The sequence below is a fragment of the Lathyrus oleraceus genome, chromosome 4 (genome assembly GCF_024323335.1).
Source record: "Lathyrus oleraceus cultivar Zhongwan6 chromosome 4, CAAS_Psat_ZW6_1.0, whole genome shotgun sequence".
In the NCBI taxonomy this organism is placed as follows: Eukaryota; Viridiplantae; Streptophyta; class Magnoliopsida; order Fabales; family Fabaceae; genus Lathyrus; species Lathyrus oleraceus.
Window position 1 is genome coordinate 285,878,750 of NC_066582.1, and position 72,089 is coordinate 285,950,838.

General features: G+C 38.8%; 2 long non-coding RNA genes across 2 annotated transcripts; one reads left to right on the forward strand and one right to left on the reverse strand.

Moving 5' to 3' along the window:
• The first annotated feature begins 4,745 nt into the window (after positions 1-4,745).
• On the forward strand, positions 4,746-12,696 carry LOC127075139 (uncharacterized). The gene is made up of 3 exons (XR_007786224.1): positions 4,746-5,392; positions 6,093-11,077; positions 12,433-12,696. It is a non-coding gene; the product is annotated as an uncharacterized LOC127075139 (long non-coding RNA).
• Positions 12,697-25,323: 12,627 nt separating this feature from the next.
• On the reverse strand, positions 25,324-46,513 carry LOC127135454 (uncharacterized). Its single transcript, XR_007808558.1, has 2 exons — positions 46,387-46,513; positions 25,324-25,736 (listed from the first exon to the last, which is right to left on the reverse strand). It is a non-coding gene; the product is annotated as an uncharacterized LOC127135454 (long non-coding RNA).
• Between the last annotated feature and the right edge of the window lie 25,576 nt (positions 46,514-72,089).

The following is a 72,089-nucleotide window of genomic DNA, read 5'->3' on the forward strand; positions in this document are numbered from 1 at the left end:
TATGTCCATGTAATCTACTTGTTGCATCATGATGGTCAGTAGTTAGGTAAACTTAAGTAGATAATAGCATTCAGTTAGTAATGGTTAACAATACAGAAAAATACCAATTGACTTTACGAAAAATAAGAAAGAAAAAAATGGATAGATAAAAAAAATGACATTAAGAAAACAGGAAATATTCGCTATGTTTTACGTCGATAGCGCGGCGACTCAGGAGTGTAAGTACTCATGGTGGTTCTTTCGAGGATGAATCATAGGTCAAACTTTTAATTATCCTCGATTTCCATGGCCACTTATCAATCCATCTCTCATATCCATCACCTTTTCTTCTTTTTCTTCTGCGAGGTAGTTTATCCTTCTGAACTTGTGGTGGTGGTTCTGGATCTATCCTGAGAGCTAGCTTTTCAGGTTTGGGTTCAATTTTTTCATCCACCACCTCAAAGTACAACTTTCCCCTTTTAATACTAATGGGTTCCCTAGTTTCACGATCTTCTAATTTTCTCTTCTTATTCAGGATCTCAAATAAAGGTGCATTGGTGTGGATATTTTCCAATAGCTCCTCATACCTTTTGGATTTGGGGTCTACCTTAACTTCTACAGACCTTTGTGGGAAAGGAATTGGTGATTTATAGGGAGGAGGAACAACACATAGTGCTTCCTTCTCTACCTCTTCGACAACCTCCCTTTCGGGTGGTGTCGGTGGATCTTTCTCAATCTCTACTCTTTTCTCACCTAAATCCTCCACATTATCACTCTCCTTAGGGTTTTCGATAGATTTTTCACTGGTGATTGTTACAACATCTGCATGTTTCTCAGGGAATGGTCCTAGAGGTGTCTACGCAAGCAGGGAGATTTAAGTCTCCAATGCCTCGTTGTGAGTGACGAGGGACTCGACCACAGTGTTCAGTTGCCTAAGGGTTTCATTGGTATAGAGACTTTATTTTCTAAATTATTCATTCTAAAGAGTTTGTGTAGCCATAAAGCATTCCATCATAGATTCTAGCCTAGAGTGAGTTTGCGTCGCAATGAAATCCTCCATTAATATTTCCAGGTCGGATTTATAGGAATCTTGCGATTCCTCAAAATACTGGGAGTGATAATCATAGAGAAAATTTGGGTGATACATAATAATAGAGAAAAGAGTGCCTTAGTCTATACTGGGCAACACTGGAGTTACGATATCGACTAAATTAGTCCCCAGCAACGGTGCTAACAAAATTGATCGCTTGACTTAGTAAGTCTATGGGAATCGTGACTGCAAGTGCACAGTCTTATCGCGTAGTTTTAAATATTATCGAACCCAAAGGACTAATAATATAACGTACTGTTATCTAATGTTACTATGTAAATCTAAGGCTGAGGATCTTTCTAAGAGTGGAGGGGCAAAGAGAAATACCTATAACTAAAACAGAATATTAATAAAGATATTTAAGAATGGGATATCGGTATGTAACGCATCAAACTTCGGGGATTCGATGGATTGTTGGTGTAATCTTAAAGATCAAAATACTCTTCAGTAGAAATTATTTATTTAAAGGACTTTGTCTCTCACTCTCGTTTTTATTGACTTTGACCATACTCTTAAACCAGAATGCTTGGCTCTCGCAGTCTCATTTGAATTTAAAAGTAATTTTTGAATATAAACAAAGTCTAATTAATCCTAAAGCGCTCTCGCTGTATTTAGGATTAATGCCTAGTTTCAGCTATCCGGTTAAAATCTCAAACTCTCGTTCTTATTGACCGTAACCTTTGTTTGCTTTGTACTCTCGTACGAAAAACAATTTCGAATTTACACCAAGAAACTATAACCGAAAAATAATATTTTATAAAAGCCAACATCAATTATTTACGAATCACATCGTTTCGATGGTCTTTACATATCGATACCTATTGGTTTAGCCGGACATGGATCCGGGAGCAGACATGATATTCAGATAATTAAGCATACAGTAAGGCATAAGTAATTAAAATGGAAATTGAAATAAAACCTGGAATATAAATCGAGAACTTGAAATGAATATTGATTCTTCAAATTAAACAATGCTGGCACACTTTGGCAATCGAGTACACCGTTACAATCAAATTCAGATGCTTAAACAATAATTACAATAGTCCCTGATGTGGAGAATCTATTGCTTTTACAAGGTAGGAATCTGCCTAAGAAAATCTAACAACAAGAATCTGACTGGAAAAATGCACCCTGTCCGTGAAGACTCACTTCTCCTTATATACTCCCCACTCTCCTTAAAAGTAGCCTTGGATATCTACTAGTGGGGAGCGGTTGGTTGAATAAGTAAGAAACGGTCGTGGCAAAAGGTGTGGAGAAAAACAAGGAGGACCGGGTTGATGGCGACTGCCACAACCCTAATTTGGCCCACGTGGCGGGAACCACATTATGTAAGGTGGGCGCCACCTTCATGTAGTGTGGTGGGCGCCACCACTTCCTAAAACCTTGTGGCGGGCGCCACACATCCAAGTGGTGGGCGCCACCATTCATTTGGTGTGGTGGGCGCCACTATTCATATTAATATGCTCCATTTTCTTCCCTTTTTCTTTCCTTTTTGCTATTTTCCTCTTTTCTTGCCTAGACATCTCTTATTCGATATATACCTGAAATAAACATAAAATACGGCATAATAGTATGGAAAATCAAGTAAAAAGCAATGCATATTAAGTCAAATATATAATACGTTTTCGCGTTCTCAGTGTTCATCTGCATTCTATTCAACTTTGCTTCCCCTTAATCCAAAAAACTTCTAGATATAATCTTAGGTTCCCCTCAATGTAAACCTTAGGATTCTCTCTCTCTCTCTCTCTCTCTCTCTCTCTCTCTCTCTCTCTCTCTCTCTCTCTCTCTCTCTCTCTCTCTCTCTCTCCCTCCTTATTATAACCACCTTCATAATAAAATTTGACTTAGGTCATTGTTTTCCCTTTTATTTCTTAATCAAATTATTCAAAACACTTAAGCATATTCAAAGATCTTTTCAGAAGACCTAAAAAACATAAACTTAATTCAAACCCTTTTGCCACTTTGGCTTTTCCATGTTTAAAACCTTTTCATAAAAGGATTAGACATGAGTCATCCCTAGTTAATATTTAAATCTCCTACCCCATAATATTGTTGAGATTGATATTGATTATTTTCCATTTGGAAGATGTATGTGGCATACTTGTTGATTCTATATCTAAGTGAGAGCCCTTCTTTCAATTTGATGCAAAGATCTATCTTCCACATGTTTGTGGTGGTTTAAAAGTGAGTTTTCTCCTTAAGATTACAATTTGTCTCTTTCTCATAAAATCAACCCCAACAAATCCCTTCTAACTTTTGAACCCGAACTACGAGGTTTTGATCCTTCACTGGTACGCAGGCATCAGACTCAATGTCTTTCCAAATCATCAAACAATAAAAAAATGTTCTTTTTCTCATATCCCCAATCATATATCAAACATTTTTAAACCAAACACATATATTTAAAAGGTTCGCGTAGAGTACTACAGATGATTAGGGTGTTAATACCTTCCCTTTTCATAACACACCCCTGTGTCTTAGAATCCCCTCTTCTTTGCTTAACTTAAGTTTAATCTTCTAGATTTGCACATAAATATTGGGTTATTTTTGAATCTTTTCCCCTTCCCTTGGATAAATTAAAGTTCGGTGGTGATATTGATTCATGAGTCAAGTTTAATCAATAGCGTGGTCTCCGATTCTTCACCGTGACACAATGAGAAAATCAAAGCTACGTAGTTCGCAGTAGAAAATAAGTGTTTGTTGGTTGGTTTTAGTGCACAGTGTCAATGTTCACATCATATCAGTTAAATTTTGTTTGTATGCTCGCGCATGGGAGGCTTAAGTATTGTTTGTATTACGGTAGAATGGAAGTAACATGTCCTTTGTGAAAGGTTTTTGAATTCCCTAAGGCGAAAAATGAATTTGAGGGGTTGTGGTTGTTTTTTTAAATTAGAAAGATTGCCATGATTTAAATCGCACTAAAGTCTATGAACGGAGGCGAATAGTTTGAATAACCGGGGCCTACGTTCTGTATTCAAAGGTACTCATAATAAGGATAGAAATTCTCACTCTCATTCTTCTCCATTTCTTAAGGCTCATGGCGCATAATTCACATCATATTTTTAAGTGTTTTTGAACTTATTTACAAAGAGGTTTTAGTCTAATATGAACAAGGAAATGAAATGGATGTGAAGCTCAGCAATGATCAAGGTCTTGATGTCTCTTCCATCTCCAAGGTCTTGGGTGTGAAACTTTGACTTGACTTGCTAGACATGATGGATCAGATGCAAGTGAAAAGGTCTCAATTCAATCAAATGATAAAGAGACTTATGGTCACTCAATTGAATATGAGTCCTAGGGGAAGCATGACAATTGATATGAAAAGTCACATAAAAGACCTAATACCAAAGTAACTAATTAATCAAGAATGATCTTAATCAACTAATTAAGGGAATGAACATGCCAAAGATAATACACCATGCACATGAAAAATAACAAGGCATTGAACTTAAAAATAATCAAAGTTGGACCTAATCTCTAACATGCCATTAATTGATTTTAAATGGAAATTCTAAAATTAAATCCAATTGAATTCTAAAGTAAAATCTATCCTAACTAAACTAACCATTTTTAACATGTATTTTTTATGTATTTTAGCATGAAATAAATGTAGAAAAAGATTGGCAAAAGAAATGAAAAAACAAAAACACAATTGATAAAAAAAAATTAACTTTGTAGGGGGTGCACAGGCCATAAGGGAGTGTGGCATGAGAGTGAGGTGTTGGGCTTAACAAAAGGCCCAAAGAGATGTTGTATGTTACACTTAGCAAGGAGGGAGCGTGTACTAAGCATATTAGGGGTGCATGAATGGAATTCCATGGGCTTAGACTAGGAAGCCCAATGCGGAATAAGGCCAAGGCTGGGGGGAGAAATCACTCAGTACAATTCATTTCACATTTCAGTTTTGTTCCAAGTCTTCCTCTCTCATAAAACACTTCCCTCGCCGATGCTTTGCTCCTCCGCGTTGGAGGTGGTGGAATGGGTCCAAAATTGCCAATAACACCATCAAAATGCTCCTCTCAATGTCCTCTCCCTCAATCTAGCCTAAATTTCATTCAAAACCTAACTAAATTCTCAGAATAAAGCTAAGTATCCAAGAACCTTATGATGCAAAAGGTGAAATTAAATGAAGATGAAAGCTTAATCTGAACTCAAACCTTAGAGGTTTAGTTTAGATACATCAATGCTACATTGTGGTAACAGAATTAGAGCAAGAAGAAGAGGAATTTCGAGAAACTACTTGTGAGAATCTGACTTGTCTCAGATAATGTTGAAGATGGAGCTGATGAATATGCAGAGAAAAACCAGAGAATATTTAATTAGGTAAGCTTTCAAATTCCTAGTTGAGCACTTCGATTGCTTCTTCTTCTTCTTTGAACACGGTCTGTAGACTGTGAGTTCATATTGTTGTTGTTGTTGATTATGTGATGAGTGTAGTAGTGTAGAGTGTAGGAAAATGTTGAGCTCTTGCTGTGGCAAGCTTCAAGGTGAAGCTTGCTCCAACAATGGAGTTTGAGATTTGGTGTGAGGGTAGTATTGGAGAATGAAGAGTTGCAGAGAGAGTGGGTTGCAGAAAATGAATCAAGGTTTGCAGAATGAGAATGGTTGAGTTAGAATGAAAAGGGAATGATAGTTATAAAGAGTGGTGATCCTAACTGTTTCAGGCACTTTTCTGAGCAGCTCTGTTAGAGGTTAGGGCAACATTTATGGTTAAGTTGAATCCAAGAGGAAGTTAGTTACAACCTAATAGTTGGTTAGTTTTAAATTTAGATAGTTAGTGTTAGTTGTGAGTATTAGGAACTATTAGTGAGGAGTTATGGTGAGGTGTTATGAACTGAATTTGAACTTGTCAAGTTGTGGAATGGATTTTGACAACTGGGAGGAAATAAGAAGTGTTAATGAATTGTTAATTTGGTTAACAGTTAGTTGTTGGCAGTTAGAGTTGGTTTTACAATGAAATTGCACTGATTGATGTTCTGAAATTCACCAGACATTTTCTTGTTTTTTGTGAAATATGTAACAGGAACCCAAAGTTTATCACATTTCCTGAACACACTGCTAGACTTCTTTATACTTCCTTGGTCGGCTAAAGGTTGTAGGTTTGAACCAATGAAGGCCTTCTTTCACGCCCCGAACCATCAAGATAATGACAATCGCCCAAATGCAATTACAAGTAATGGATGGCATAGAGATAGCCATGATAACCTGGATCAATAATGGTTTTTGATTGCGAACCTTCTTCGGATGATGACCTCTTGCTATCCCTAGTTGATGATAAAGGTTGAGTTGACATTGAATAATACCGATCCTTGCATTAGGTCTAGTGGTATGAAGAAAGTTACTCTGTTACAGGATGAAAACCAAGTTTCATCCTTTAGAGTACATGATGAAGCACTATTATGTTATGAAAATAATGGCAATGACGATGAGTTTCACTTCATTGGTTCAACATTGCAGCTCAGAGAAATTTTTATACTTGTTCAACCTTTAGTGGATGTTCTCGAAGCATTCTCGTCCTTAACGATACTTCCCGATACTATATTTTGTTACTACTAGATTGACTTCTGAATGACCCGGGTAGCGGGAACGGTTCTCAAAATTTTCATGTAGGAGAAGAACATAAGCACGAGTTGATCCCTTTTTTGTCTAAATAACATGAAGCATTTTCATCAGTGAATTGACTGTTGTATCCAAAATTGGTGTGGCATAACTGTTGGTACCAATGAAACTCAAAAGCTTTTCTAAATCCTTGCTTAGTAAGAATATAACATAAGTTACACATTTTGTGTCTTGCCATTCTAAAAATAGGGGAAATTCTACATGTTTGGAATTTGTGGAAGATTTTGCACTTGTTGAAGCTTCATAAGAGGTTAGCTCTATTGAGGGTGCATTGACAATAATATATGAATGAGAGGCATCAAGCCGTACAGGATAATGTAGAGGAACTTTCAAGAATGAAGTTATAAGTGAAATATCATGTGCAACCTATCCTAAGACTGTAGCAGATTTCTAATTTTCTTTTTTATCCGTGAAAAAACTCAAAATGATACCATATTTATCGAGTTTATGCTGAAGGTTTCGCTTCTTTAAATTACAACCACCACTTGGGAAATCGTCGCGGTAATTGTATTCCTTTGTAATGGAAAAGCTATTACTTGCTCTTATATTTGCAAGACATTTACCACTTAAAATGTTGCTTACAGTGTTAAATATCGCATTTCCTTCAGACAAAAACTCATCTGAATCAGTCTTGCAGTATGATATGATAAGGTCCTTGTCACTGGTTATATACATATTGTTCGTATTACAGTTAGGATGTCACGAGTTCTCCACAGAAGTTCCACACAACCACGATTCTATTTTGAAATGCATATAGCATCATAAATTCCGTTTTGTTGTCTAATTTAAGCTCAAAGGTATGAACATCAAGGATTTGGAGGTTTTGACGAGAGAAACATTTGCATTATTTGTCACTTTAGCGAGAGGGGGATGTTTCTTCGTAACCAAGTCTTGACAGCATTGATAACCTCTGGGACTTAAGAGTGTCACCGACATTGTTCTGTTTTCCAAGCATCTGGGCATGTTACCCATTTGTTACATTTGATTGCGTTCCTCCAAACTGCTGTTGTGGACCTTGCTGACCTTTCATAGGTATACTTGAAGTTGAACCACCATAGGTTGCTCCTTACTTTGGATTCGAGTCATTATAGTTGGCTTTGTGCTTTGAAGTTGAACCGTTGGAATTGGCTCCTCGCTTTGAAGTCGAACCGTTGAATTAGCTCATTGACTTCCATTTTGAACATGGTGTTTTGAATGTGGGTGTTTTCTCCGCCTTCATGCTTAGCTAGAAGTGTACCATTTCTCTCAGAAGTCAGAATCTTCATGTGTGAGTCTTCTTTGGATGATGGTGAATTTTCATTTTCCTTCAAGCAACTTACAATATCAGGGTCTTGTCCAACCTTACATAATGCAAATTTATTGATGTCATTTCCTCATCGATGAAACTGATTTTATCATTGTCACTTTTTTCTTGAAATTTATTAAAACCTTCACTAGAAAAAGTACTGTCAACTTTAGCAGTCACTGCATTTATGTCATTTGTATCTGGCTTCTGAAAGTGATCAACAGAAGGTCATCGCTCTTCATGCACCGAATCGAGTTTGCTCGTTGATGTGACCTCATCAGTAGGCCCCTATTTGTCATTACCATTGTTGTAAATGATTGATTTACTTTAGTCCTCATATTTGACATCATCTCTGTGGGAAGCTTGATCTTCGACAACTTGTTCAAAACCGATATAGTTGTCTATGTTTCTGAACAAACCAAAACCGCAACATACAGTTGTCACGCTACGAAAAATATTTGAGTGCATCGCACGCTCGAAAATACAACAGAGTCTCCACCGAAATTTATTTATTCCAAAAGAAATAGAAAATATCGATAAAACCCAAGGGGAAGAGAAACGGGTAAGGAAGTCAATTATGTAAGGGGAAAATATTAAACCTCTCACATCTATTGTACTCAACGAGAACCATTTTGATTGTTCTTTGCGGATGGGTGTTACTATCTAAAGATTACTTGTGAATGCTAAAAGGGGAAAATAAGTTTATTAATTAGTGTGCTCGCCAAGGATTAGAACCCCCGTGCCTACGTATTCTCATAGTGCAATGAGAAAATCAGAGCTTCGCAGTTCATGGTAGAAAATGCGGAAGTGTTGATTGATTTTAGGGAACAATTATAATTGTATCCTAGAAGTGTGTAGATGTTAGCAGATTTTGATCCTTGTTCAGATGCTCCGAGCTATTAGTTTGACTGCTAAGGAATGAATTATAACAGTTCTTTTATGTAAATAAGAGATTTTTTTTAAAAGGTTTATGTGATAAGAGAAAAGAAAGAGTTGCTTGAATAGAAAAAGAAAAAGAACTTGCTTGAATTGCAAAAGTATTATTTGAATTGTAGAAGAGTTGTGAAATGAGAAAAGTGTTATGGTGAAAGTACCATTTAAATCAGGATTATGTTGTTTGGATCCATAGGGTAGGTGTATCTAAACTAAAGAGTTTGTTTCCTTAACCAATAGATGGTGTGGCCAATGCAGAATTTTAGGATTTTTCCTAGATCCAAGGATCAAGACCTACAAGAAAGGGTTTGCGAGAGCATCAAGCTCCACAGGGCAATGCATGAGGTTTTCCAGAGCATGAGGCTCCACAGGGAAATGCATGAATGTTGCCAGAGCATAAGGCTCCACAAGGAAATGCATGAAGGTTGCCATAGCATGAGGCTCCATAGGGAAAAATAAAAGAAAAGGGTTTTCCATAGCATGAGGCTCCACAGGGCAATACATGAAAGTTTCCAAAGCATGAGGCTCCACAGAGAAATGCATGAGGTTGCCAGAGCATGAAGCTCTACATGACAATGCATGAGGTTTCTAGAGCATGAAGCTCCACAGGGCAATGCATGAAAGTTTGATTCAGAGATGGGTGTTTAACCATGAGGTGATTAACCCAAAGAATGTATGGGTTTCAAGAAGAGTGTGTGTTTGGTCCAAAGGAAAATGTATTTGTTGATGAGTGTAATATATGTTGATTGTTGAAGTGTCTATGGAGAAGAAGGCTTGGCAATTATTCGATTTGAATTGGACTAAAGTCTATGAACAGAGGCAAATACTTTGAATAATTGGGGCCTACGCCCCGTATCCAAAGATACTCAAAACAAGGATAGGAATAACCCCTCTCATTCTTCTTCGTTGCTTAAAGCTCGTGGCGCATAATTCGCATCATGACTTACATGTGTTTTGAAAGAAGAATCTTTTTGTTGTGTTTGATGTCCAGAATCTTCATCCTTGAGGTCTTGCATGATGTCATGAACTTGTGTTTGATTTGAGGTCCAGTGTGATGCAAGTACAGAGGTCTAATCCTAACAAGTTATCAAGAGACTTGTGATCACTTGACTAGATAGGGGAATTAGATAAAAGTGAAATGATTAATTGATCAAATTTGACTTTGATCTGTGAATCACTCACGACATGGATCAAGATATCAGGAACATGGATTTTCAAATCTAGAATCACAAAGAAAATGAAGTGTTAACAAGCATATTAATTTCTAAAATTTAATCTTGAATTAACTAATGAATTAAAGGATAAATCAACCTAGTATTAGCATAGGTATTAGTTACTAAAAAACTAATTGAAAATTGAATCTAAAACTAATCTTGATCGGTTGCTAATTAAAACTAAGTATATCATCATCTCTTCAAACTATATTTCATATCCTAATAAAATGTGAAACAAGTATTAAACATGTGTTAAAAGATTTAACTAGAAAAGATATTAAGAAAACAAACAAACAAAGATTAAAGAAAAAGAAGAAATAGAAAAGAGAGGCAGGGGTGTATAGTGGGCCTGCAGTGTGTAGTCAGCAATTATGTATGGGCTTTGAACCAGAAATCCCAAAGTGTTATGAAAATTGTTCAGGAGGGGTATGGTTGTGGCTGATGGGGTATAGCATTAATTTTAGTGGGCTCAGGGGTTAGGCCCAACACACATCAGCCAAGAGAAATATTAGAAGGGTTCAGTAACTCAAATTATTCATGTTTCATATGAATCATGTCCCTGACTCATGGCGTCACCTGGGCCAAACCTCGCCGTGCCGGAAATCGCTTTCGGCGCCGACGAAGGTCTAAACCCTTTCGAATATACATCAAAACAATCATTTGCCTCCCCTCTCTCTCAATCTTGTGATGTCTTCTTCTAATTCCTCAACTAGAGCCCAAACTGAGCCAAAAGGAAACGAACCCTAAGATCTTAAAATCAAATTAAACGATAAGTATGAAGAAGATGAAGTCCAAACCTTAGGGGTTTGGCTCCATAGAGTCTAATATACATTGTGGCAAGAAGAATCAAGCAAGAGGAAGAGAAATACTCTTACCTTCAAGGCGGAGGCTGCCCTGGTGTATGTTGAAATTGAAGATGATGAAGTTGAAAAATCAAGAATACCAGAGATTATCCAGGTAAAATTATGAATTCCTTGCTCTGCACTATGTAATCTTCCTCTTCTTCTTCACTACTTAGTTCGTAGGTGGTGTTGCTTCTATGATGGTGTTGATGTTAACTACGTGTGAGATGCAGCGAGATTGAGAGGATGGATTGTTGATTGTGATGGAGAGAGAATTCTCAGTGTTTGGGGATTGAGAAATTTTGTGAGCAAATGAGTGTATATCAATGATTGAAGAGTGGGATGAATATATAGAGTGTGTAATTCTAACAAAATTGGGAAATCGACCAAGTTTATTAATGGAGTTTGGGCACAGTTAAATTTCAGTTATGTTAGACACAAAGTTTGTTAGGATGATTCACACTGTTAGAATATTTTGTTAAGATTGTTAATTTCTAGTTTGAGTTAGTTTTGAATTCAGTTAGTGAGGGATTGAGGTTAGTGGAATCGTTACCTCTCTGTTAAAACAGTTAGGTTAATTTTTTAATTTGAGAGTTAGTTAGAAACTCGATTGAACTCTTAGTAGAATTAGTTAGAGTTAGTTGTTAGTTATGAATGAGTTAGTAAGTTAACACGTGTTGTTGTATGATATTGAAGAAACTATCTTACAGTTATGGTTAAAGTGTTAGCATGGTTGTTAGTGATTATTAAATGTGTTGCAAAAAATTTCAATTGTAATTTGAATTGGAAATAAGTTACCGTGAGATTTATTTGCTGGAACTATCATGGCATTCTGAATTTATTAGGTTATGAAAAGAAAAAAATGATGAACTAGTTATGTTGACTATCATGAATGCATCAGTTAAATTGTTGTTGTAATGAGCATTATGATTAATTATAACCATCTATTTTTTAGTGATTGTTCGAATGTTTGGATTGGTAAGATTATTCTTGTCATGACAAACAAGTTATGCCATAATGGAAGTGCAGTATGTTAATTGTTAGGGATGTGCTAGCTATTTAGATGAATTTAATGTGAACAAGAAATAACTAGGTTAGTTTGGAATCAATTGAAGCATGATATGAAATTAGCTAAAGTTAGGTTGACAATTAGAAATAGGGAGTGTCATGAAACTCGTTGAATGTAATGGTTAATGAATTGAAATTATCTTGTTGTGTTATATTAGTGGATATACTGATGGTTAGTAAATTAAACCAAAGAACAAAAATAGTTAGTGATTGTTACCATGGATGTTAGTAATATAACTATCTTAGATTGTTAGCCTAAGTTATAAGTATGTCATGTTATGCTAGCTGTTAGTATGTGAGTTTGGTTTGATTGTTATGTGTTAATATGATATGAATGTAATTAGTGTGTCTGTAAATGAAATACTGATTATGTGCATGTGTTTGTTGGTTTGTTTATTGCAGGATTGATGTAGGCTTGAAATGAGGATATGCCCGTGAAGACTTTGGTCAAGGCATGAAAATTTGGAGCAAGACAAGGATCAAGGTTATTTATAGAGGATACCTTGGAGACTTGAAGATTTTGGAGGGATGTCTTTGTGAATGAAGCTAGGTTTAGGTAGTTGACTCTAGGAAAAAGATGTAGTTTTTGTATGGAATTTGATTATGATTGGTGTAATGAATTTTTTGATGACTTGTAATGAGAAACATGGGCCCTCTTTGAATGAATTATGTCTTGTATATCAAGTAAGATAGTTCCCTCCAAACTTTAAATTTGAACCTTTCTTGAATCTTGTATTTTGAATGAACTTGAATCTTAATTGACTTTGATCATGAATCTTGACTCTTGAATAAGCTTTAAACTGCAATGCCTTTAACCACAATAATAAAACCAGGAAAGCAAGCCACAAGCCATGTAGGACATTCAAGGCAACCTCCCCTAGTGATCCACAAGCATCATAGGCCACAATTAGGATTCCAAAAAGGCTTGATCCAAGAGATGAGCATCTCAATCCAATGTAACATAATCTCGTAGGTTTTGTTTCCCAAATATGCCATAGAAGAAACCCTAGCTCGTGGAGCTTGAAAAGGCACTTGTCATGATCCAAACACTTGTATTATAAATGATAAACCTTTGAATCAATGATGCTTATAAAAATGAAATGCAAGAATGACCTAGGTGCCTAGGAAAATGCAGATGAACCAAAGACAAAAAGTCAGATGAAAAGTGAAAAGAAGTAGGGCAAATTTTGGGGTATAAAAATTGCCCCTATTTAATCCTCTTGAACCTGAATGAATGAATGGCGACAAATTTTCGGGAATTCAAGGTAAAAGAGGATTAAATACAAGAATATAAAAAAAAATCCGTTAAGGATGGAGATGTATTGAAAGGAAGGTAAGTGTATTTATGGGATTTGTTTATTGGGGATATGGAATGGAGGTAAACTTTAGTAAGGTCATCTGTTGGGGATTGAGTGAAATGTTCTATTAGGGAAATAGATTAGTCGCAGGAGAAATGTTTGATGTGCATGATATATACAATGTAATGTTTGATTTTTCATGATGCGTGAAGTTACGTATGTTATGCAGCAATATGGGTTATTTTTGCGAGAGAAATGAATGGTATTTACAATGGTGGGATTCTTTTTGTATGGTGGTAGCCTTTGACTCTCCGACCTTTGATATATGTACCATAAGGCACATCACAAAGGAGAGGACTTCATGCTGCCACAACTTGCTGGGGATTTCAAACATAACCCTTACTGGGGAAGATAATGATTTATGACTCGGCCGAGTGATCATTGAGATGCTTTTTTATATTAAACATCCATTATCGACCATCAATCAACCTTTAGAACTTTTCAAGTAAACAAAGCAATGCACAAAGTTTTTCTTCTGTTTTAGCTTTTGATTATTCTCGATGTTTTATAGCATTATATGATGAAAAATAATCAATTATTTTGCAACCAAAAATGAGAAATGAAAATTGATAATGAAAAGCAATTGATAGGTGATCCGCTGTCGCGCACGGGTCAAAACGAGTAATTAGAAAATTGTAGTTTAGCGGAAGCAACAACTCGAGTATCGTATCGCAAGGATTCTTGTATTATTCTTAACCTAATGAAATCTATTTAAGAGGGATTTATGTTTAGTAGTCGATTTAGAAAACAAAGCAAAAAAAGTGATTAAAATAAGCGATTATAAAATAAGTCAATCTATTGTTTTCGGTTTCCGGCTAATCACTGGTTTTTACCTACCAATTCCCTAAGCGGCTTCGATCTCTATTCGATTCAAATTCAATTGACAAACGCAATAGATATAAGACAGATTTATATTCCTCTATTCCGAATTAAGCAAACGGATAAGTACAATCGTGAATTAAGCAAACACGATTTACAAACGCAATTTAACGACAAAGCGACGAAAACGGCGATTAATAGTTAGGAATGCAATCATATGAATTTAATCAAAATCATTCCACAAAATACAGATTAAGCAAATGAAATTTCATAGAATAGAATTGAAAGAGAACGAAATTAAATTGATAGAATAAAAACCTCAAAGCATTGGAAATTCGGTTACAACAGATTGACTATAGGAGATTAGTTCCTCTTCATGATCGCACAAAAATAAAAAGTTATCATCAATAATGTGTATTTGCTGCAGTACCGTGGCTGCCCTTTTAAACAGAATAAGGGTTTCACTAATAATTCAAACTGGGCCGGAAAACCTAAATTTGGCCCAACAAATGGCCCAAAAGAAAATATCTCCTAAAGTACGAAACTTCAACTAATTATTTGAGACGTCTGCACTCCTAATAAGCTTTTGGCTTCAACATAAAAGTTGTAGCTCTTTCTCTTAGCTTTCCAACAACTGGTAGCACGCATTGATCCAATACTCCTAGCTCCAGTCATGAATTTATTCGTGCAGACTGCTAATGTCGAAAATAAACTGCGAAAAACAAATAAGTGCAAAAATAAGATAAATTATAAAAACACATTAAAAGGGAAAAATAACCAAACTAAAATATGGAAATGCATAAGTATAAATATAGAAGAATGTGCATCAAAATGCACTGATCAAATTCCCCTCCCCCCACTTGAACTTTTGCACTCCGAGCAAAATTTAAAATAAAACAAAGAAAACACAAACACATCATTAGTTACTCATCCTAGGCTACAAGTCTTCTTCGGTTAAGTTTGCATCGATAGGTACTAATCTTGCACACTAAGGATATCATAGGAACACTAATCCATAATTGTGCAGTTATAAACCTCCTGAATACACAAATCAACTCGAATCATGTTATTATGTTAAAGCCTAACTTACTCATCCTTCTTTTTGCTCTTTTTCATTCAGGCGCAATCACATTAAGCCCGTTATCTCCACACACCCATAGCAAGGAGACCGGTTAGTGACTCTGATCCTTTTTTGCACAGGATTCTAGTACTTACGTGGCATAACCCTTTGCTTACTCAGTTGTAGTTGTGGGGGATCGGACCGTAATCCGCCCTACCAAGTTCAGCACCAGAAACCGCTGAACCAACTGACAACGAGTCTTATTTTCAAAAAAATTCGGAACACTCACTTATATTCATCGGCTTCCCTGCGTAGAGTGTGTGTGAGATGGTGCTGACTGCTGAAATAAACTACTCAAGAGCTGTCAGAGAATGAGAATTTAAGGCTAAAACATAATAAGAATTCAAATCAATTTCCATATGTAGGAGACTTACGGTGTTAAGACGATACCGATCTTGTGAATTTTTCCCAAGTCTCCGCAAACTAATCTCAAATTAGTCAGTCTATAGCCTAAAACTTTCAAGAAGATGCATTTTTTTATTTTTTTATGACTGAAAACAAACAAAACACTAACAAAAAACAAAGAAAACAAAACAAATAAATGGTTCCCTCCCTCATACTTAAAACATACATTATCCTCAATAAAAGAGCATAAATATAAAATAAGAGTGAGAGAAAGGAAAGAACACACCTGAGGAGTCAAGACGGATAAATGATCGCATAAGCAGCCTTTCCCAAAGAGAGCTCTTCTACATTCTCTTCTTCCAAAGTCGGGTTCTCATGGAGTAGCTTTGGGTAGTGTCCATTGACCTTGAAATTTTGATTAGTGCATTTGCCTTGTATTCCGGGATCAAAAAAGTATCTCCGATAAGTAAAAGTGTTGAATGTGCAAGTGAAAGTGATCTCTTTTTTCACAACATCAAGAATTAAAGGATTACGGGGCTGCCTCACTACTTTTGTTTCATCTTTAAGTGAGATCCTATGCATACATATGGATGAGCTAATATCACGAGTGTCAGTCAAGGTCCATCCAATTCCCTTCTTATATTTCTGCTTAAGTTGAAGCTTTGTTGAATCATATGAATCCTCGGGAAGTGGTTTAGGCTCTAAAGAATGTGGTTGTTCAATGGATGGTATGTTTGGGGCAGCCGGAATGTCAAGAGCTTCAGCCACATAAATAACTTCATTTATATTATCACCCTGCAAGGCAGCATCAATCTCAGCACAAATAATACAAAGGTTAGTGTCAGTACAATCATCACATGAATAAACATCATCAAACTCAGATAGAGATGGAAAATCAAGTGAAAACAATTCAGAAAAGGTGTCATCAACCAACTCATAGATCAATTCAATATGAAAAACAGAATGCTCCTCTGAGGGATGTTTCATGGCATCGAAAATGTTAAATTTTGCGACAATGTCACCAAATTCCATGGACATGGTTCCATCGTCGACATCAATTTTTGTTTTCGCCGTTTTCATGAACGGTCTGCCTAAAATGATGGGCGATCTGCTTGAATTTTTTTCTCCATACATGTCCAGAATGTAGAAATCTGCAGGAAAAATCAAGTCATTAACTTGAACAAGCACATCTTCCACTACTCCAATAGGGCGAGCATTACTTATGTTCACTAGTTGAATGATTAAACCTGTATGCTGTAAAGGACCAAGATCAAGGTTATTATAAACAGAAGTAGGCATAACATTAATGCCTGCTCCTAAATCAAGCATGCAATTGTCGAATTTACTATCCCCAATGGTACATGGAATAGCAAAAGTTCCTGGATCCTTGAACTTTTGGGGTATGGCCTGATTGAGGGATGAAACATTAGCTTTTTCAGGTGAATGTTTAGGCTGGATAAGGGCTGAAATATTTCGTCCCAAATTTACTCTCTCATTTCCCTTCAACCTTTTCTTACTTGTGCACAAGTCTTTTAGAAATTTTGCATACTTTGGAACCTGTTTGATAACATCAAGAAGCGGAATGTTTACCGCCACTTTTTTGAACACATCTAAAATCTCTCTCTCCTTGTCTCCCTCCTCAATTCTTTTATTTTTCAGAACTCTATGTGGGAAGGGAACTGGTGGCACATACTCATTTTCTTTAATTTTTTCAGATGAAACAGGTTCAGATGGAGTAGGTTCAGGTTCAGATGTTACCTCAATAATTTCTTTATTTTTTTTCAGGGGTTGTTTCTGTAACCTTTCCAGATCTCAACGAAATCACACTCACATTAGCATTAGAATCCTTTGGATTGACAACTGTTTGGGCTGGAAGCTGGTTCGACCCTTGGGCTTGCATGTTATTTATTTGAGTAGCAAGTTGTCCCATTTGCGTGTTCAAGGTCTGAATGCTAGAATCGGTCCTTTGTTGGAATTGGAGATTGTTGGCGGCCATTTGTTTGACAAGATCTTCTAAGGATGGTCCGGAAGGTGCAGAGGTGGAGACATGAGGAGTGGTATGTGGTTGTGGCAGGGGTATGACTAATTGTTGTTGGGTGGGCTGCTGGCTTCCATATCGAAGGTTTGGATGGTTCCTCCAATTGGGATGATATTTGTTGGTGGACAAGTCAGGAATGTTGTACCCTCTCTGATTGTTGCTTTGGTTGAAAAAGTTAGCTGCATATGCTTGAGGCAACTGAGTGACCGAATCATCTTGAAGAATAGGACATGTGTCAGTTGGATGTTCAGTAGAAGTACAAATACCACACAACTTTGTTGTTTGAGGTTTACTCACTGCCATTTGTTTCACTAAAGAAGTAAGCTCTTCAATTCTGGTTTCTAAAGCCTTATTGGAAGAGGAAACCTGAATGTCATTCACACCTTTTGTTTGGACCATTGAATTATTTCTGGTTGTGAATCGTTGGGAGTTGAGTGACATGTTCTCAATCAGGGCTTTAGCAGCAACTGGAGTTTTATCGACAAGTGCTCCACCACTAGCAGCATCAAGAATGTTTCTATCCATTGGTAACAATCCCTCATAGAAATATTGAATAAGCAGTTGTTCGGTAATTTGATGTTGAGGGCAGCTGGATACTAATTGTTTGAATCTCTCCCAATACTCATGCAATGACTCATTTCCCTGTCTAATACCACATATATCTGTTCGGATCGATGCAGCCCTGGAGGCAGGAAAGTATCTCTCTAGGAAGACTCTCTTCAAATCATTCCAAGTCGTGACAGAATTCGACTCAAGATAATATAATCAATTCTTGGCAGCACCATGTAGTGAAAACGGGAAGGCTCTCAGCTTGATGTGATCTTCGGTGATTCCTTCGGGTCTCAATGGTGTAGAGCAAACAACCTGAAATTCCTTAAGATGCTTATGCAGATCCTCACCTGCAAGACCACTAAACCTTGACAACAAGTGTATTAAACCAGATTTCAACTCAAAAGGAACAGTAACATCAGCATATTCAATACATAAGCCATTGTAATTCATATCAGGAGCAGCAAGTTCTCTCAGAGTTCTTTGGTCAGCCATATTAAACTCAATAGAAAGAAAAAAAATCAACAAAGAATGAGAAAACACATAACTAATTCAGCAATGCAGCAACAAATAGGAAAATACCGACAATGTCCCAATTAAGAACAAACAATTGAAATACGTAAAAAACTATTAAAATAAAAGGGAAAAAAAATACAAAAACACAAAAAATAATCTAATAACATCAATTAAAATTTTTGAGAATTTTTTCGGAATTTTCTGAAACTATCAAAACAGAAAAAAAATCATAAAAAATAGAAAAATAAGGAATTTCGGGTTTTTAGGATGACTTCAGTTGCTTTCGATCCTTAATTTTTTCCTAATGAATTGACAAAGAATCGGAATAATCTGAGGCAATTTGTTTAAAAATAGATTTTTTTTATCCTAAATCGCAAAAAGACCAATACGCAAGAAAGTTAGGGCAAAAAAATACTAAAACACCTATGACAATAATAATATTTAGACTATAATAATGGTTAAAATCTACAAGAATCCCCCGGCAAGGGCGCCAATTTGATCCGCTGTCGCGCACGGGTCAAAATGAGTAATTAGAAAACTGTAGTTTAACGGAAGCGACAACTCGAGTATCGTATCGCAAGGATTCTTGTATTATTCTTAACCTAATGAAATCTACTTAAGAGGAGTTTATGTTTAGTAGTCGATTTAGAAAACAAAGCAAAAAAAGTGATTAAAATAAGCGATTATAAAATAAGCGATTATAAAATAAGTCAATCTACTGTTTTCGGTTTCCGGCTAATCACTGATTTTTACCTACCAATTCCCTAAGCGGCTTCGATCTCTATTCAATTCAAATTCGATTGACAAGTGCAATAGATATAAGACAAATTTATATTCCTATATTCCGAATTAAGCAAACGGATAAATACAATCGTGAATTAAGCAAACACGATTTACAAACGCAATTTAACGACAAAGCGACGAACACGGCGATTAATAGTTAGGAATGCAATCATACGAATTTAATCAAAACCATTCCAAAAAATGCAGATTAAGCAAATGAAATTTCATAGAATAGAATTGAAAGAGAACGAAGTTAAATTGATAGAATAAAAACCTCAAAGCCTTGGAAATTCGGTTATAGCAGATTGACTCTAGAAGATTAGTTCCTCTTCATGATCGCACAAAAGTAAAAAGTTATCGTCAATAATGTGTATTTGCTAAAGTACTGCGGCTTCCCTTTTAAACAGAATAAGGGTTTCACTAATAATTCAAACTGGGCCGGAAAACCTAAATTTGGCCCAACAAATGGCCCAAAAGAAAATATCTTCTGAAGTACGAAACTTCAACTAATTATTTGAGACGCCTGCACTCCGAATAAGCTTTTGGCTTCAACATAAGAGTTATATCTCTTTCTCTTAGATTTCCAACGACTGGTAGCACGCCTCGATCCGATACTCCTAACTCAAGTTATGAATTTATTCGTGCAGACTGCTAATGCTGAAAATAAACTGCGAAAAACAAATAAGTGCAAAAATAAGATAAATTATAAAAACACATTAAAAGGGAAAAATAACCAAACTAAAACATGGAAATGCATAAGTATAAATATAGAAGAATATGCATCAAAATGCACTGATCAATAAGGGAAAGTGAATTTTATTGAATGTGGAAAAGTTTGTACATATGATGTGTGTACAAGGATGCAAAATCGTTGTAGAGAAAATTGCAGAAATTGAAAAATGAGAGTAAATGGCAATGGGAAATTTATATGAATTTCCATTGGTCACAACATAGGCTATCATCCTCTGTATGATTTGGGTACCAATACTTTGCTTTGGTTGATGATGACTGGATCAATCTGTTTTCGTCTAAGATCTAACTGTGATGAATTAGGCTAATGGTTGTAGTCAAATGCCTTTATCCCTAACTTTTTCCTAGAAGTTTTTCTCTTTTTTCGTCCACCGGGATACCCATTTTTGCCTAAGTCTCCCTTTCGGGTATTTAACTTAGTGGGTTTGTATATACATTTTTTTATCCCTAATTTTTGCCCGGACATTTCTTTTTTTGGCCCACCAAGATACCTATTTTTTCCTAGGTTGTCCTTTCGGATGTCAACCTAGTGGGCTCTTATTCATTTCTTTTTTAGGCATAATATTTTTTGACTGCGTCGGAGTTCACAGAAAGTGGAAAATTCTCCGCATCCATGTGGAGAGGATCAGGGCTTTGCCCGAGAAGGCCTTCTTGACGAAAAAGGATCTTTTGTAGTTGGGAGTCCACTTGCCTCATGGATCCGAGTGTATTGGAGAGTATTTCTTGAGCACAAGGTCCCCTTTTTGGAATACTCGAGGGAGAACCTTCTTGTCAAAAGTTTTCTTGAGACGTCTCAGGTATATCTGACCATAGCAGAGAGCTGTGAAGCGCTTTTCTTCGATGAAATTCAGTTGATCATATCTGGATTGGATCCATCCGACTTCATTAAGTTTAGCTTCTATGATAACCCTTAATGACAAAATTTCCACCTCGATTGGGAGGACAACTTTTATGCCATATACGAGGGAGAATGGAGTTGCCCTAGTAGAAGTTCATACTGAAGTTCTGTAGCCATGAAGTGCAAAGGGAAGCATCTCATGCCAATCTCTATGAGTCTTGACCATTTTATGGACAATCTTTTTGATGTTTTTATTTGCTGCTTCTATGGCGTTGTTTATCTTGGGCCGGTATGGTGAAGAGTTATGATGCTCGGTCTTGAACTCTTGGCACAACTCTTTCATCATCTTGTTGTTCAGGTTATTGGAATTGTAAGTAATAATCTTGTTAGGAACTCTGTATCGACATATTATTTCTTTCTTGATGAACCTTGTAACAACTTGTCGAGTGACATTTGCATACGAAGCGGATTCAACCCATTTTGTGAAGTAATCAATAGCAACCAGAATGAAACAATGATCGTTGGAAGCTTTTGGCTCGATCATTCCAATCACATCTATACCCCACATAGAGAAGGGCCAAGGAGAAGTCAGGACATTCAATGGAGGTGGTGGCACATGGACTTTGACAGCATAGATCTGGAACTTCTGATACCTCTTGACAAAGTTGTAACAATCAACATCCATGATTATCCAATAATATCCAACTCGAAGGATCTTTTTAGCCATAGAAGACCCCTTAGCATGGATTCATTCACAACCTTCATGGATGGATCTTATGATTGTGCCTGTTTCATGTCTATCCATGCATCTGAGCAAGACATGGTATAATTCCTTTTGTACAACACATCCCCATTCAAGAAGAACTTGACAAAGAGCTTTCTCAGAGCCTTCTTATCAGTGATGGACACATTCTCGGGATACTCTTGTTTCTCTATATACCTTTTAATGTCGTAGAACCAAGGTTGATCTTCAGAATATGCCTCAGTTGCTAGACAATATGCAAGTTTATCCAGGTATTCAATTTGAATAGACGGGGCTTCATTTTTTCACTTGACCTTGAACATGGATGCCAAGGTAGCCAAAGCATCTGCTAACTGATTTTCTTCCCTAGGGATATGATGAAAAGTGATTTCATCAAAGTAGAGAATCAGTTTCATAACATGATCCTTGTATGAAATTAACTTGCTATCCCGAGTTTCCAAGACTCCCTTGATCTGACTGATTACCAGAGCTGAATCCTCGTACACCTCGAGAATTTTAATTCTCATGTCAATGGTTGATTCAATGCTGAAGATTCATGCTTCATATCCTACCATATTATTGGTACAATCAAAACATAATCTTGCAGTTAATGGAAGATGGAAACCAGTTGGAGAAGTAATAATTTCCCCAATCCCATAACCTTGAGCATTTGAAGCACTTTCAAACATGAGTGTCCATCGCGATCCTGGATTGGGTCCTTCGTCAAGGCCTGGAATCTCATAATCTCTGGTAAACAAGATGTCTTCATCTGGAAATTCAAACCTCATTGGTTGATAACTCTCTACAGGGTGATGAGAAAGGTAGTCAGATAACACACTCCTTTTCATAACTCTTTGGGTAACATACTGGATGCCATACTCTATTAGTAGCATTTTCCACCGAGTAATTCTTCTAGTGACATCAGGCTTTTCAAATATGTACTTTATTAGATCCATTTTAGATATCAACAAAGTAGTGTGGCAAACCATATATTGTCTTAGGCGTCGAGCAACCTAAGCTAGAATGTTTCTCTAAGAATGAGTATCTGGTCTCACACTCAGTGAACTTCTTGCTCAGATAGTAAATGACATGTTCTTTTTTGCCTGTGTCATCATGTTGACCAAGTACACAACTCGTAGATTCATCCAATACAGTGAGATACATGATCATAGGCCTACCCGGAACATATGGTATGAAGATCGGTGGTTCTTACAAGTATTTATTTATTTTTTCAAATGCCCTTTGGTAATCATAGTTCCACACGATTGTTTGATTCTTTCTCAATAACTTGAAAATTGGTTCACAGGTAACCATCAAATGGGAGATGAACCTTGAGATATACTTGAGTCGACCCAGGAATCCCTAGACTTCCTTTTCTATTTTGGGAGGCGACATGTCTTAAATTTCTTGAAATTTGTTGGGATCAACTTCAGTGCCTTTATAACTAACAATGAAACCCAAAATCTTACCAAATCGGACCCCAAAGGTGCATTTTGCAGGATTCAACCGCAACTTGAACTTTCGGAGTCTAAAAAATAGTTTCCTCAGATGATCTAAGTGCTCTTCTTTAGTCCTTGACTTAGAAACCATATCGTCCATGTAAACCTCAATCTCATTATGGATCATATCGTGAAAGAGAGTTACCATGGCTCGCTGATATGTTGCCCTTGCATTCTTCAAACCAAACGACGTGACTTTGTAGCAATAAGTTCCCAAAGGCGTGATAAAAGTAGTCTTTTCCATATCATATGGATACATCTTTATTTGATTATACTTGGAAAACCGATCCATGAACGAGAAAATAGAGTACTGAGCAGTGTTGTCGACCAAGATGTTAATATGAGGCAAAGGAAAATCATCCTTTGAACTCACTTTATTAAGGTCTCTATAATCTACGAATATCCTGACTTACCATCTTTCTTTGGAACTGGAACGATGTTGGCAACCCATTGAGGATACTCAGAAATGGGTAAGGAGCCAACATCAAACAATTTCTTCACCTCTTGTCTAATTTTCAGTTTCATGTCAGGTCTAGTCCTTCTGAGCTTTTGCTTGACGGAAGGACATTCAGGCTTGCGTGGCAAATGATGCTCAACGATGTTGGTGTCTAAACCGGGCATATCTTGATATAACCAGGAGAAGACACATACATACTCTTGAAGCAACTTAACCAACTCAATGTGCACATGCTTTTCAAGGAATGCCCCAATTTTCACTTCTTTTATGACTTCCTCGGAACCCAGATTGATAACTTATACTGGCTCTTGATATGGATAAATCTATTTTCGCTCGTTCTCAAGGAGCCTTGCTAGTTCAATCGGTAATTCACAATCTCCCTCACTGTCGTCTTCCGCTTGGTTAATTGGAAATCCAGAGTTACAAGGGAAATTTGCCATGTTCCAGAGTTACAAGGGAAATTTGCCATGTTATTTGTCACACCCAAAAATTTGCCCTCCCCTTTTCATCCAACCTTGGACTTAAGATTCATTTGTACCCATTCATGCTTCATTCATATGTATCATGCATTCATATTAATACAAACATCATAGATTCAAAGCTTGTGGTTAATTCAAACTAGGGTTTTGTTTGAGTATTGGAGTTTGGCTCATCATATGAGGGAAAACCCTAATTCCATGCCCTCTTGGGTCTTGATTCATGGAGTTCAGATCATGACACTCATTTATGTATTCAAAAACCTAATTGTTGACTTTACTATTCATTGACCCCATGAGCTTTCATCTATGTATCTGAAACCCTAATTCATGGGGAAAAGGCTTTTGACCATCATGTCCATTTGTTTGAGATTTCATTTGGTCTAAGATTTTGTTCAGACAACCATCCATATGGTGATTTCAAGATTCATATGTCTTTGATTCATGCTTGCATCAATCCATTGGTCTTTTGAGTCCTTGATTTGTCATTTGGTTCAGGATTTGATCTTTATATCCATTCATATGGTGCCTTTAAGATCATTAGTCCTTGGTCTTTGATTATTTGGTCACTAGTGCATTTGTCTTGTGGGCACTGGGTTTATCTTTGATCCATTGTGATTCAAGCCATTACAAGTCATCTATACAAGTCCATTTCACACAAGAAATCCCTAGTTTCTAGCCTATAGTGGACTTTGGTCAACAATTGACTTTTTGGTCAACTAGTGACCAAAGTCAACCATCCATTCCTAAGTCCATATTGTCTTGACCTTGGTAACATTCACCATTCTCTATGCCATTTTTATTCACATCATTTTTAACATTCATGTTTGTTACACACTTTTAAACCTGACTTGTGTTTAGTCCTCATGTCCAATTAATCCATTCAAATTCCAATCTTAACATTCATTTTTTACAAACTTTCATAATTCTATAAACCATTAAGTTTCACTCACCATACATTTTCCATTCATACTTAATCCGTTCTATTCAATGTATATTATAATCCATAAATAAACTTTCCATAACATTCAAACATTCATTACAATCCAAATTTTCAAAGCCCAACTTAATTCCATAACTAGCCAATCTCATTTATTCAAACAAAACTTTACAATCAATGCAATTCAAGGAATTTCCATTCCATTACAATACTCGATCTTTACAAACTAATCCATATTCACATTTTAATTTACAATATCTCCATTAAGTTACAATTCATAATCCAATCTCAATTACAAGTTACAAACCATTTCCAATTACAAAACTACATGCTTAAAACAATTTCAATAATTCAAGTCCATTCTTTTTTCCAAGCAATTCCATACGCGAGAAACAACTCTTCAAGCCAAACTTCACTCTTCAATACAATTTCCAAACCCAAGCCCATAAGTCTCACAAACTTTTCTAATCAATACCCTGCAAAAATCATTGAGCTAATCAACATCATTAACGACATTCGTTCTACTAACATAATCAATACTGATTAACAAACTAATTCACATTCAAACCCATAATTAACTGCACATGCATAATTCTGAATTTCACAAGTCAGAATTAACGGCACTTTAAATAAGCTAACCTTCATAACAGTTTTCTTTAACATTCATTGACTAGCTAATTGTTAACTGAATTTTTATAACTCCATAACTAACTGCTTACTAATTTTAACTAACAATCTTAATATAACCATGCAACTAACATTAATTGATTTTAAACAACCTCCTAATTATTCATCTTTCAGTTAACAATAATTAACACCAAAATAAATCATAACATGCAGCAGTTTATATGGAATCGGTTCCAAACTCTCAATAACATAGCACGGTAAAGCAAGGCACTGATGCAAGTTTACCTTTGATCAAAACCAATTAACAACATAACATTGAATTTCATAAAGCAGTTCAGTTAAAATTTTCATTTCATTCGAATTCCAATTTCTAACTAACTATTACATCTCTAACTAACAGTGAATTACAACATGATTTCATGTGGATTTCAATTGAATTTCTAACCATTTTTTAACCCTATATATAGAGATTCGCTTCAGATTCATGGGAGGGGAAGAGAGAAAAATCAGAAATTGAGAAGCAAAAATCAAAATTTTCCTCATTCGTTTTTAATCAAACATGAAGCATAACAGAAGCAGCAACAAGCATTCATGACACGCGCATCAAACGCATTCACATAAGCATAACAAATTCACAGAATTAATCCTCATAATTCGTAACAGAAGAAGCATATAGAAGGTGAAGAAGAAGAAATTGTCAATTACCCTGGTTTTTGAACCTTCACCCCCCTCATCTGATTGAATTTCACCTTTGGGCTTGGCCTTCCAGGCCCAAACCAGAATTGATTCTACACCATAGTTTTGGGGCCTATACCCCTATTTCATTAATCATGGTTGATTATCAATTAATTCTTGTTTAATTTGTTAAATCTTTAAGTTAGTTAATTAGGATTAATATAATTAATTTTTCTTAGTAGATTAATTTCTTTAGTTATGATTTAATTGTTTAATTGTTTTAATTAGTTAATTGTAGGTGCATTGATTAATTGCGATTAATAGAATAATTATAATTAATCGATTAAATAGAAGTCTTTAGAAATTTTAGGTTTTAGTTTATTAAACTTAGCCTAATTTATTTTCATCACATATTCATGTATTATTTTTTAATTAATTAATTGGTTAATTAATTATAAATTATCTTGATTTTTATTTCCATTTAATCAACTTGTACATATTGACCATTTTGCCCATATGTAGAAAAATCTTGATTTTGGCATGATCCCCTAGTTTAGGATATACTTTGAATCATTTGAGTTAATTAATTGATTAATTCATTAGGTGGTTGTACATAACCCAGTTGATTTCCTTAAAATCCCATTGATTAGTGTTGATCAAAGGTCACTTTGGTCAACCAAATCCTTTGCAGCGTTCTTAAATCCCCAAGCCTATTCAAGTGATCAAAAGACCCTTGATCACTTTATAGGGCAAGTCCATTATACTCAAGTTGTACTGCATATGCTTAATATCAGGAGCTCAAGACCTCAAGGTTCAAATCCAAGTTTAAGACTTCAAAGTTAACACCTATCAAGCATAGCTGACAAAGTGGACTACTTCTCAAGCACATGAAAGGTATAAATATTTGTCAATCATAATTCAGATTGTGTGGCATGAGCCTTAAGAAATAAGGAAGAAATGAGAGTGAAGAATTCCATTAACTCATTTTGAATATCTTTGGGTACGGGACGAATGACCCAGTTTCTCATCGTATTCACCTCTATTTATAGACTTTAGCACAACTCAAATCAAATGATTGCCAAGTCTTCTTCCATAACAAGTAGCATTGCATCATCAGGATCAACACTCGGGATCTTCTATCAGCAACTTGTCAATTCAGATTCAAGTTTTATGTCACGAGCCTTAAGTAACGAAGAATGATGGGAGTGGAGCATTCCTATACTTATCTAGAATATCTTAGGGTACAAGACAAATGACCCGATTGCTCAAGGTATTTCCCTTCGTTCATAGACTTTGGTGTAATTTGAATCATACAATTGACAAGTCTTATTCAAGCAAGCATTAGTCATTCAACACTTCAACCATGAAGAACCATTACACTTATCTTGGATTCAGTGACAGACTCTCCTCCTTGATGTCCATACAACTCTTAGGATCATTATCTTAAGGTCACACACCCATTTCTTAATCATTTTCCTCATGCACTGCCTACAGTTATAGACTTTGGTATATTTTGTTCCTTGCCTATAAGGTGCAGACCTTGGCATCCTTACCCTATAGAGTTACAGACTATGGCAAGCTCTCTTTTGCCTATGGAGTTACAGACTCTGGCAAACTTTGATTCTGCCTACACAGTTACCGACTTTGGCAAAGCCCCATTTCTCTATGCCTATGTAGTTACAGACTTTGGAATTCATTCATTCTGCCCATAGAGTTACAGACTCTGAATACCTCTTTCATTTCCTATAAACTACATACTTTGGCATCATTTCTCTTTGCCTATGGAGTTATGGACTCTCGAAACCTTGCTTTTTGCCTATACAAATACAGACTTTGGCAAATATCCATTTCATTGTATGTTACAAACTTTAACCTTTTTTCATCTTACCTACATAGTTACAGACTTTGGTTATCATTCATTTCGCCCTATAGAGTTATGACTCGGGCATTCAGTTCCTTATGCCTTGTATAGTTACAGACTATGGCACACCTATGCATCTTGTCCATTGGAGTTATAGACTCTGAAATCTGTTTCTTGCCCTTGTATAATTACAGACAGTGGCAATCTTTTCTTTCTCCCTATAGAGTTACAGACTATGGCTATATCTCTCATTATGCCTTATGGGGTTGCAAACCCTGGCAAATATCTTTTCCTACCTTATAGAGTCTCAAACTCTAGTAGCATCCTTGGTTCAGACCATGCTTGCACAAATTCACTATGGTTGATTACCATCATTGGTTAAGGCCATACTCTTGCTTTTGAAGCAATTTGCTTTGCCTCTTGGCAATCCAATCAAATATCTTTCTTTGTTCCGCATTAGTTCCATGAACTACAAAGTTCTGACTTTCTCATTGCACTGTGAGAATACGTAGGCGTAGAGCAATCAAAACAGTTCTCGTTGAGTACAACGGATGTTAGAGGTGCTAATACATCCCCCTTGCATAACCAACTTCCTTACCCATTTATCTCTTTCCCTCGGATTTTATCAATATTTTTCCTTTCCTTCGGGAATAAATAAATTTCTATGGCGACTTTGCTGTATGTTCGAACGTGCGATGTGTTCGGGTATATTTCTGCTAGCTTCATTGTTACCAATGGATTTGTTTTTTCTTCATGTTTATGAGTTTTATCTTAGAATGGGATTTATGAAAAGTATAAAAGAAAAATAAACTTTTTCCATTTATTTTTTTGTTAAAAGTAAAATAAAAGAAAGGAAAGGAACATGATTTTGAATGCAAAAAATGTTTTTATTTATTGATCACATAAGACTTTGAAAACAAGGAGGCCCTTACAATCTATCCATATTTCTCGGGCGAGGACAAGGAATTGAAAAAACGAAATGCATTACATTGTAATAGAAAAGACTGTGGGGACCACGGAGGCCACCTAGTTGTTTGGCGTGAAGCCAAGTGAGCATTTACGCACGAAGCTGGAGACTTCTCTTATGTTTGACCCTTTAATAACTATTGTGACATTGTCATGTTGATACCTGTCATACCCCAATTTTGTCCAGACAATTTAAAAACTTTCGTTAAGCATTCCTAACCAGAGAGCATGATGCATGAACTTAAAACTTAGGGGTCCTTAATAGATCAAGGCTCCATAAACCCTAACTAGATATAACATTCATTATAAGGCCTTCTAACCTTAATTTCATCTAATGTACCCTACCCTTCACATAATCATATAGGTCACTAAAGTCAATCATTTGCATATCATCATAAGCATACATCTCATATGCATAAGCATGATTCAACACAAGGAGACATATGACTTGGATTCATGACTTTGTGCTTACACCTAGCAGATACCTGAGTTTATCAACAATTTGAGGTGAATCGAGCAATCGAACCCTAATATCTTGGTTTATAACATTACTGGATGTTCTCACCTGCATCGTAAATCACTTATCTTAAGGCATTTGATCAAGCATTATCATGCCTTGACCTTTTGAGGTTTATCACATATGTGGTTGACCAAGATATCCATTTGATTTCATACCTGACTTCACTCTTGGATCCCTACTCATTAAGGACCAGTCAGTGATTCTTGGTTACATGTTTGCTAGTGTTTGATTCAGTGATACATTTATTCGTTCATTTTCTCCAATCATGGTTCAATGTAATTCAAGGCCTTGTTATCATTTGAACTCGACAATCCATTACATGTTTGTGTCATAATCTTTTTCCCAATCAATTTTAGTTTCAAATTTATTTACGAAGTTCCAATTAATTTGGTTCAAAATCAATTTCGGATACTTAAATTTGATTTTTCGAGATTTAGATTAATTTTGGGAAATTGTTGCATTTCTTATCAAACTAGCTTTAGAAATAATTATTTTTTTCGTTATTATTTCCAATTAATTTTAGAAGTTTTCAAAGAAACGTTAGAATTATTTCATGCCAAATATGGGCCATGTTTGTTTTAAATCAAAGTTGACTCATTCACTCATTCATTATTGAGATAGAAGGTCAGAATGAGGGTTATAATTCACCCAAAAAAAAACAAGATTAGCTTAAGCCCATGACTCAATTTCCAAATTCATATTAAAAGGCCCAAAGTTAATACTCAAAAGGAAGGACGTTAAGGCAAAAGTGTCCAAGAGGACACACGTTGCCATCAAATTACAGGACGACAATTAAAATTACAAGCACATGTGTTTTTTTCATAAGCTAAGCCAATGTCCTGATTTTACTACATCATGTTAACGCCATGCTACGTAGCTTGAGAAAAGAGAGAATGAGCTATAACTATGAGGCGTCCAATCTTTGATCTTCCATGCTCTATTCACTCCCGTTCGGTTGTGCATCCATATGATAAGGACCTGCCATAATATTCCAAAATAAATTCAGAGTCAAGATACATATCAGATGGCCTTATCATTTCTTTTAAAATAAGAATTCTAATCCAAGACTAAGATAAATCAATTTCGTACGAAGTACATATGGGACCACAAATGATAAGGAATGGGCGATTTTACACAAGATTTCCTTCCATCGAGAAGTAATGGCAACACCACTCAGGAAGATTCCCACAAAATCAGGCATGCACAAAAAACTCCCCAACATATTGATACTATAGCAAAGGCCATCTCATCAAATCCAGAGGCACCTCACCCCAATCTAAATCTGAAGAAACTCTCCTATAAAAGGGGGAGAGGATACGAATGAAAAGGGTTTTTTTTCCGGCTTCGTATATACTATTGTTATGCTGCCAAAATATTTTGGTAACCTCTACCAAAAAAAACAAGCGCAAGGAACTCAGAGCTTCTTAGTAAAACTCCAAGCAAATCAAACCTAACACATGACAGAAAGCAGTAAAGCGCGTAGAAAGGAGAAGAAGGAGAAGAGCGTTGTGAAGTAGGAAGAAGTCGTTTACCTAGTGTCATACCCCAAAATTTTCCCGTTAATCTTGCAAGACATTTTTCAAGGCACTCCAACTCATTTTTCAAGACATTGATCTTAAAGGAACAAAGACCCAGCACACAGGTGGCCAAATCCAGAAAATGACTTAAACTGGCTTGCTCGCTAGGCGAGCAAAACCCTTCGCCTAGCGAACTCTTCGCTGCACCACTCGCCTAGCGAAGCTTGCGAATACCAGAAATTTTGGGCTTCATTCTGAGCCCATTAGGTCACAAAAACTATTATAAATACCAAGACCTCATTCAGAAAAAAGGGGAGATAGAGACAGAGAGAGGGAACAAGAAAACCCTGGAGGCTAACCAAGAGAATTCAGAACAACCCTAAAGGAAACCCTGAAGGAAACTCATATGCACAAAGGTTACCTCCGCCCAACTCAATCCGACACCAACCCTAAGAGTGATCTGCCAATTCAACATTGCAATTCGATTGCAAACAGGTTTGTACTACCACTACCGCTTTATGCTCCCAATTTACGTGTGGCATTATGATTGAATTTATAAGTGTATTTTAGGTTTTTGCATGTGGATTTAAGTAAGCATGGATGTCTTGAATGTTTAACCATGTAATTTCTGTAATGGATGCCATAGGGTTTGGAGCTTGCTGAAATCGTACTGTTATTAAACTCAAAACCCGCAGCCGTTCGCTAGCACATCGCTAAGCGAACATGTAGCGAGTGTTCGCCAAGCCTTCGCTAGGCGAGGCAGTAGCGAACATGACAGTCACTGATTTTTTTCCGTTCTGTTCTGTGCTTATCTGACATGCTCTATCATAGCTATGTATTATTTGCCTGACATTATTACTGTTGTGATTCCTTTGTTCGGTGCGACTATTGATCGCACCCCATTCGGTATTCTGACCTGTTTACTGAATTTTGTGAGGGCTCACATACTCCCGAAGAAGGTAGCTTACTAGGTATTCCACTTTATTTGTGGGATACCCTTGTGGAGATTCATCATAATTACCTAACTGATTACAAATGTTGCCTTTAAATATATGATCTTGGCCCTCTCTTTGTTGCCTTACGGTATTACGGTCATGTCCCGCGAATGTAAGGATACCCTTAGCCAATACCCTTCGGTTAAATCATCATAGTCCCTCGATGACCCTTCGTTGTAGCCTACGGTTAAATGATGATCGTCCCTTCGAATGCTAAGGTATCCTTACAAATGTTGCCTTCAATGACCAATCGATGACCCTACGATGTCCCTTACATCCAAAGGACAAGACTACTTACTTCTCAATAGTAAGGACAGTTTTACCTTCATAAGGATAGGAAATACCCATAAAGACCTTGGGTAGGTATAACTCTTAAATGCTGACTCACAACTTAAAATACCTTTCACACCTCACACTTTGCAAAACATCTATTAGAAAATCACCACGTGGTATACATTCGTGCTAGAATCATTTCCAAGTTATATTTTTCTAAACAACTTTCAAAATTAAACGAGATAAATACTTTGTATACATTCGTACAAGAATCATTACAAAGTTAAACTCTCTTTTCAAAACATTTTCTAAACAGTTCTCAAACACTTTTTCAGACAAGAAAAACATAAGTGATCAAGCAATTAAGAGCCCATGGATAACCATGGATACAAAGGGTGCTAACACCTTCCCTTTGTATAATGTACCTCCCGAACCCAAAATCTAATCAAGGTCTTTCCTGTTCTTTTCCGCCTTTCCTTATTGGATAAAAGAAAAGTCGGTGGCGACTCTTGCTATCAGCGACATTTGCTTTCCAAAGCAAAAAACACAAAAGTCAGTTCACCGTATAACAGAACTGGCGACTCTGCTGGGGACCCTTAAAAAGAGAGGTTGCCTTAAAAAACAAGATCACTTATTTGAATTGTTTGATTTACTTTTAAGGGATTGCTTGGGTATTTTATGCTTGAGTGAAAAATCCTACACCCGGATCTAGTGTACCTTAGGTAAGTAGCAAGAGATCATCGCGACTATCCGGCGTATACTGGAATTGTTAAAATGATGGCTACGGTTAATGTGACACTTTGGATGTCCTGATGTTCCTCATGTTTACTTGAGGAAAAATTTGGCGTCCGCGTGGTGTCATCAAAGCGTTAACCAGACCTTTAGAACCCTAATTGACTCATCCTAGCCATTAGAAAGTAGTGAGATAACTGACTTCGGTTCCGACTGGGGTTGGTTGAGACTCGATACTACACTCTTTGAGATTGGACTTTAGGGAAGCTTTGGTCAACCACTTGGTGTTGCACTTAAGTGGACTTAAGGAAAGGTCAATGATTGGAGATCCTTCTAGAACCCGGTTACCACTCTAGGACAGGTTGAACCAACCAAACTTCAATGGGGAGGGTACTTACCTATGGAACTCATGCAAGCCTTAAAACTTAGGAATGATTGTTGTGTGACTTGCTTGTGCTTGTTATTTACATAACATCATAACATCATAACATCATAACATCATAACATCATAACATCATAACATCATAACATCATAACATCATAACATCATGGCATTGTACTAACCATTTCAAGGACTTAGGGATTTAACTTTGCTCTGTTTTGTAAGGCTATGGCTTCCAGGAAGACCATCTGGATCAATTTTGTAGCAATCTCTCCTCAACTAAAGGATTTAGTGTCAGAACTTCCCGATCAGGCGCAGTTCATCAAGAAACATGGTTATCTCCTCAATTTGGTTACCACTGGTTTCAAAGAAGATATGATGAGAGTTCTATTCCAGTTCTTCGATCCTAAACATCATTGCTTCACCTTCCCAGATTATCAGTTGGTACCCACATTAGAAGAATTCTCCAGGCTGCTTGGGATACCTATCCTTGATCAAACACCTTTCAGTGGTTTAGAAAAGAGTCCGAAGTCCGAAAAAGTTGCCGCAGCTTTACACATGACAAAGTCCTGCATTGAAACCAATTGGGTAACAAGAAGTGGAATGAAGGGTTTACTTTCCAAATTTTTGATAAATAAGGCCCGAGAATTCCTCAAAGTTATGGATGTCCAAGCTTTCGAAGATGTCATAGCATTACTAATCTATGGTTTGGTGTTATTTCCTAATCCAGACCAATTCATAGACATGAATGCTATTAAGATATTTCTCACTCATAACCCTGTGCCTACCTTGCTTGGAGACATTTTGCATTCCCTTCACACTCGTACTATGAAGAGGCAAGGGACTCTCATGTGCTGCGTGCCTTTATTGTCTAGGTGGTTTATTTCGCACCTTCCTCAATCAGTCTTGAAGAACGAGCAGAATTTGAAATGGTCTCAAAGGATAATGTCGCTCTCCCATTCAGACATCCGTTGGTGTCCTCATCTCAAAGAAAATGTTATCCTCATTGACCGTTGTGGAGAATTCTCTAACGTACCACTCCTGGGGAGGAGGGGAGGTATTACTTATAATCCTGCTTTAGCCCTACGTCAGTTCGGTTGTGCTCGAAGAGATGGTCCACATGAAATAATTATCCAAGGCACTGTGTTTGACTATGACAACGATTCCCAAGGTCTCCGTCAAAGATTTGTACGAGCTTGGGGAATGGTGAAAAGAAGTACTTTAGGACAGAAAAACTCTATTCCTATGGAACCTTATCTCAGATGGGTACGCGCAAGAGCTCGTGAACCTGTCATGCCATATCTTGCAATCGGACCTCTGATTGTCGAACCAGAAGTTGAAGGAGGTGCCCCTCAGATCATTCCTTATCCAGATATGCCTACCAATGTTGAAGAATTGAAGAAATCCTGGATCCAGTTGAGAGAGGAAAGAGATACTGTTGAAACTCGGTTCGGTGCAGAAAGGAAGAAAGTGTTAGAGCTCACCAGCCAGCTTAATGAAGAACGAAGACTCAATGCATATCTTCGCCCAAAAAGAAGCCGTCCCTGGGAGACTTGAGCTTTCATTGTATTTTATTATTTTGTTGTAATAAACGTTGATTAAAAAAAAGTTATTAATAAAAGTTCCTTTCTCGGTGGTTTACGCAAAATTAAATTCCAAAGTCCTTGAAAACATTTCATACATTGCATAGCACAACATAACATTGCAAACAGGTATTCTAAAAGATCGATGTTCTCACGGTCTTCCTTCTAAACAGAAAAATGGCCCTCGAACAAACTGTCAAAGATCTCCAGGCTCAGAATGCTCAATTCCAGGAGATGATCTTGAACTTATCCAAGGGGAAGGAGGAGCTGAAGGCCCTCTTGCTCGAGAAGGAAGAAAGACAAGAAAGCTGTGAGTTACATTAACCCGGGAAGAAGGCTTAAAGGACAGGCCGCAGGAGTCAAGATTGGAATTCCGAAGGATAAAGAAGATGAGACAGAAAATGATTCGGAAGAAGAGAATGCTGATCCCTTCAACCCTGAGGACGACGATGAAGATTATGTAAATGAACAGTACTCTCCAAAAGATGATAAGTATAAGTTGCTGGAAGAACGCATGCTAGCTATGGAAGGTCAGAAGGCGCCCGGTCTGGATTTCGAAGGCTTAGGACTGGTCTCTGATGTGGTCATTCCCCGCAAATTCAAGGTCCCCGCTTTCACTAAGTATGATGGTGCATCTTGTCCTCAGATGCATCTGAGAGCTTATGTGAGAAAGATTCAGTCGTATACCACTGATAGGAAGCTATGGATCCATTTCTTCCAAGAGAGTCTGTCTGGCACACAGTTGGAGTGGTATTATCAGCTCGAGAGCTCTAACATCCACACCTGGACTGATTTAGCGTCAGCTTTCTACAAGCATTACCAGTATAATTCTGAATTAGCGCCTACTCGGCTACAGTTGCAGAATATGACTATGGGATCTAAAGAAGGCTTCAAAGAATATGCTAAAAAATGGAGAGATTTGGCTGGCAGAGTCAAACCCCCTATGACTGATCGAGAACTAGTGGACATGTTCATGGGTACACTGACTGGCCCATTCTACAGCCATCTACTGGGAAGTTCTTCATCGGGTTTCACTGAACTTATATTGACCGGTGAACGTGTTGAAAGCGGCATTCGAAGTGGAAAGATACAAGCGGCTACCTCTGCAAGCACCAAAAAGCCCCATCAGGGAAAGAATGAATCAAATGCTATGTACGGTGGAAGGGGTCATAATAAGAAAAACCGTGACCATACCATTGGAGCAGTTACGATTGCAGCACCGCCATCTCAAAACTTCCAACACAGACAAGACAGGCCAAGAAGATAGTTTACCCAGATCAATATGACTTTAGCACAAGCACTGCAGGGTATGCTAAAAGCAAATTTAATTACCCTCAGAGATCCTCCTGCAAATCTCAACACTACTTCTCCTCGTTATAATCCCAATGCCAGGTGTGCATATCACTCCGATAGCCCCGGGCATGGTACAAACGATTGCTGGTTGTTGAAGAATAAGATTCAGGATATGATCGACGCTGGAGAAATTGAATTTGATCCTCCAGAGACCCCTAATGTCATCACTACTCCTATGCCTAATCATGACAAGACTGTTAATGCTGCGGATGACAATTCTCACATTTCTAATATAGCTGACTTAGCATCTCCTCTCCTGATCATCAAGAAGAATTTGTTGCAAGCTGGTTTATTTCCAGGTTGTGCTGAAAATTGCGATCTCTGTATACTCCGACCCAATGATTGCTTAAAGTTGAGGAATGGTGTTCAATGGCTGATAGATGATCGTACAATTCTCTTTGAAAAGATTCCTAAGGTGGAAAACCCTGTTGAAGAAATATCTGTGATTGCTAGGTCCAAAGTTCCAGTGAAGATTACCGCTACTAGAGTACCTGTGAAGATTACTGCTGAGCCCAAGGTAGCTCCCCTAATTATTACTGCACCTGGCCCAGTACCGTATTCCTCAAGCAAAGCCATTCCGTGGAATTATGGAGGTGATGTGTACATCCACGACATAAAGCAAGATGATAATTCTGCTAATCCTAATGACGTTGACATTGTTAGGACTAGTAAAATTACTCGAAGTGGAAGGATCTTTTCTCCAGAAATCTCGCCTCCCGTCCCTGAGACTCAAGGAAAGGAACCAGTAATCAATCCTTCTCAGTCAAGGACACCAGTCGAAGTTACTACCGAAGATGTTGCCGAATAGGAAATGGAAGAAATGCTGAAAATCATCCGCAAGAGTGATTTTGATGTGGTAGAACAGTTGGGGCATACTCCGTCTAAAATTTCGATGTTGTCCTTGTTGTTATCTTCTGAATCTCATGCCAGTGCATTGATAAAATTCTTGAAGACCGCTCATGTACCTCAGGAGACATCTGTCGATCAGTTTGAAAATTATGTTGCTCACTTGGCTGTTGACAATGGCCTAGGCTTTTCCGATGCTGACCTGACACCAGCAGGAAAGAATCACAATAAAGCTCTGCATATCTCCATTGAGTGTAAGGGGATCACCTTGTCTCATGTGTTGATCGATAATGGCTCTTCTTTGAATGTGCTGCCGAAAGCTGTGCTCGATAAACTTGATTGTAAAAGCATTGAACTGAAACCTAGTGACGTTGTGGTGCGTGCTTACGATGGTGCGAAGAGCGTTGTCCATGGTGAAGTGGTTCTCCCTATCAAGATTGGACCTCAAGTCTTCAACACTACCTTTCACGTGATGAACATTCGTCCTGCCTATTTCTGCTTGCTGGGACGCCCTTGGATTCATAGGGCAAGTGCTGTAGCTTCGTCTCTCCATCAAAAGCTGAGGTATCCAATAGAGGGTAAGATTGTCACTGTCTGTGGAGAAGAAGAGTATATTGTCAGTAGTGTGCATACCTTCAGATACGTCGAGATGGATGGTGAATTCTTTGAGACTCCTTCTCAGTCATTTGAAGTAGTTCCTCCGACCAGTCCTGTCCTTAAGCTAACTTCCCGTGTGCCCAAGGTTATTCGTGCTCCTCCTGCTATGATTTCTCTGAAAGATGCTCAAGTCGTGGTTGAAGATGGTGGTCGTACTGGCTGGGGTCAACTGATCGAGGTACCGTACAAGTCTGATAAATTTGGCCTGGGGTTTAGCTCTGAAAAGGTAGTCGAAGATCAGATTAATGTTGTAGAAGAGGCTGACAGCGATTGCGACTTGGATAGCTGGATTTTCCCAACAATTGGTGACGGACTCAATAATTGGAAGGCTGAAGACACTATCCCGATCTCCTTTACTCAGGAGTAATTGTTATTGCTTATTTTAGTGTTTCAAATTTTGTAATTTTTATTGAACTTCTTAAAGCATTGTGTCTATGCCCGGGGCACAATAGCTAACTTGTTGAGGGTTTTGTCATTTTCATAAGCATATTCACATTCAATAAATCAATGGACTTTTTGCATTCAAATATTGCGCTCTTTATCTTTCCTGTCATCTTTCAAATAAGCTATACTTTCTTACACACACTCACGTAACGAATTGCAGATCCATATCCACTCTGGATCCTGTCGATAATAATTCTGCTACTGTTCATTATGACTTTGAAAATCCGATCTACCAAGCCGAGGATAGAAGTGAGGAAGATTGTGAAGTACCTGGAGAGCTTGCCAGACTGTTACTGCAAGAAGAAAAGACTATACAGCCGCATGAGGAATCAATTGAAATTGTAAATCTGGGCACTGAAGTAGACAAGAAAGAAGTCAAAATAGGAGCAGGCTTGGGAAACAGTGTCAAAGAAAGATTGATTCAGATGTTACATGACTATGTAGAGATTTTTGCTTGGGCTTATGAAGACATGCCAGGACTGGATACTGATATAGTAGTGCATCGTTTGCCAATGAAGGAAGATTGTCATCCTGTTAAGCAAAAGGTTCGTCGCATGCATCCTGAAATGTCTGAGAAAATCAAAGGCGAGGTTATGAAACAATTTGATGCAGGTTTTCTGGCTGTTACTTCTTATCCTCAATGGGTTGCTAATGTGGTACCAGTGCCAAAGAAGGATGGTAAGGTGCGAATGTGTGTAGATTATAGAGATTTGAATAAAGCGAGTCCCAAAGATGACTTTCCACTTCCGCACATTGATGTTCTGGTAGATAACACCGCTCAACACAAGGTATTCTCATTCATGGACGGATTCTCAGGTTATAACCAGATTAAGATGGCCCCTGAAGACATGGAGAAAACTACGTTTGTGACGCAATGGGGCACTTTCTGTTACAAAGTAATGCCATTCAGTTTAAAGAATGTGGGGGCAACATACCAGCGTGCTATGGTAGTTTTGTTCCATGATATGATCCACCATGAAATAGAGGTATATGTGGATGACATGATAGCCAGATCTCATACTGAAGAAGAACATCTCGATCATTTATACAAACTATTTGAGAGGTTGAAGAGGTACAAGCTGAGATTGAACCCGAACAAATGCACCTTTGGAGTAAGATCCGGTAAACTCTTGGGCTTTATTGTCAGTAGTAAAGGAATTGAGGTTGACCCGGCTAAGGTGAGAGCTATTCAAGAAATGCCAGTTCCCCGTACAGATAAAGAAGTCAGAGGTTTCTTGGGACGCTTGAATTACATTGCCCGATTTATCTCCCATTTGACTGCTATTTGCAAACCCATCTTCAAATTATTGAGGAAAAATCAAGAGATGATATGGAATGATGAATGTCAGGAAGCTTTTGAAAAAATCAAGAAGTATCTCCAAGAACCTCCAATTCTGATGCCACCAGTTGAAGGAAGACCCCTAATCATGTATTTGACCGTGTTAGAAAATTCAATGGGGTGCGTGTTGGGGCAACATGACGAGTCTGGTCGAAAAGAGCATGCCATATACTACCTTAGCAAAAAGTTTACCGACTGTGAAACAAGATACTCATTGCTCGAGAAAACTTGCTGTGCTTTGGCTTGGGCTGCTCGCCGACTAAGACAGTATATGTTGAATCATACCACTTTATTGATTTCTAAGATGGATCCTATCAAATATATATTTGAGAAACCTGCCCTCTCCGGAAGAATAGCAAGATGACAGATGATTTTAACAAAGTATGATATCCAATACACTACTCAGAAAGCAATCAAAGGAAGCGTGTTAGCCGATCATTTGGCTCATCAAGCAGTTGATGATTACCAATCTATGAATTTTGAGTTCCCAGATGAGGATGTCATGCTTGTTACTGATTATGAAGAACCTGGACCGGATGAAGGACCCAAACTGGGATCCCGATGGACTATGGTTTTTGATGGATCTTCTAATGCATTGGGCAATGGTGTTGGTGTTGTAATTATTTCCCCAGGGGTTGCCATACGCCTTTCACTGCTAGACTATGTTTTGATTGTACCAACAATATGGCTGAGTATGAAGCATGTATTTTGGGACTCAAGGCTGCTATAGACCTGAGAATCAAGTTTTTGAGTGTGTACGGAGACTCAGCCTTAGTAATCAGTCAGATCAAAGGAGAATGGGACACTAAACATCCGAATCTCATCCCTTACCGAGAGCGGGTGTTGACATTAATCCCATACTTTGAAGATATTACATTCGAACATATTCCACGAGAAGAGAATCAGTTGGCAGACGCATTGGCTACCATGTCATCTATGTTCAGAGTCAGATGGGATAATGAAGCTCCCAGGATCACCATTGAACGATTAGATGAACCAACATATTGTTATGAACTTAATACTGATGAAGTAGAAGAGAAACCTTGGTTCCACGAAGTAAAAAGATATTTAGAAACTCAGGAATACCCTGAAGGGGCATCCATCAATGACAGGAAATTTCTGAGGAAGTTCTCCGCTAAATTCTTTTTGAGTAATGGAGTATTATACAAACGTAATCATGATTCGACTTTGCTTCGCTGTGTGGATAAAAAGGAAGCAGAAAAGATTATGGAAGACATACATGACGGTATTTTTGGGACTCATTCTAGTGGACATACGATGGCCAAGAAGATTCTGAGATCAGGGTATTATTGGTCTACCATGGAAGCTGATTGCCACCATCACTCCAAAACTTGTCACAAGTGCCAGATCTATGCGGACAAAGTACATGTACCTCCTGCTCCATTGAACGTGTTGACAGCACCTTGGCCCTTTGCAATGTGGGGCATTAATATGATTGGAGAGATTAAACCTACTGCTTCTAATGGACATCGTTTCATTCTTGTTGCTATTGATTACTTTACAAAGTGGGTAGAGGCAGCCTCATTTGCTTCTGTCACCAAGAATGTGGTGGCACGGTTCATCAAGAATAGTCTTATTTGTCGATATGGCATCCCTGAAAGAGTTATCACAGACAATGGCATCAATTTGAACAACAAGATGATTACTGAACTCTGCACGCAGTTCAAAATAAAACACCATAACTCTTCTCCGTACCGGCCAAAGATGAATGGCACCGTGGAGGCTGCTAATAAGAATATTAAGAAGATTATACAAAATATGACAGTAACATACAAAGACTGGCATGAGATGTTACCATTTGCTCTTCATGGTTATCGCACTTCAGTACGAACTTCGACAGGGGCAACTCTTTTCTCTCTAGTCTACGGAGTGGAAGCCATTTTACCAGTGGAAGTTTAGATTCCCTCTCTAAGAATTATGAAAGAGGCAGGCTTAGATGAAGATGAATGGATTCAGACTCGACTCGATCAGATAAATTTGATTGATGAAAAGAGACTTGCGGCTGTTTGTCATGGGCAAATATATCAGAAGCGCATGACCCAGGCATTTAACAAAAAGGTCAAGAGACAGGTGTATCAAATTGGCGACTTGGTGATCAAGCGTATCACTCTACCACAAGGTGATTCTAGAGGCAAATGGACTCCCACATACGAAGGGCCATTTGTAGTTAAGAAGGTATTCTCTGGTGGAGCCATGATACTTGCTACAATGGATGGCGAAGACTTCCCACATCCCGTGAACGCAGACATAGTTAAAAGATACTACGCATAAAAGAGACCCGCTAGGTCGACGTATCTAGGCAAAAGTAAGGGCATCCCGACGAACCAAAAGGGTTCGAGCAAAAATTAGGGATAAACATATAAAAATGTACACCCGGCAAGTCGAAAACCTGAAAAGGCGGCTTGGGCAAAAAAGGGTATCCTGGTGGACTGAAAACCTGAAAAGGTGGTCCAGGAAAAAATTAGGGATAAAAGCGTATGACTATGTCCCGTTCTCGGTCACCTTCACCCAAATCAAAGGGACTGAACAAGCCAATCACTTTTATCCGACAGCAGGAGATGAGAGGCTTGAAGACATAATGACAGTAGTGGAATTAAAATCGATGGGACTTTTTCTGCATAGCTTTGTCTTTGTTTTCTTGACAATTTCCTCTTACTAGGATCTCTGTCTCCTTGTACTAAAATTGCCTATTTATAGGCCCTCTTTCAAAATCAATACAAATTTTACTTGCTCTGTTTTGTTTGCATAAACGTCCATTGATTTAATTCGAATTGATATATGCATTTGAACATGATTGATGTTTACCGAAAATACATGCATAAAATAGGAATAACAGTTACTAAAAGACTTTAGGGTCGAGGATAGGGTCTAACCATGCTTTCCAACAAGTCCGGTTACAAATCCTATTCCCCAACAAAAACCAGTTATTCCCCAGAAGAAATTGGCATCACTAGACAGACTAGTCATCTCTTCCATCCCCAGCCAGGCTCTATTGAATATTTCTACCATCAGACAGAAATCAAGTATCCCCAGCTAAGAAAGGGTCATCAATACAAATATCTCCAACCAGAATATGGGGATTTATTTTCCCCTGGGAAAAATTTTCAGACGCATAATTCATTCATGCATCATTTCACATCATATACGTGCATGCAATGTTCGCATGTATCATTTCACATCATATGCGTGCATGCAATGTTCGCATTTATCTTCAAAAGCATAAAACATCTCATGCATCATGACATGGCATGAGGCTAACGTTATTTTTCAGGTTAATTATCCTCCTGATACAGTCAAAATAAAGATCCATTCAGACGGATATCTTCATCGATTACATTCAAGATTCAAATACATCTTTCAGATATAATCCATATGAACATTCGTTCTGACAAGCACTCTGATATCCTCCTAATGGTGGCATCTTTAAGCCCATCCCAGACATTTATTGCAAATACAACATATACCAATATTATCAGATATAGCCTAACGTACGGTTCATTCTGATTCAGCCCAACATATGATTCCTTCAACTATTCCTATACGGTCTAACGTACGACCCACCGGGATGTTCATTTCCTCAGATACTACATAGCGTACGGTACATTCCGAGGTGTAGTCTAGCGTACGACTACTTTTCGTCAGATACAGCCTAACGTACGACTCATTCTGCAACTCAGATACGATCTAACGTACGATCCATTATGATCTTCATTCCTCAGATACTATCTAGCGTACGGTACATTCCGAGGTGTAGTCTAGCGTACGACTACTTTTCGTCCGATACAGCCTAACGTACGGCTCATTCTGCAACTCAGATACGATCTAAGGTACGATCCATTCTGATCTTCATTCCTCAGATACTACCTAGCGTACGGTACATTCCGAGGTGTAGTCTAACGTACGACTACTTTTTTTCGTCAGATACAGCCTAACGTACGGCTCATTCTGCAACTCAGATACGATCTAGCGTACGATCCATTCTGATTCTTACTTCGTCAGATACAGCCTAACGAACGGCTCATTCTGCAACTCAGATACGATCTAGCGTATGATCCATTCTGATTCTTACTTCGTCAGATACAGCCTAAAGTACGGCTCATTCTGCAACCCGGATACGATCTAGCGCACGATCCATTCTGATTCTTATTTCGACAGATACAGCCTAACGTACGGCTCGTTCTGCAACTCAGATATGATCTAGCGTATAATCCATGCTGATCCTTTATCCCCAGCGAAGTCGACAGCCTAATGGATGACTCACTATACGGTCTAGCGTACGACCCGGTGTGGCACCCATGTCTTCAAATTGGTCTGATGTACGAAGCACTCTGAAGCTCTCATCATCAAACTTCCTGGATGGCATCTTTAAGCCCATCTCCATCAAGACTAACTTTTAATTAACAAGTGCAAATTTTTGGGGCATTCTAAGTGTTCAATAATCTTCCACCTCCAGACCACGAATGGCATACATACCATTCTAACTCTCTCAGTTTAAGAATATTGAACAGGGGCAACTGTCATACCCCAAAATTTGCCCGTTAATCTTGCAAGACATTTTTCAAGGCACTCCAACTCATTTTTCAAGACATTGATCTTAAAGGAACAAAGACCCAGCACACAGGTGGCCAAATCCAGAAAATGACTTAAACTGGCTTGCTCGCTAGGCGAGCAAAACCCTTCGCCTAGCGAACTCTTCGCTGCACCACTCGCCTAGCGAAGCTTGCGAATACTAGAAATTTTGGGCTTCATTCTGAGCCCATTAGGTCACAAAAACTATTATAAATACCAAGACCTCATTCAGAAAAAAGGGGAGACAGAGACAGAGAGAGGGAACAAGAAAACCCTGGAGGCTAACCAAGAGAATTCAGAACAACCCTAAAGGAAACCCTGAAGGAAACTCATCTGCACAAAGGTTACCTCCGCCCAACTCAATCCGACACCAACCCTAAGAGTGATCTGCCAATTCAACATTGCAATTCGATTGCAAACAGGTTTGCACTACCACTACCGCTTTATGCTCCCAATTTACGTGTGGCATTATGATTGAATTTATAAGTGTATTTTAGGTTTTTGCATGTGGATTTAAGTATGCATGGATGTCTTGAATGTTTAACCATGTAATTTCTGTAATGGATGCCATAGGGTTTGGAGCTTGCTGAAATCGTACTGTTATTAAACTCAAAACCCGCAGTCGTTCGCTAGCACATCGCTAAGCGAACATGTAGCGAGTGTTCGCCAAGCCTTCGCTAGGCGAGGCAGTAGCGAACATGACAGTCGCTGATTTTTTTCCGTTCTGTTCTGTGCTTATCTGACATGCTCTATCATAGCTATGTATTATTTGCCTGACATTATTACTGTTGCGATTCCTTTGTTCGGTGCGACTATTGATCGCACCCCATTTGGTATTCTGACCTGTTTGCTGAATTTTGTGAGGGCTCACATACTCCCGAAGAAGGTAGCTTACTAGGTATTCCACTTTATTTGTGGGATACCCTTGTGGAGATTCATCCTAATTACCTAACTAATTAAAAATGTTGCCTTTGAATATATGATCTTGGCCCTCTCTTTGTTGCCTTACGGTATTACGGTCATGTCCCGCGAATCTAAGGATACCCTTAGCCAAGACCCTTCGGTTAAATCATCATAGTCCCTCGATGACCCTTCGTTGTAGCCTACGGTTAAATGATGATCGTCCCTTCGAATGCTAAGGTATCCTTACAAATGTTGCCTTCAATGACCAATCAATGACCTTACGATGTCCCTTACATCCAAAGGACAAGACTACTTACTTCTCAATAGTAAGGACAATTTTACCTTCATAAGGATAGGAAATACCCATAAAGACCTTGGGTAGGTATAACTCTTAAATGCTGACTTACAACTTAAAATACCTTTCACACCTCACACTTTGCAAAACATCTATTAGAAAATCACCACGTGGTATACATTCGTGCTAGAATCATTGCTAAGTTATATTTTTCTAAACAGCTTTCAAAATTAAACGAGATAAATACTTTGTATACATTCGTACAAGAATCATTACAAAGTTAAACGCTCTTTTCAAAACATTTTCTAAACAGTTCTCAAACACTTTTTCAGACAAGAAAAACATAAGTGATCAAGCAATTAAGAGCCCATGGATAACCATGGATACAAAAAGTGCTAACACCTTCCCTTTGTATAATGTACCTCCCGAACCCAAAATCTAATCAAGGTCTTTCCTGTTCTTTTCTGCCTTTCCTTATTGGATAAAAGAAAAGTCGGTGGCGACTCTTGCTATCCGCGACATTTGCTTTCCAAAGCAAAAACACAAAAGTCAGTTTACCGTATAACACCTAGGTTCGCCGCAAATGTGGCCGTCGGACTAGCTCCGAATTGGTACTTTCTTTTTTTCTTTTCTCCCTTTCACATCGCTCTCGAGTCCGTCTCTTTACTATACGTCGACTCCGTTTTTTTTCTCGCATGAAATCCACGTTATCGTCGTTTTGATTTCGGTGTTAAGGCTTCGATCGGACTTCCAGATCTGGATGATTGGGATTGTTGTTGGGAAATCTGAGTTCGGATTCGAACTCTGAATAGGTCTTTTATGTATGATATGGTTTTATTTTGGTGGTTGATCGGAGAGTAGAGGCGGCGCCGTCTGTAACACCCTTCTAAAATACCCCAAAATATTTAATTAAAATAGCAATATATCAATCAGAGTAATTATGCAATTAAGGGTGTCACACAATCACTTCACACCATTTTCCAAAATATCCTGTCATGCTCATTTATTTAATCAAAATAAAACATTTGCATAATACGCAGCGGATACAAACTAACAACATTCAAACCATGTAATACATTACATGTAAAGTTGTTCAACAACCAAAAGAAAACATAGTAAAACATCCCATCCCGATGTTACATCTACCAGAGCATGACCCACTAAGGAACTACACTAGACTCCAAGCACTAGCTTCTACTCAATCACTGCTCGTTACCTAAAAAATAGTTGTAAGGGTGAGTTCCTCAATCGATATAAAAAGCATTATAGAATATCATGTAATGCTAAGTAAATAACACATGAATCACCCTAATTACATCACACATTCAGTAACGGCAACATCAACTCATACTCATGATCATACTACACATAAACATCAAAACACACGTATAATATTGGAACACATCCATTCATATTATACACAATACATACATTATGCAATGAGACTCCATGCATGCGGTACCGACTATTCGTGAACATATAGTTCAACTTCACCGACCAAATCCAGGTACGGCTACCAAGCTCACTAGTCCCACTCATTTGAGACCTAGTGACTCACATCACTAATTCCTCACCATGGGAATTAGCTACCACCCCAAGGGCCATGCTATGCACGCTAATCACCTAGCATGCAAACATCAACAACAGTCCAAAATGACTAACATCACTAATTCCTCACCATGGGAATTAGCTACCACCATAAAGGCCACATTATGCTATGCCAAATCACCTAGCATGCAACATCAACAACAATCCACAATGGACATATGCTCACACTCTAAGCCATAAAACAGTCCATCCACAATTACATACATAATATATACAGTCACAACATTATGCATATTTTCACACATCATCATATTTATCACATAATCATATTATGTCATGCCAAATAATTCAGTCACAGTATTAGCACACTCTACTAATACCTATCCTACTCAAAACAACGGGAAATAATCCCTACTATATCACACACCGATATAGGCCAATCACCAATTATGTTCACAACATTAAAGTACCAATTTTCCCACTTTTCAACAGTGTTAACCGGTTAACGCCCTGGGTTAACCGGTTAACGCAGGACAGAACACGCTTCCTGGCCAAATTCAACAGTGTTAACCGGTTAACGCCCTGGGTTAACCGGTTAACGCACACAGAACAGCAATTATCACAAATCACAACAGTGTTAACCGGTTAACGCCCTGGGTTAACCGGTTAACGCAAGCAAAACAGCAATACTTCCCAATTCCTAACAGTGCTAACCGGTTAACACCCTGGGTTAACCGGTTAACGCAAGACAGAAAGCTGTTCCTGCGCTAACACGAAGCAGAATGCAGAATTCTCCGCATTTTCCGCCGTTGGAGGACTTCCGGACCTCCGATTCCGATTCCGTAAAAAGCTATACGTTCGGGAAATCACAACTCACACAAGTACAGATTCAATTTCAGTTTTAACATAACTTATCCATCACAATTTTTCAGCATTCGACATCCCAATTAGGGTCAATTCAACGGTTTATCACTACCCATTACATGTTAACCCATAATACCCATTAAACAACGATAAACCCCCCTTACCTGAGTTAATCCGACGATCCTTTAGCCTCAAGCTCTTCTCTTCTCCAACCTTCTTCCTCTTGCTCTGCCTCTTTGCCCTTTTCCTCTTTTTGAGCCGCTTCTCTGTTTTCACGTGAAAACCTTTTATTTACCAAATGGACTCTTTTTCTTATTTCCAACTTATATATATTTTCCAATAATTATTATTCCGATAATAATAATAATAATCCAATAATTCCAACTATTTAATTAAATTAATAAATATAATATTAACTTAAATTAAATAATTATCTTATTTTTATCGGGGTGTTACAACTCTCCCCCACTAAAAGAGTTTTCGTCCTCGAAAACATACCTCAAGCGAATAACTCCGGATAAGACTCCTTCATCTGACTCTCAAGTTCCCAAGTCACATTGCCACCTGCTGGTCCTCCCCAAGCTACCTTCACCAAGGCAATCTCTTTACCCCGCAACTGCTTCAACTCTCGATCCTCGATCCTCATAGGTGATGTTTCAACAGTCAGGTTATCTCTCACCTGTACATCATCCACTTGGACTACATGCGACGGATCAGGAATGTACCTCCTCAACTGAGACACATGAAAAACCTCATGCAAATTCGCAAGTGACGGCGGTAAAGCGATACGATAGGCTACCTCCCCTATCCTCTCCAAAATCTGATAAGGACCAATAAATCGAGGTGTCAACTTCTTCGACTTCAAAGCTCGACCAACACCAGTTATCGGAGTAACACGAAGGAACACATGATCTCCCTCTTGAAACTCAAGTGCCTTCCTCCTCTTGTCGTGATAACTCTTCTGACGACTCTGAGTAATTCTCATCTTCTCCTGAATCATCTTAATCTTTTCCGTAGTTTGTTGAACAATCTCCGGTCCAACTACAGCACTCTCACCGGACTCATACCAACATAAAGGCGTCCGACATCTCCTACCATACAAAGCTTTAAACGGTGCCATACCAATGCTCGAATGAAAGCTATTGTTGTAGGTAAACTCAATCAAAGGCAAATAACAATCCCAAGCACCTCCCTTTTCCAAAACACAAGCTCTCAAAAGATCCTCCAGTGACTGAATCGTCCTCTCAGTCTGACCATCAGTCTACGGATGATATGCAGAACTCAATCTCAGCTTAGTTCCCAAAGCCCTCTGCAAACCTTCCCAAAACTTCGATGTAAATCTAGGATCTCTGCCCGAAACAATACTCGACGGAATACCATGCAAACTTACAATTTTCTCAATATACAACTCAGCTAATCTCTCTAACGGATAATCCATTCTGATCGGAATGAAATGAGCCGATTTCGTCAATCTATCGACAATCACCCAAATAGCTTCAAAATTCTTAATCGTTCTCGGTAAACCAGAAACAAAATCCATATTGATACTATCCCACTTCCACTCTGGAATAGCCAACGGTTGCATTAGCCCAGACGGCTTCTGATGCTCAATCTTCGACTTCTGACAAGCCAAACAAGAATAAACAAAACTCGCAATTTCTCTTTTCATTCCCGGCCACCAAAATAGCTTTTTCAAATCATGGTACATCTTCGTAGCTCCAGGATGAATACTCAGGCCACTACGATGTCCTTCCTCAAGAATACTCTTCTTAAGCTCGGTAACATCCGGAATACACACCCGATTACCAAATTTCAAAACACCATTCTCATCAACTCTGAATTCACCACCTTGACCTTGATTCACTAGAGTCAACTTATCAACCAAAAGCACATCGGATTTCTGACCCTTTCTAATCTCATCCAGAATACTACTCGTTAACTTCAACATTCCCAATTTAACACTATTGTGAGTACTCTCACACACCAAACTCAACTCTCTAAACTGCTTAATTAAATCCAATTCCTTAACCATTAACATAGACATATGCAATGATTTCCGACTCAATGCATCAGCCACCACGTTTGCTTTACCCGGATGGTAATTCAAACCAAAGTCATAATCCTTCAGAAACTCTAACCATCTCCTCTGTCTCATATTCAACTCTTTCTGATCAAATAAATACTTTAAACTTTTATGGTCACTGAAAACCTCAAATCTTGACCCGTACAAGTAATGCCTCCATAACTTCAGAACAAATACCACGGCTGCCAACTCTAAATCGTGTGTCGGATAGTTCCTCTCATGAACCCTCAGTTGTCTCGAAGCTTAAGCTATAACCTGCTTGTTCTGCATCAACACACCACTCAAACCCAACAATGAAGCATCACAGTAAACCTCAAATAGTTCCGATGGACTCGGTAATATCAGAATAGGAGCAGTAGTTAACCTTCTCTTTAACTCTTGGAAACCTTCTTCACATTTTAAGTCCCAAACAAACGCTTGCCCCTTTCTAGTCAACATCGTCAACGGTAACGCCAACTTAGAAAATCCCTCGATGAATTTCCTATAATAACCAGCCAAACCAAGAAAACTCCTTATCTCAGAAACTGACTTCGGAGCTTCCCACTTAGATACCGCTTCTATCTTAGAAGGATCAACAGCAACACCACCTCTTGAAATCACATGACCAAGAAAACTAATCTCTTCTAACCAAAATTCACACTTTGACAGTTTAGCAAATAACTTCTTTTCTCGTAGAACTCCCAAAACCACTCTCAAATGCTCAGCATGCTCTTCTTCAGATTTCGAATACACCAAAATATCGTCAATAAACACCACAACAAACTGATCTAGGTACGGATGGAAAATCCTATTCATATACTCCATAAATACTCCAGGCGCATTAGTCACACCAAAAGGCATTACCGAATACTCATAATGTCCATACCTTGTTCTGAAAGCAGTCTTCTGAATATCCTCAGTTTTCACACGTATCTGATGATATCCCGACCTCAAATCTATTTTGCTGAACACACTCGCACCAACTAACTGATCCATCAAATCATCAATCCTCGGCAAAGGATACCGATTCTTGATCGTCACTTTATTCAGTTGCCTGTAGTCCACACACAACCTCATAGTACCTTCTTTCTTCTTAACTAATAACACTGGTTCACCCCACGGTGACACACTCGGACGAATAAATTTCTTATCCAACAGATCTTCCAACTGGCTCTTCAATTCCGTTAACTCAACAGCAGACATACGGTACGGAGCCATCGACACCGGCCTAGTACCAGGTACCAAATCAATCGAGAACTCAACTTCACGCTCTGGCGGTAATTCATTCACTTCTTCAGGAAACACATCAGGAAAATCACACACCACAGCTAGATCGCAAATCACCAGTTTATCTTTAGCCTCCAAAGTCGCTAACAGCATAAACAACTCTGCCCCATCTGTTACTGCCTCATTCACCTGCCTCGCTGATAGAAACAAACTCTTTCCTTCCTCAATCTCAGGAAAGATCACAGTCTTATCAAAACAATTGATATAGACTCGGTTAAACACCAACCAGTTCATACCCAGAATAACATCAATCTGCACAAGTGGAAGACACACTAGGTCCATTCCAAAGTCTCTACCAAAAATACTCAAAGGACAATTTAAACAAACTGAAGTAGTAGTCACTGAACCCTTCGCAGGAGTATCAATCACCATACTTCCATGCATCTCAGATATCTCTAACTTAAGTTTCACATCACAATCCAAAGATATTAAGGAATGAGTCGCACCTGTGTCAATAATAGCTACAAGAGGAAAGCCATTAATATAACACGTTGAAATTCTAGTTATCAGACTTTGGATGTCACACTGGTTGTTATGACATCCAATTCTGCACAGACAGGGATTATGCAGAACTTAACAGTAAGTGCAGTAAATAACACAAGTAATTGTTCACCCAGTTCAGTCCAACATGACCTACATCTGGGGGCTACCAAGCCAGGGAGGAAATCCACTATTAGTAGTATCAATTCAAAGCTAAACTCACCCGTTTACAACTTATCACTTAATCCCTACCCAATGCAATTTCAATCTTAACCTAAGATCAGAGTTCCTACTCACTCCCCCTCAATCACCTCAGTGATATTAAAGACACTTTGAAGTCACACTTCAAAAAACACTCTTGATTATGCTTCACAGCTTAAATCAAGATACACAGCACTCACGCTTAAAAGCTTTGAGTGACACAACACTTACAACTCAATGAACACCCTATGCCAAAGCAATCATCTACTTGATAATGGCTTGGCTTAAAAGATACGTCTAATACAAGACTCACAAAATACAGCAGTGAAGTATGATGGACACACTGACTCTTCACGCTTCAAAATCCCCGAGACTGAATGAAGGAATGCCTTCCTTTTTATATTGCAGCACCTGGGCTTTTGCACCTGTATTTTCCTGAATTTTAGGTCACACAAGTTCCCTCAAATTCAACATTTAGGTTGCTAACAAATAGGCTATTTGTTAGGTTCATTGAATGTAGCTTGGTTGTTGATTTCCTGGATTTTCTCTCAGCTGTTGAATCCCTAAAGAATAGCCTGAGAAAAAGCTGAAACAGAAAACTGAACAACCTACACTTTAGCATATGCTGTCAGGCACGAATGTCACGACATTCAGCTTGACATCAAGGTCCATATGCTGAGTCTGTTTTTCCAGAAAACAGACTGTACAATTTGCTGACCTGTACATGATCAAAATGACCATACTACAGTAACAACTTACATTAATAAATGTCAAAGTGTCCAACTTAACATTTATACATTTGGCCTTAAGTTAGTTCTGTTATTCTCTTGAAGAACAAACTAAGTTTTATGCTGAAGTATAGCAGAACACCACTCTGCCTAATCTCCAGTAGCTGCTGTCAATGATGAATGTCACAACATCCAGTTTGACATTCAGTCAGTAGGCCTTATGCCAGGTCTGGTTCTTCCTTGATAACCAGACTGCAAATGAATACTAAGTTCTAACAGAACTTCTGTTCCTTAGTATCTGTTGACAGGTATGAATGTCACAGCATTCAATAATCCTGTGTTAGCTAGTCCTGCAGTAACTACAATGTAGTCACATATACATGTCATGACATCAGTCAAGACATTAGTGTTTTACCATATAATGCAGCCAATTAAACACCTACAAACTCCCCCTTTGGCAAATTTTTGGCTAAAACACTTTGATCCCCATAACAGAGTTCATGGCAGCGGAATACTACTAGCTAATACACTCAGAGTGGCAGCACACTCACACACATGGAAGTTAAATAAAAACTTCGCATAGCAGCACACACATATTAGAAGTTGCACCTAAACTTCAACATCAGCTGCAGGGGGGGAATCTTCAGATCTGTCATGAGAGTCTGTTGTAGAGACCCACTCTGTTTGTCAGGGGTATTGGTGGTTATTACTCCCCCTTTTTGTCACAAATGTTGCCAAAGCCAACAACATAGTCAGAGCACAATGACAGAGTTCCAGACTTAGTTTTACTTCACAGTTTCAACCAAGTTAACATCCACTTGATCTTGCTTCACAGCTTCGATCAAGTGATCACCCACTTTTGCTTTACAGTAGGTACCACCATATCAGATGCCATGATTTTGTTTCTGACATCCAGAACCACTCCTGCATGAACAACATCCTTGAACTCCTGCAGGTACAGTGGCCTTCTCTCTGTAGGGTGTCTCCTTACCCTCTTGTATCCACCCTTGTTGCAAGCAGCATAGCTATGATCTGTTGACCAATCATAGCCTAGTACAAATTGTTTAATAGTCAGAGATATTAAACAATTTATCCCAAACATCAGTGGTTGCTATAAGGTCTCAGAGAGACATATTCCCAGTTTGCTCATTAAGTTTTCAAACTGAGTAGCATCCAGAGCCTTTGTAAATATGTCAGCCAGTTGAAGATCCGTGGCTACATGTTCCAAAGTGATCACCTTGTCTTCCACCAGATCTCTGATGAAGTGGTGCCTAATGTCAATATGTTTGGTCCTGCTATGTTGGATGGGATTCTTGGAGATGTTGATGGCACTGAGATTATCACAGAACAATGTCATAACATTTTGAGTGACATTGTACTCAGTGAGCATTTGTTTCATCCAAACCAGTTGGGAGCAACTGCTTCCAGCAGCTATGTATTCAGCCTCTGCAGTGGACAGAGAGACACAGTTCTGCTTCTTGCTGAACCACGATATGAGGTTTTCTCCTAAGAAGAAACATCCACCTGATGTGCTTTTTCTGTCATCAGCACTTCCAGCCCAATCAGCATCACAGTACCCAGATAGGACAGGCTTAGACCCATGTGAATACATCATCCCATAGTCACACGTCCCATTGATGTACTTGAGAATCCTTTTGACTTGATTCAAGTGGCTCACCTTGGGCTCTGCTTGGTATCTGGCACACACTCCAACTGCATAGGAAATGTCAGGTCTACTTGCAGTTAGATACAGCAGACTACCTATCATGCTTCTGTACAGGCATTGATCAACACTAGGCCCTCCATCATCTTTGGTTAACTTCAGATGAGTAGGAGCAGGAGTCCTCTTGTGCCTGGCATGATCCATACCAAACTTCTTAACTATGTTCTTGGCATACTTGCTTTGGGAGAGAAACATAGAGTCCTCCATTTGGTTTACTTGCATTCCAAGGAAATAGGTCAGTTCTCCCACTAGACTCATTTCAAACTCAGACTGCATCTGGTGAACAAATTTTTTAACCATTTGTTCTGACATTCCACCAAAGACTATATCATCAACATAGATTTGAGCTATCATGATTTTGCCTTCTTCATCCTTCACAAACAAGGTTTTATCTATGCCACCCTTTCTGTATCCATTTGAGGTCAGAAATTCGGTTAACCTTTCATACCAAGCTCTGGGTGCTTGCTTCAACCCATACAAGGCTTTCTTCAACTTGTATACATGCTCAGGTTGGTTAGGATCACAGAACCCTTTGGGTTGTTCCACATAGACTTCTTCATTCAGGTAGCCATTCAAGAATGCACTCTTCACATCCATTTGGAACAGCTTAAACTTCAGGATGCATGCTACCCCCAACAGCAATCTGATGGACTCAAGTCTAGCCACAGGAGCAAATGTCTCATCAAAGTCTACTCCTTCAACTTGAGTGTATCCTTGAGCTACTAGTCTTTCTTTATTTCTAGTAATTACTCCTTTCTCATCAGATTTGTTTTTGTAGATCCACTTGGTACCAATGATGTTGGACCCTTCAGGTCTTGGAACCAGCTCCCATACTTCATGCCTTGTGAACTGCTCGAGTTCCTCTTGCATGGCAATGATCCAGTATTCATCAGTCAGGGCTTCTTTCACATTCTTTAATGTTAGACGGTGTGGCTAGTGATCGAGAGGGGGGGTGAATAGATCACCTCTTTAAAATTAACGGATTTAACGTTTAATCAGAGTTTTCAAAAACAGCGGAAAAAGCAGTCCCGAATCGACTTCCGTCTATTCTGAACTGCTACTAGAAAGCCGGACACGCAAGTACAGTTGCTGGATTTTAATGAGAATGACAGAAATAATACACACAGAATTTTAACAGATTGAATGCGCTTATCCTCAAATACTATTTCCAATGAACACAATCAAGTTAACCGTTTTGTCAAACAGTTGGTGTGTGAGTGTTTGATGATAAACAGCAATGGTGTATGACTAAAGGTTTTATTATCACTGCTGTCCAGAAATATGATCAATCACCAGACACTAACAGAAATTGCAAAACAGTTTTGAAATGTAAAGAAGATTAAGGGAAGAGTACGATACGCAGAGATTTGTTAAGGAAGTTCCCCACGTCGTCCTCGCGTGTGGGTACGTCTCCCTCTCAATTTCAAATGAAATTGAGAACTTTGATTATCAATTATTGCCGAATCCGTTGATACAAGGTTTTGATACAAAGACAGAATTTCTAAACTCCAAGAACCTCTTCTTGTATAAACCTTCACTTGATCTGAGCTCGATCAAGATTTTCCTGCACAAAGTTGCAAACAATTCACCGGTTCCACGACCTGCTTGCGAAATCCCCCGATCTCCAAACGCAACGCTGCGGCTGAATCTGTTCTGCAAATGTGACTCCCAAACCCTCAAGAACACACCAGTTCTTGAAGGACAAACCAGTAGGTTTTTCCTAGAAACCCCCTTCAATCTTCGACTCAGCTAGATCCTCGATCGTTCCACTGCAACCCACAGCTAGATCCTTGATCACACCACTGAACGTTATCTCGATACTTCTTTAATCCAAAGAACAAGAATTGTTATGTGTAATTGTTCTTGACGAGAAGTGATTGAGAAGATGAAGAAGATGAAGTCTCTTTCAGGTTTCTATGTGCTCACAAACAATTGCTCCAACACTGCTTTTGATCTGTGTTCAATTGTTTTCCCTCAATGAATTCGTGTCGACCACCTGCTGTTGAAACCTGTATTTATATCCTTCAAGAAACAGTTGCTATTATGACTTAAAACAACTCTGTGTATTGATACATAGAAGTGTGTATCGATGCATACTGTAAGTTGTATAGATTTTTGATGAAATTAATTGATCATGTATCGATGCAGGAATCGTGTGTATCGATGCATGTGAATTTTATACTAATATGTATCGATGCCCAATGCGTATGTATCGATGCACAGGCTGACTCAAGTAGTCATGTATCGATGCAGGTGTCGTGTGTATCGATGCACAGAGTTTTTGGCCTTCCATGTATTGATGCATGGTTCGTATGTATCGATGCATACTGAACAAGAATTGTTTTCTGATTAATCACAGGCTACATGTATCGATGCAAAGGGTCATGTATTGATACATACTGACATAAAATGCATTTTAATTGTTATTTTAAAGGAAATTTTCAATGTAGGCTTATATGTGTGGTTATGCAACAATAGAATGGGATGAATTACAAAGTAAGAACACAAATATATCATGTAATGCAATGCACAACCAATTTGGATGATGATCACACAATTTGCTATCATTAAAAGTTAATTCAAGTTAAAGAATTCTTTCACAAACTCCCCCTTTTTGATGATGGCAAATTCTTGGCAAGATGTGTGATACTCCCCCTGAGTTTGTGCATATCTGCATTTTTCTCCCCCTTTGACAACATCAAAAAGAGGAAGAACCAAAGGTATCAAGCAGAAAGTGAAGCATGGCATGGCAAAAATGGATAAAAGGCTATCAATCACAAAGAAAGAAGCTGCAAGTTAAAGAATCATTCACAAAGAATCATTCAAACAGTAAGGGCAATAACAAATAGATGTAAACAGAAATTGAAAAGCATTTTAAGTGTGCGAACAAGTTTAAGAGTTACATAAGCTAAACCATATAATGTGCAACAAAATAAAACATGAGCAATATGAAATGAAATGCAGTGAGATGAAAGGGTGGTTGGTTAATTTGGATTGTTGCCACCACAGGACTCCTCATCATGTCTGTCAGGATCTCGGTAGCTTGGCGGAGGCGGAGGAGGAGGCATTGTGTCTGGATTTTGTCCCATGAAGGAGTATCGTCTAAATCGATTCTGAACTTCAGTGCTTCTAAAGCTGTCCATAATCCCAGGGTTTTCACGACAATCATCCATAAAGCCGGACATTTCGTTGTAGAAAACCTGATGCCATTTAACCAAGTCTTGGTGCCAAGCGTGTTGATTGTGATACATCCGTGTATGCTCATCATGCCAGTCCCGATGCTCGTTGTGCCATTCAGTTTGTTGAACATGCCAGTACCGTGCTTCTTCATGGCGTTCTTTGTTGACGATTTCCATCTGTTGAAGCATGTGAGTGATGTCCGCATTTGGTGTTGAGGCTGAAGTACCACCGGCGAATGGAGGGGCTGTAGGTTCAGGTACGTAGTTGGTGGGAGACCACCTTCGTGGCACCCACTCACCCCAACCAGTATTGGCCTCAGCTTGAGGCACATCTGTTTCAGGCGCATCTTGCATTTCTTCATCAGGCTGTTCTTCAGCAACATGGATGCGTTCCGAAGGCACGTCAAAGTTGTAAATTCTGGTTTTGGATTTTCTTTCAAAAAAGTAGAAGCACTTGCGGTCTTTGTCCCATCGATATCCCATATGCGATAGAGTGGCAAAATCAAATTCTTGAGCTGCAGATGGAGATAGGAGAGGCACAATAGGTATTGTAACTTTCCAAAACTTGAGAATTTTTATTACTTGAGAGGCATACCCTAGCGCCACAGTTTTGGAGCTGTCTCGCACATAAAATAGACGTTTTACAAAGTAGTTCGCCCAATTTAAGTGAATCTTATTTTGCAGAATGTAGAGAAGATGTATGCTAGGCCTATCCAACCGAGAGTGGCCACTGTTGGTTGGACGCAGATTGTGAGTAATGATCCAGTGAAGAATACGCGGAGTTTGTTTGATCATACCTGACGTGACGTGTTCGTCCTCACTCAACGGTCTATCAATCTTTAGGATAGAAGTTGTAAAGTCCTTCAGGTCAAATTCAGGATCAAAATGCAGGTCATGCCAGGACTTGAAAGCCATCGACGGAAGCGGCATTTGAAACACTGTTTCCCAATTACAGGCTTCAAAGGTATATGTTCTGACTCCGATAGAACACCGGAACATATAGCCTGTACCAGTTTGTAAACCAGCATAAAAGGCCCGGATGAAATCCTCATGATAGTCATCTTTTGTAGATAGAAAGGACCCAAGTCTTTGTGCATGTAACAATTCAACTACTTCATTTAGGTGCAGATGAACAGCATCTGTTTTATCAAAGATATGAGGTTTCATTACCAACCTGGCCTTGAATGATTCCTCAAATTCAGCAGCAATGGCAGGATGAAGAATGTCTAAGGCATTTGAAGGAACATCTGGTGGTTGCTGAGACGTACCGGCTGCTTCCTTTCCCTTTCCTTTTCCTTTGGCTCTGGCTGGGATGGTGCGTGGAGGCATGGTGATATGAGATTTAGGGTTTTACCAAGTTTGTGAGAGAGTGAAGATGAGAAGGATTAGGGTTAGCCACTGGTTTTGGGGTTTTTGAGGGCAGATGAGATGAAGTAATGAGATAGGAAGTGAGATGATTGGCTGATGTGTCGATGCATGAGAGAGAAAAAGAATGCATTTAATTCAGATGACAGCAGTAAGTATCGATGCAGAGAGTTATGCGTCGATGCCAAGTATTTCAAAATTGTCATGTGTATCGATACATGCGATGGATGCGTCGATGCCTAGTGTTTACAATTGCCTTGTGTATCGATACATGCGATAGATGCATCGATGCATACTGAAGCAGTTTTTCAAAAAATTTAATTTCAGAGTATATGTATCGATGCAGGCTTCGTATGTGCCGATACATACTGATGCTGAACTGGTTTTTAATGAGTTTTAATGCAGTATGATTATGCAGTTGCACTATGTCATGATAATTTTGCTCAGAAATCAGATTGTTAATGAACACACATTATAGACAGGAAGTATGTTCAAGCAAATTTTACATCAACTAGAGTAAGCATATTTGTTTTAACATACACAATCACTAATCAATAAGAAAATTGTAGAAAGGATTGATATTACCTCTGTTGGAGAGATCTTGTGAAGGATAATTGACATCTAAAACAGTGCTTGTCACACACGGTGAGGCATAATATAATTAAGATGTAACATGCTTATGACATCGAATGAGATAGATCTAAGATTCCTAATTCACGACGTATGTTGAAGAAAGGTTCCGTTGCCAATGGTTTAGTGAAAATATCAGCAAGCTGATTTTTGGAGTCAACGTGCTCAAAGACAACGTCTTCTTTTTCAACATGATCGCGAAGGAAATGATGTCTAATCTCTATGTGTTTAGTGCGTGAGTGTAAAACAGGGTTTTTAGTAAGGTTTATGGCACTAGTGTTGTCACATTTGATAGGAATACGTTTGAGTTGAATGTTGAAGTCTTGTAGTTGCTGCTTAAGCCATAAAATCTGAGCGCAACAACTACCGGCTGCAACGTATTCGGCCTCTGCAGTTGACAAAGCCACAGAAACTTGCTTTTTGCTGTGCCAACTGACCAAGGAGTTTGAAAATAGGTGACACGTACCACTTGTACTTTTCCTATCTGATTTGCAGCCAGCAAAATCAGAATCGGAGTACCCTACTAGGCTACAATCACTTCCTTTAGAATACCAAAGCCCATATTTAGATGTTCCATGAAGATATCTAAATATGCGCTTCACCGCTTTTAGGTGCGATTCTTTAGGATTTGATTGATAGCGTGCACACATGCAAACACTAAACATGATGTCAGGTCTAGAAGCAGAAAGATACAAGAGAGATCCAATCATACCTCTGAATCTTTTGACATCTACACACTTACCGTGCTCATCCTTTTCTAGATTTCCGTTGGTAGGCATTGGAGTGTCGATTGATTTTGAGTCATTCATTCCAAAGCGCTTGAGTAGTTCTCTGCAGTATTTTGTTTGACATACTGCAGTACCTTCATCAAGTTGCTTTATTTGCAGTCCTAGGAAGTAGTTTAGCTCCCCCATTAGACTCATCTCAAATTCACCCTGCATAACCTTAGAAAATTCTTCGACCAAGTGTATGTTAGTTGAACCAAATATGATGTCGTCGACATAAACTTGAACTAAAAGAATGTGCTTCCCTTTGTGTTTAATAAAGAGAGTATTGTCCACTTTACCTCTTGAATATCCATGATCAATTAGGAATTTGCTAAGCCTTTCATACCAAACCCGAGGGGCTTGTTTAAGACCATACAAAGCTCTTTTTAATTTGTAAACATGATCTGGATTTTCAGCATTTTCAAAACCGGGAGGTTGTGAAACATATACTTCTTCATTTATGACACCATTAAGAAAGGCACTCTTTACGTCCATTTGGTAAAGCTTAAAATCCTTAGAACACGCATAGGCAAGCAAAAGACGTATAGCTTCGAGGCGAGCAACTGGAGCATAAGTTTCCTCATAGTCTATGCCCTCCTCTTGGTTATATCCTTGTGCTACTAAGCGTGCCTTGTTCCTAGTAATCACTCCGTTTTCATCAAGCTTGTTTCTAAAAACCCACTTAGTGCCTATGATATGATGATCTCGCGGACGAGGGACAAGTTCCCAAACGTCATTTCTTTTAAATTGATTAAGCTCTTCTTGCATGGCCATTAGCCAAAATTCATCAATCAAGGCCTCTTTGGCATTTTTAGGTTCTACTTGTGAAACAAACACGAAGTGAGAACAAAAGTTACTTATCTTAGACCGGGTCATTACTCCCTTTGAAATGTCTCCCAAAATGTTGTCGATGGGATGGTCTTTTGAGGATCTCCAAGCTGTTGGAAGATCATTCACTTCAGCTGTCTTTTCTTCCTCAATTTCTTCATGACTTGTATCTTCCTCCTTCTCATGGGCAGCTGTTTTGGACTGATCAATTTCCTCAACAGCTTCCTTGAGTATGTCTTCTGTAGATACACCCGCGTCATCAAAAGAAATACCTTTTCCGACATTTTTCGGATAAGACTCATCAAAAGAAACATGAACCGACTCTTCAACAGTAAGTAAACGCTTATTATACACTCTATATGCTTTACTTGACATTGAGTAACCAAGAAAAATACCTTCATCCGCTTTTGCATCAAACTTCCCAATGTTTTCCTTACCGTTATTCAAAACAAAACATTTACAACCGAATACGTGAAGATGTGACAAGTTTGGTTTTCTTCCTTTCAAAAGTTCATAAGGAGTTTTGTTCAAAATAGGGCGAATTAAGATTCTGTTTAGGACATAACAGGCTGTGCTAACAGCATCAGCCCAAAAGTATTTTGGTAATCCACCCTCATTAAGCATTGTTCTTGCCAACTCCTCTAAAACACGATTTTTACGCTCCACAACGCCATTTTGTTGTGGAGTGCGAGGGGCTGAAAAGTTATGCTCAATGCCATACTTGTCACAAAACTTCTCAAAGTGATAATTTTGAAACTCACCACCATGATCGCTACGAATTGTAACTATTTTGGAATTCATTTTGTTTTGGGACAGATTTGCAAAATTTTTAAAAGCAGAAAAAGTTTCATCTTTGCTATGAAGGAATATAGTCCAAGTGAATCTAGAGTAGTCATCAACTATTACAAAGCCATAGTAGTTTCCACCTAGGCTCTTTGTCCTAGAAGGTCCAAAGAGGTCCATATGGAGAAGCTCAAGGGGTCGTGAAGTTGAAATTATATTTTTAGATTTAAAAGACACCCTTGTTTGCTTTCCCATTTGGCACGCGTCACATAGGTGGTCTTTTGAAAATTTTATTTTTGGTAGACCAACTACTAGATCCTTAGATACAACCTTGTTTAGCAAATCGAAGTTAACATGAGCTAAACGTCTATGCCAAAGCCAAGAATCATCATTCAAGGTGACTAGACATTTAGTATTTGTTAACGGTACATCAAACAAGTCAAGCATATAGATGTTGTTTACTCTTACACCCTTAAACACAATGTTTTGTTCAGCATGTTCAATTATGCAGCAAGTTTTTGTAAACGAAACTTTATAGCCCATGTCGCATAGTTGACTTATGCTTAACAAATTGTGTTTAAGTCCCTCAACTAAATGGACATTTGAAATAGTAGTGGTGGAGGGATTACCTACACTACCTTTGCCGAGTATAGCTCCTTTGTTGTTGTCTCCATAAGTAACATATCCCTTTTTCTTTGCCTTGAAATCTATAAAAAGCGATATGTCACCGGTCATGTGCCTTGAGCAGCCGCTGTCAAGAAACCACCTTCTATCTACGGAGGCAAGGCACTCATCCTACAACATCAAAAGAGAGAAGTTGGTCCCCAATTTTCATTGGGTCCAAGAGGGTAAGTGTTAACATGGTTGCCTTTTGGCTTCCATTGATAAATACCTTTAGGGACTAGAAATCTCCTAAATTTGCATTTCTCAATGGTATGGCCAGCATGACAACAATAATGACATAAACCATGATGATGTGTTTGTTGTTTCTTGTTCATTGAATCCTTTAAAATAAAAGAGTATTTTGCATATGGAGGATTCAATGACTTCTTAAACAACTTGGGGTCAACGGCATAAGTAATTTTAGGTTGTAGCGCTTTCTCTAGTTTGACCTTAAGAGTGTTTACCTCTTTTTGCCAAACATAACAAGCGTCACAATACCTAACTCTACTACATCCGTCAATGTCAATAGTTTTTGAATTTTCTGCAATACTAGTTTTCAATGCTTCTAAATCAATTTCAGCTTTGTTTACTTTACCTTCCAAAAAGAGAAGATATGTTTGTCGGAAGCAAGTCGTTTAAAAGCATCTACAGCTTCGTTATGCAGTTTTTCAAAAGCTATTTTTAATTCCGAAAAAGACATAGAGGAGAAGTTATTGAAATAGGCTTGTTTTACCTTTTTGTCATTGCTTTTCTTCTTGTGGTAGGACTGAATTTTTGTGTGAGCCATAAGGCACAGATTTGCAGCTTCATCATCATCACTTGAGCTTTGTGTGCTTGATGAATCACTATCACTTTCCCATGCAATATACGCTCTTCTTTGCTTGCTGTACCCTTTTGGTGAGTCTTTTCTTTGGTCCTTATACTTCATAGGGCAGTCCGTTTTAAAGTGTCCGGATTTACCACAATTGAAGCATGATCCTCTTCCTCTACTCTTCTTGTTTTCTTCTTGTTTCGAATTTATGGATTGTCTTCGAAACTTCATGAGATTTTTGTCGGAATGCTTGACTCCATTCTTTCGAATGAATCTATTGTATCTCCTTACAAACAGTCCCATTTCCTCATCATCCGAGTCTTTGTCACTACTTGAATCATTGTCGCTTTGCTCTTTTCGTGAGGACTTAGAGCTAGAAGCCACAAGAGCTATTGGCTTCTTCTCTCCCTCTTTGTCTCTTTTCTTCTCCTTTTCCTTCTTACTTTTATTCTCATATTTTTCAAGACTTTCCAAAGCTTGCTGATGTTCTTCCAGCTTTCCAAACAGTGTTGTAATCGTAAGTCTTGTAAGATCGTTGGCTTCCTTGATTGTTGTAACTTTAGGTTGCCACTCCCTGCTTAGACACCTGAGAATTTTATTAGTAGCAATTTCATTGGAAATAGGTTTTCCAAGAGCATTCAATCGGTTAGTTAGATGGGTGAATCTCTTTTGCATGTCGGAGATGGATTCTCCTTGTTTCATGCGAAAGAGTTCAAACTCTTGATTGAGTGTGTTAATGCGGGACTGTTTTACTTCAGTAGTACCCTCATGGGCAACTTCTAAAGCGTCCCACATTTCTTTAGCTGTCGTGCAATGTGATACTCGATAATACTCATCAACACCAAGTGCTGAAATTAACATGTTTCGAGCTCTCCAATCACACAACCACTTTTTTTCATCTTTCTCATTCCAATCATCTTCTGGTTTAGGTACTATGGCGCCAGCCGCATTAGTCATTGTAATTTGAAACGGACCGTTTTCAATGGCAGCCCATACTAACCTATCCACAGAATTTATATGAACTCGCATGCAGTCTTTCCAGTAGCCATAGTTTTCACCGTTGAAAATAGGCGCTCTATTATACGCCCCCTTTGGTTCAGAATCCATACTGTTACAGGAAGCCACAGAGCACCAGCGAACCGGCGCTCTGATACCACTTGTTAGACGGTGTGGCTAGTGATCGAGAGGGGGGGTGAATAGATCACCTCTTTAAAATTAACGGATTTAACGTTTAATCAGAGTTTTCAAAAACAGCGGAAAAAGCAGTCCCGAATCGACTTCCGTCTATTCTGAACTGCTACTAGAAAGCCGGACACGCAAGTACAGTTGCTGGATTTTAATGAGAATGACAGAAATAATACACACAGAATTTTAACAGATTGAATGCGCTTATCCTCAAATACTATTTCCAATGAACACAATCAAGTTAACCGTTTTGTCAAACAGTTGGTGTGTGAGTGTTTGATGATAAACAGCAATGGTGTATGACTAAAGGTTTTATTATCACTGCTGTCCAGAAATATGATCAATCACCACACACTAACAGAAATTGCAAAACAGTTTTGAAATGTAAAGAAGATTAAGGGAAGAGTACGATACGCAGAGATTTGTTAAGGAAGTTCCCCACGTCGTCCTCGCGTGTGGGTACGTCTCCCTCTCAATTTCAAATGAAATTGAGAACTTTGATTATCAATTATTGCCGAATCCGTTGATACAAGGTTTTGATACAAAGACAGAATTTCTAAACTCCAAGAACCTCTTCTTGTATAAACCTTCACTTGATCTGAGCTCGATCAAGATTTTCCTGCACAAAGTTGCAAACAATTCACCGGTTCCACGACCTGCTTGCGAAATCCCCCGATCTCCAAACGCAACGCTGCGGCTGAATCTGTTCTGCAAATGTGACTCCCAAACCCTCAAGAACACACCAGTTCTTGAAGGACAAACCAGTAGGTTTTTCCTAGAACCCCCTTCAATCTTCGACTCAGCTAGATCCTCGATCGTTCCACTGCAACCCACAGCTAGATCCTTGATCACACCACTGAACGTTATCTCGATACTTCTTTAATCCAAAGAACAAGAATTGTTATGTGTAATTGTTCTTGACGAGAAGTGATTGAGAAGATGAAGAAGATGAAGTCTCTTTCAGATTTCTATGTGCTCACAAACAATTGCTCCAACACTGCTTTTGATCTGTGTTCAATTGTTTTCCCTCAATGAATTCGTGTCGACCACCTGCTGTTGAAACCTGTATTTATATCCTTCAAGAAACAGTTGCTGTTATGACTTAAAACAACTCTGTGTATTGATACATAGAAGTGTGTATCGATGCATACTGTAAGTTGTATAGATTTTTGATGAAATTAATTGATCATGTATCGATGCAGGAATCGTGTGTATCGATGCATGTGAATTTTATACTAATATGTATCGATGCCCAATGCGTATGTATTGATGCACAGGCTGACTCAAGTAGTCATGTATCGATGCAGGTGTCGTGTGTATCGATGCACAGAGTTTTTGGCCTTCCATGTATTGATGCATGGTTCGTATGTATCGATGCATACTGAACAAGAATTGTTTTGTGATTAATCACAGGCTACATGTATCGATGCAAAGGGTCATGTATTGATACATACTGACATAAAATGCATTTTAATTGTTATTTTAAAGGAAATTTTCAATGTAGGCTTATATGTGTGGTTATGCAACAATAGAATGGGATGAATTACAAAGTAAGAACACAAATATATCATGTAATGCAATGCACAACCAATTTGGATGATGATCACACAATTTGCTATCATTAAAAGTTAATTCAAGTTAAAGAATTCTTTCACATTTGGTTCAACCTTGGAAACAAAGCAGGAATTTGAGTTTATTCCTCTTGACCTGGTAGTTACACCACTGGTGGGATCCCCTATGATAAGATCCTTAGGGTGGTCTTTCTGAATTCTGATAGATGGCACTTTGGTGGGTGCTTCTACTTCACATTCAGGAGAAGGTTCCTGTACTTCTTCAGGCTTGACTGGACTGTCAGTTGGACTGTCAAGGAATGTTTCAACATCCTCCATGACATCGGTTCCTTCCTCCTTATCATCCACAATGACATTTATGGACTCCATTAGGACATTGGTCCTGTAGTTGAACACTCTATAGGCTCTGCTGTTAGTGGAGTATCCCAGAAATACGCCTTCATCACTTTTGGGATCTAGCTTCCTTCTCTGTTCACGATCTGTGAGAATGTAGCATTTACTTCCAAAAATATGAAAGTACTTCACAGTGGGTTTTCTGCCCTTCCATATTTCATACAGAGTGGAGGAGGTTCCTTTTCTCAAGGTGACTCTGTTGTGAACATAGCACGCGGTATTCATTGCTTCAGCCCAAAAGTGCATAGGGAGCTTCTTTGCATGAATCATTGCTCTGGCAGATTCTTGAATAGTTCTATTTTTTCTTTCAACTATTCCATTCTGCTGAGGAGTTATAGGGGAGGAGAACTCATGGCTTATTCCTTCAGATGAGCAAAACTCATCAAACTTGGAATTCTTGAATTCAGTACCATGATCACTTCTAATCCGGACCACACAACTGTCCTTTTCCCTTTGAAGTCTTATGCACAGATCTTTGAAGACATCAAATGTATCTGACTTCTCTCTGATGAAGCTTATCCACGTGTATCTGGAATGGTCATCAACCACCACGTAGGCATACTTCTTCCCACCAAGACTTTCAACCTGCATAGGTCCCATTAGGTCCATGTGCAGCAGCTCCAGAACTCTGGAGGTTGTGGAATGTCCCAGCTTTGGGTGTGACATCTTGGTTTGCTTGCCCATTTGGCATTCTCCACAGACTCTTCCTTCATCAATCAGAAGCTTTGGCATTCCTCTGACTGCTTCCTTGGATATGATCTTCTTCATTCCCCGTAAGTGGAGATGTCCAAGTCTTCTATGCCACAGCTTCACCTCCTGTTCTTCCTTGGCTGAGGAGCATGTTGTGGAAAAGTTAGAGAGATCAGGTTCCCACAGGTAGCAGTTGTCTTTGGACCTGGTTCCTCTCATAACTTCCTGATTGTCACCATTTGTCACAATGCACAGCTCCTTAGTAAACTGAACATGAAAACCTTGATCACACAGCTGACTTATGCTGATGAGGTTTGCAGTTAGTCCTCTTACTAACAGCACATTGTTCAGTTTTGGCACTCCAGAACAGTCCAGTTTGTCCACACCTCTTATTTTTCCTTTGGCACCATCACCAAAAGTCACATAGCTGGTGGTGTGATGTTGAATATCTACCAGTAGATTTTCCATACCAGTCATATGTCTTGAGCATCCACTGTCAAAGTACCAGTCTTCTCTGGAAGAAGCCCTTAGGGCAGTGTGTGCTATCCTAGCATACCATTGTTGCTTCTTAATGGGAACACATCGCTTACGTGTTTTATGCTTAGGTCTGACAGGTGAGGCTCTGTTAGGGAAGCCATGAATCCAGTAGCAGAAGGCTTTTATATGACCAAGCCTGCCACAGTGGTGACACCTCCAATTCTGGTATTTCCTCTTCTGATGATCATTCATCCTAGCTCCTTGATGTTGAGACATTGGCTTTGGCATCTGTTTGAACTTCTGAACTCTAGCCTTTGGGCGTTTGTGTTCAGTTCTTTTTCCAAATCCTAGCCCAGATTTGGTTCCAGACTGCTGTCCCACCTTTAGAATTTCTTCCAAGGTGTCAGTTCCCTTATTCATCATTCTGATGGATTTGGTCATCTGGTTCAGCTTGGAGGTCAGAAGGGCTATCTCATCATTTAGCCCCTCTATGGCAGACAGTTGCTTCTGTCTCTCATCTTCCAGTTCCTTGATGAGTTTCTTCTGCTTTTCTCCTTGTGCACGCACTTCTGCACTGGTGGTACACAGCTTCTTATATGCTGCAGCAAGTTCATCAAATGTCAGCTCATATGCACTTGTGTCATCTTCAGAGACACACACACTGGTTAGTGCAGTGACATGTTTGGCAGATTCTCCTTCAGATTCACTTTCAGAATCTCCTTCAGACCATGTGATAGCTAGCCCCTTATTTTGCAATTTGAGGTAAGTAGGGCATTCAGCTCTGACGTGTCCATACCCTTCACAGCCATGACACTGGATTCCCTTCCCATGGTTGAACTTCTCCTCAGAAGTTGATCTTTTCTTAATGTCAGACGGGATGTTCTTGACATTAGGTCTACCTCTTTGATCAATCTTCTTCATGAACTTGTTGAATTTCCTCCCAAGCATGGCTAAGGCTTCTGATATACTTTCATCACCTCCTGTATATCCTTCTTCTGACTCCTCTTCAGCATTTGATATAAAGGCTATGCTTTTCTTCTTCTCAGCATACTCACCTAAGCCCATTTCAAAGGTTTGGAGAGAACCAATGAGCTCATCTACCTTCATATTGCTGATGTCCTGAGCCTCCTCTATGGCAGTGACCTTCATAGCAAACCTCTTAGGCAAGGACCTGAGAATCTTTCTTACAAGTTTCTCTTCAGTCATTTTCTCACCTAGTCCACCAGAGGTGTTTGCAATTTCAAGAATATTCATGTGAAAGTCATGAATAGTCTCATCCTCTTTCATCCTCAGATTTTCAAACTTGGTTGTCAACATCTGAAGTTTGGACATCTTCACCTTGGAAGTACCTTCATGAGTTACCTTGAGGGTATCCCAAACTTCCTTAGCTAGTTCACAATGGTGCACCAGCCTGAAGATGTTCTTAGTGATTCCATTGAACAGTGCATTCAAGGCTTTGGAGTTTCCAAGAGCTAATGCCTCTTGTTCCTTGTCCCAATCTTCTTCGGGAATCTGCACACTGACTCCATCTTCATCAGTCCTCGTTGGATGTTCCCATCCCTTGTTGACAGCTCTCAAGACTTTGCTGTCTAGAGACCTTAAGAAGGCTATCATGCGAGGCTTCCAGTCATCATAATTAGATCCATCCAACATGGGTGGTCTGTTTGAGTGTCCTAAATCCTTGTCCATGGTACTAGAAAGTAACTTCCCTAGATCTCACCCAGAACTTCACAGGCAGGGTGCCTGCTCTGATACCAATTGAAATTCTAGTTATCAGACTTTGGATGTCACACTGGTTGTTATGACATCCAATTCTGCACAGACAGGGATTATGCAGAACTTAACAGTAAGTGCAGTAAATAACACAAGTAATTGTTCACCCAGTTCAGTCCAACATGACCTACATCTGGGGGCTACCAAGCCAGGGAGGAAATCCACTATTAGTAGTATCAATTCAAAGCTAAACTCACCCGTTTACAACTTATCACTTAATCCCTACCCAATGCAATTTCAATCTTAACCTAAGATCAGAGTTCCTACTCACTCCCCCTCAATCACCTCAGTGATATTAAAGACACTTTGAAGTCACACTTCAAAAACAACTCTTGATTATGCTTCACAGCTTAAATCAAGATACACAGCACTCACGCTTAAAAGCTTTGAGTGACACAACACTTACAACTCAATGAACACCCTATGCCAAAGCAATCATCTACTTGATAATGGCTTGGCTTACAAGATACGTCTAATACAAGACTCACAAAATACAGCAGTGAAGTATGATGGACACACTGACTCTTCACGCTTCAAAATCCCCGAGACTGAATGAAGGAATGCCTTCCTTTTTATATTGCAGCACCTGGGCTTTTGCACCTGTATTTTCCTGAATTTTAGGTCACACAAGTTCCCTCAAATTCAACATTTAGGTTGCTAACAAATAGGCTATTTGTTAGGTTCATTGAATGTAGCTTGGTTGTTGATTTCCTGGATTTTCTCTCAGCTGTTGAATCCCTAAAGAATAGCCTGAGAAAAAGCTGAAACAGAAAACTGAACAACCTACACTTTAGCATATGCTGTCAGGCACGAATGTCACGACATTCAGCTTGACATCAAGGTCCATATGCTGAGTCTGTTTTTCCAGAAAACAGACTGTACAATTTGCTGACCTGTACATGATCAAAATGACCATACTACAGTAACAACTTACATTAATAAATGTCAAAGTGTCCAACTTAACATTTATACATTTGGCCTTAAGTTAGTTCTGTTATTCTCTTGAAGAACAAACTAAGTTTTATGCTGAAGTATAGCAGAACACCACTCTGCCTAATCTCCAGTAGCTGCTGTCAATGATGAATGTCACAACATCCAGTTTGACACTCAGTCAGTAGGCCTTATGCCAGGTCTAGTTCTTCCTTGATAACCAGACTGCAAATGAATACTAAGTTCTAACAGAACTTCTGTTCCTTAGTATCTGTTGACAGGTATGAATGTCACAGCATTCAATAATCCTGTGTTAGCTAGTCCTGCAGTAACTACAATGTAGTCACATATACATGTCATGACATCAGTCAAGACATTAGTGTTTTACCATATAATGCAGCCAATTAAACACCTACACACGTACCTCGGATCAAACGATCATCTGCAGAAGTCTCAGAACCCGATAAAGCAAAAACCTTGCCTCCCGACTGGTTCTCTTTCTTCGGCTTAGGACACTGTGGGCTAATATGACCCACCTCTCCATAGTTGAAACAAGTCATAATCTTCAACCGGCACTCTGCAGCCAAGTGACCACCTTTGCCACACTTAAAACACTTCTTCTCAGCACTGGTACACTCATGGAAACGATGTCCAGCCTGACCACATCTGTAACACTTAGCAGGGGCACTGGAGTCTCCCCCACTAGGCCTCTTCATCCCACTCTGTCTCTGGAAACCTTTGCCAGCTGCATACGGTTTCCCACGATCATTCTGATTCTTGCCTTTCCTATCAACCCTCTGCTGATAGCTCTCCGCTCTGGCCTTGGTATCCTGTTCAAAAATCCTGCAACAGTCAACAAAATCAGAAAACACTCTAATCCGCTGATATCCAATAGCCTGCTTGATCTCGGGACGTAACCCGTTCTCAAACTTCACACATTTCGAGAATTCCCCAGTAGCCTCATCATAGGGAGTGTAATACTTCGACAGCTCTGTGAACTTAGCAGCATACTCAGTAACAGACCGATTGCCCTGCTTCAATTCTAAGAACTCTATCTCTTTCTTTCCTCTAACATCCTCTGGAAAATACTTCCTCAGGAATCTCTCTCTGAACACAGCCCAAGTGATCTCAGCATTCCCAGCAGATTCCAACTCAGTGCGGGTAGCAACCCACCAATCATCTGCTTCTTCTGACAGCATATGCGTGCCGAACCTGACCTTCTGGTTATCGGCACACTCAGTCACTCGGAAGATCCTCTCGATCTCCTTCAACCACTTCTGAGCACCATCTGGATCGTATGCTCCCTTGAACATTGGAGGATTGTTCTTCTGGA